This window comes from Aquila chrysaetos, chromosome 23, assembly GCF_900496995.4.
Source record: "Aquila chrysaetos chrysaetos chromosome 23, bAquChr1.4, whole genome shotgun sequence".
Taxonomy (NCBI): Eukaryota; Metazoa; Chordata; class Aves; order Accipitriformes; family Accipitridae; genus Aquila; species Aquila chrysaetos.
In genome coordinates this window covers 19,153,299-19,225,387 of record NC_044026.1, presented here as the reverse complement: position 1 = coordinate 19,225,387, position 72,089 = coordinate 19,153,299, and the positions used below count along the sequence as shown (strand labels likewise).

The 72,089-nt window shown below is 41.5% G+C and overlaps 1 long non-coding RNA gene across 1 annotated transcript; it reads right to left on the bottom strand.

Annotated features, from left to right (window-relative positions):
- Nucleotides 1-21,011: 21,011 nt before the first annotated feature.
- On the bottom strand, nt 21,012-44,112 carry LOC115334723. The gene is made up of 3 exons (XR_003921234.1): nt 44,049-44,112; nt 22,117-22,156; nt 21,012-21,773 (listed from the first exon to the last, which is right to left on the bottom strand). It is a non-coding gene; the product is annotated as an uncharacterized LOC115334723 (long non-coding RNA).
- Nucleotides 44,113-72,089: the final 27,977 nt, after the last annotated feature.

Below are 72,089 nucleotides of genomic sequence, written 5' to 3'. Positions count from 1 at the left end.
TGTTCAGTTCCTTCTTTAATGGTTCATTCACAAGAGAAATGGAATGTACACAAAGAAATAAATGTGACTGTTGATTACTTTCTAAATTTCTCTAGAAATATGATGTTTGCTTAAGCTTTGGCTAAGGAAAAAAATAACGTATTTGCTTATAGCAGTAGAGTTACTTCCCTCAACTTCCCTGTCAATAGGACAACCTCTCATTTGAAAAAAACAGTTTGGAAGGTCCACTTATATATAGGCTTGAAGCCAATTCCATATTAGACTTTCCATGCTTGTGCTAGATTCTGTAAACCAGCACTGCCAATTTCATCCCTTGTCAGTCTGGATCACAACCTCTCCTGGCTGCTCTCTGCTCCGGAAACAGGATTTGTGGCTGAGATTACAATTTAGGATGTTTATCCCCAACTTGACTCTATTGTCATTTCTCAGGAATCATTTTCTTCCCACTGTGTTTATAAGCCTGAAATGCAGCTGAGGACTTTCAGGCCACCAAACAAATTTAAATTTAATTGTTTCACGAAATAGAGCTGCTCTCTTGAGAAAACACTGGCAGAAACCCTGCCTGTGATATTAAACAAGGATTTGGATGGTAGATTCAGGAGCATGACCGCAATATGATCTCAGTGTTAATATAAATAATTGTTAGGCAAAGGAGGAAAATTTACACTGCCTTCAGAGCCTATCTATGTAGCATGAGAGGAAGCAGACTATTTGTTAGACAACATAAACCCTTATTCTAGCAGCTCTTTCTGAAATGCTCGATTTCCTATTTGGTATTCTTTACTGAAATTCCCTAGAATTCATCCCAACTGCTTTGCCACCATCATTCCCGGCTCTACCACAGACTGAGCTCAGCACCGCCCGCAGGGACCACAGGTGCGAAGATCCTGCTCAGCTCCACATCATTCCTAGTCCTGCATTAAAGCACGGACAGCCGGAGCTCTCCCTGGGAGGTCCATTTACACAAGCACGGTTATGACAGAGCTGACCTTAGCGAAAGTTTCAGAGCACTGTGCATTACCCCATGAGGAGAGGAGACATGTCTCCATCCTTCGGTCCAATGCTAGCAAGCCTAGCAACTACTCCTAGATCAGAGACCACATCTCCCATGAAGACATACACCTCCCCCTGTGAAGCGAGAGGTCCGAGCACGGAACTGGTCAGATGCATGTGTATCCAGTCTTCAACAGTGATAATCACAAGGACATATCCTGGTTAGAAGGGCTCTCCTCATAAAACTATGCTTAGTTTTGTACCTGATTTTTTACTTTCTGTCATTTTTTGTATCTAAGCTGGAACTCCAGGAGGGAGATGTCAATGTTTCCTTAATTTTCAGGAGCTGCCTGCCTAACTCAGGGCTTTTGAACAATCCTTTTTTTAACCATCTGTTTATAAACGTTTTCAAGCCTTAGCATCACTTTACCTACATGTTTTTCTTTTGCCAGCAGTCCCTGATACATGCTATCACACCTCAGCTAGGTATGGCTGAATAAAAGGTATAGCTAATTATTTAGCACGAGCACGCGCTGAGACATTGTTAGGGTAAGGAATTCACAGAGCTCATCATGTGTGAGGAGCATGTTATGTGAATCTCTAGCTTTTCACATAAGAAGTTATTCTAATACAGCATTTACATCCATGGATACCTGGCAGTTTGCTAGACTAATCTCTGAAAGAGATACTATAAACTGCATAAAAATAGGACATGATTTCCACATGGGGGACAGACTTGTGACAGAACATGAACTGGCAACAAACCAAATATGATTGCAGAGTTTAGCTCAGAAATGCCCATGATAAACATCCCCTGAAACTGGCTGTGGGACACTCAACAAGGAATAAGACCCAAGCTATATTTAATCTTCTTTATTTTTTTTTTTTAATTTTCTCTCTGGTCTGAACTTAGCAGCATTTCACTGCAGATGCCATGTATTCATGTGAAGCCAAGTTATAGCTCATAGCAGCTGTATCTCCACCCTCAGACCATTTATTCCGACTTTTAAAGCCAGCGAAAGGGACCACAGAGAGAAGCGAAGGCTGTTGGGATGCAGGTTGCAGATGCAACAGTAGATATCCACGTATGTAGAGGAGACCCCTGACTCTTAGTTTTGCTGGAGAATGATCTCCATAAATTCCTGATATCAAATCTTCATTGAGAGTGAGAAAAGGCAAAAGTATTTGAGCTTCAAAATATTTCTCTATCTTTCTCCTACTGGTTCTCTGATAGCACCTACAGTCATCGTCATTTCAGTTCCAGTCTGTTGCTCTGACTCTTCTTACGGTCATATGCTTTTTCTGTCTGGAGCCCCAGACAATTCCTCTGGTAACATTATCTACTGTGAGAGAAAAATCCACCTGATGCCTCTTCCAACACCCTGGATATGTCTCAGCTTTCTTGCAATCTGTACCATTTGACAACTGTGTACCAGGCCAAATGACCCCTGGAAAAGGCAGAGGATGACAAAAATGTGCTGTTACAGCCCTATCTGAAAACAGCCTGCCAGCTCTGGAAAGTGGAGAGCAGACTCATTATCCTCAAAATTGGTTTCACATGCTATCTTCTGCCCTCTTCCATTAGCATCAAGAAAATTCCCGAGTTTTGGCTCAGGAATCAGCCATCCAAACGGAGACAGCCCCTTTCAGTACAGGAAAAAGAAAGGTGACCCTAATACTTATTATTTGAAAGAGAGTGCAGCTATTTAAGCATGTTATGTAGGCCACTGATCATAAATTACAGTTTAATCACATCTGGCAGTATAAATCGTACTACCCAGTTTGGCAGCAACCTGTTTCTTAGTATTTTTCTATAAGGTGATCCCTTGCAAATTCTGATTAAATGTAGGAGTTGCCACCTTAAATATACTACAGTATCTTTTGTAGAGAATACACCTTCCACTCTTCCTGATCAGTAATGTTAATCATAATTACTTTGTTAGAAGCAGGATTCATTCCACATTAAGATTTGTTTAACAAGCTTCCTGACCTCCAATATCTTACCTCATGTCATTCAGTATTGTATATACACACAAAAGCACAAAAGAAAAAATAAGTTTGCAAGCTTTCTTTCTGCTTGATTTTGCATAAAGAAGTGCAAAACTTGCATAAAGATTTTTCTTTACTATTCATTTCTTATTTCTGAGATATAATCTGCTCCCTTCTCCAGTTTTTTTTTAATGTCTTCCTAGACGACTGAGAAACTGGTCTGTGGAGTTTCTCAAGCCTTGAGTGTCTGACAGGTGCTTGAGTTAATTAAGAGTCAACAAAAACAGACAAGGGAAAGAGTTTTAAGCAACCTGGCTGAAAATCCATGTCCTCTTTCTCACTTCTCACTGCTTATGTGTTTCTGATGATATCAACTTGTGAGTTCTTCAGTTTTCCATGGAGTCCTCTGGGGAAAAGAGAGTAGACAGTGTCTGTATTTCTAGTGGGAACTGGAAGATAAATAATTTAAAAGAAAAGTACAAAATAAATATTCCAGGCTTACTTTATATAAATAAAGAAACAAAAAGGAGACCCTATGACCAAGATATAGTGCCCATTTAAACCTTGTTAAAATTTGAAGTATTTCAAATAAACTGCACTTGCAAAGATTTTTCTCACGGTATACACCCATGGCAGCCTTCAGCTGCAAAACCAGTCTCCAAGCTGTTAAAAAGGGCCTTTTATCCATAATCCCCTGAGGGCAGAAATGGGAGGGGTAGGGGCCCGAGTGCACCCAGCCTCCTGCAGACATGGCACCGCAGCAGCCTTGTGGCCTGTGGTCCAGACACTCAGTGAATGGGGAGCGGAGACATCAGCACTCACAGGCAAGAACCACTTCTTCAGTGGCTTGGCTAGATTTGTGCTGGCAAGAAATGGACACATTTACCAATAACTGAGGTTGTTGCCTGACTGCAAAACCTGGCTACTGCCTCCAAAATTCACTGTTGGCTGACTTGGTCCAAAACCCGATGTGACTGTCCTCCCAGCTGAACCCTGTGGGGAAGGGCCATGCACTGTTCAGCTCTCAGTCCTCGCGGTATCATTCCTTTCTTCCTCTGAAATAAGTAATGCTGCTGAAAGGGTTACTTACAGAGAGCTCAAATATTGTTTTAGACAATGTATGCTATGGCTGACTACATATACAGGGCCTCCAGCAGAGAAACTTTTAGGAAAATTACAAGGAGAAAAACTATGAGAAACATTTTTTTCTTTGACTAATGAAGTAAGCGCCCTGACGGGAGAGCTGCGTGCTATATTTATTTCAGCAGCATCCAGTTATCTTCTTTAATGCACGAGGCACAGGGGAAGGCAGATAGCAGATAATGCTGGAAACGGTAATAGGATGTGGAGTCAAATGACAGCTGAGCTCGTGGTGCGTGTTCCTCCTGGATCCCTTTGGAGCCCGTCGGGGGTCTGCCTGACAGGGACACGGGCATGGAAAGTCATCAGCCCCCCTCAAACTGCAGCAAGTTGAGAAGAGACACGCAATCACAGCAAGCTTAAGCTTTTCAGAAAGATAGGAAAACCTGCTTCTCCACTGCGTTGCAAAGCACCATGTGTCTCAAAGAAGTACAAACGCTCTCTGCTCTGTGGGATGCGTGTTTTGTATTAACCTGGTACTTCAAGGGCTATAGGACACCAAGGCGCTGGAGAACAGGCGCACAGGGCCCTTGACAGGAATGTTGTCTGCCTCTCTAATCCTTCAAGGCTTTCTTGGACAGGCTGAAGCACCGCGGCTGCCTTCCCAGGCGTGCTGAAGCTGTTCTCCTGCAACGCAGATGAAAAGGGTTCCCCTGCCTTTCCATGTCTGCAGTTGAAATCAGTAGTAGGAGAGCACGTGATGTAGCTGAATTATTCAGGTAAAAATTGTGCCCGAAAGGGGAAAAAAGTAGAAGGCAAGTGGCTTTCCTGCTCATCAGATCACAGTGCATCAGTTCTGTAGTGATGGTGGGCCCTGAGGGCTGGAAGGAGCAGGGAAGCAGGTCGGGGAAGGCTTGATGTCTTCTTCATATTGGTCTAATGGGTGCGCCGTAGCCAAGGGTGAGCCACAGGGCTTATATGCTGGTTGCCTCAGCCCAAAAACTGGTCTCTATCTGGGGTCATTACACCTGTGCCCATGGATGCCACATGCTACCAGCAGCCAGAACAATGGTACGCTGGGTGAAGAGCGGTGGAGAATCAGATGGTCTTTAGCAGTATAGCAGTTTAAATAGTTATACAATAGTCAGCATAACTTTGGCTGTATCAGGAGGTTGGGGCTTTTTCCACAGATACTTCTTGAAAAGCAAAATCATCCAAGCTCCAACATTTTCTCATGTCAAAAAGCAGAAATTGGTTTATTTTTGAGAACAATGCTGCACCAGCAAGCGGATGGTCTAGGAGGGTAACCTAATGCTTCCTTTTCCCAGCAATTTTCTTTTCAGCTGGTCTCCAGCCACAGGCAAATAGAAAATGGCTTCTCTCCAGGCACAGTGAATGTCTTAAGGGGCTTTTGAACCCTCCCACACCTCCCTCCTCCCCAAAACTCAGCTGAGTTGCTGACCCTCAACAACTGCTCCACAGAGACGGTGTGTGAACCATCCCACACCATCCTGCCATTTTTCCAGGCATTCCTTTGATCTATCATATATTGCCTCATCACTGGAAGCTGTAAATGTCCTTGCTGCTTTCAAGGTCAGCTTTTACTCTACAGTGTTATTCCTGAGAGGTGTTTGTTCCATGAACAGCATCCTCCTTTTAAAACAAAAGTCTCGTGTCGGGAGGGTACACGATCCTATACAGAAGGTGGATTTATTTATCACTGAAGAGATATGCATTAAACCTCCTCATGTTACTTATAGCCAGGAAGATAGATTATTGTGGCTGCAGGAAAGGAACAGCTCTCCTGAAAGAAAATAAAGCTCCAGCTAATTTGTTCTAGGCTACTAAGAAAGCCAAGGAAGCGATCCTTAGCTCATCATAAGACAAATCCCTCCCAGTCATTTACAATATAATTCCTCTATTGTACATGCTTTCAAAAGGTTTTGTTCTAAGAAATCCCATGGACAATGTTACAAGAACAGGTTTTGTATGATGTTCCTAATGACTTTATTTTTTGAGAGCATCAGCATTTTTTCTGAGAGTACTTACCCTGCAGTATTTCCTTCAGATTTCTAGTGTCATCCTATGGCTAAAACACGCTGGATCCATCCAGGGCCCACAGCTCTGTTCTCCCTCTGATTTATGAGGTGTCCCTGAGGAATTCTAGCAGAAGGACCACATGAAACCCTACCTCCCAACTGGCTATATGCAGAGCTGACTGAGGTTTTTTGATAAGTGCTTCTTCCAGATCTTACTTTTGTCTGAACAGATTTGCCCATGCTTGGTGTGAGCTGTAAATTATGGAGTTCCATGTTTGCATTTGGGAAGTAGAGCAGCATGCGTATGATAAAATCTGTCTTCCGTCATCTTTCCAAAGAAACTGGATTCTGTCTGATGCCCCCCCTGCTGCGCCATGCCACGAGTTATACAGGAGCACTGCTGTGATTCTACTGATCTCTGAAGTTCCTGGTCCCTCTGCGATTGTCTTTATAGATTCCTAAATCTATAAAATGATCTCTACATGGAACTGCACAAATTGTTGTTTTCAGGCTGAAGTGACAATCCGAAAAAGAAAAAGAAAAAGAAAATGGCAGGGAAGCTGACTCTGGAGGGTGCTAAATATTCCCAGCTTCTCATAGGGTCCAATTTTTCTTTAAAGATGCTTTAAAGAGAGTGTAAATGTAGCTGCCGTCACTTTAAAGATGCATTCAAATCCAACAGCATTAGGATAAATGAGACGAAGGTCCATATGCCTTAATAAGCATTGACGTACTCATTACCTCCCAGGCAGCCCTTAGCCATTTGTATAGTCAATCCAATAGTGCAAGTACCCTGTTGGATCACCCCGAAGGACAGGGACAGCTTTTTCTCAACATACTGCAGATGACTTGGTTCTCTGTGCACTTGTTCAGCAGTGTTTTGTCCCAGGAGGGCTTACCCTCGAGAAGACCAGAAGCTTTACATTTATGGAGTAGAAATGCCTTACAGAAATACATAAAGCATGAAAACAAGGCATATCACTTCAAATCTGTGTTAAAGATTTGCTTATTCAAATTAGATTTTCACAGAGTTTAGAACTCAATCCTTTTAAATGAGTGTTTTAACATGATTGATTGACTGCTCCAGGCATCTGACAGATAACTGAATTCATAAGGTATTGTTCTTATTCCCATATTTTAAGCTAAAGAATGATGAATAACAAATAGCAAATTTCTTTTCTGTGGACAAATATGCAGCTTCACATTAAATCTGTATGAAACCAGCTATTCCACAGATGCTACACAAATAAAATAAAATTCTCTGCTTGTTTGCAAATAGAAAGTTGCAAAACATGATCGAGCCTGGCAGCTATCAGGCATTTAAGTGAAGTTGTTATAAACTCTATTTTAGGTTTATAAATGTAGTAAAAAGTACCAAAAGTTGGAAGCTAACCATAGTCGGTGGTTTTATCAGCCCTAGTTCAGAAAAAATATATGCTAACACATGCTTAGCTTCAGGCCTACTGATCTCTGGGCCATACTCATCCATACGATGCTAAACTTGCTAACATTCCATTTTCATCTCTCCTAAATAAATCAGGCTTAGGAGCAATTATATCAATAATGTTACAACATTCAACAGGAATATATGGGAGAGCAGAGGCAATTATATCAATAAGGTTACCACATTCAACAAGAAAATATGGGAGAGCGGAGACAGTCTAGACACCAGGTGCTACTCGTTTCCCCCAGACAAGGTTTCTATATAACCTTTGATAAAATGGGAGTTTGTGTTTTCTATGATCCCAACTCCTTACATCTTTCTTAAAGTAACACTATAATAACTAAATTACTTGGGTTTGCTCTTTTCTTAAAACACAAATATTCTACTGTCATTTCAAAACATCAGAGTATTGCCCTTTGTAAGCAGCCCTTCCTGCTTTGATAACAATCTTGGATTTTGCTTTCTAGCACAATTGCTGTTTCACCACATACAGTGACAACTTGTTATCCCTGGCTCAAGGGACATAATCTTCCTTTCTTTGGTCTTCTAATCCACCAGTGAATCACTGCTGCACTCTTGAAAGAAGAAAGTGAGCAAGAATTTCCTGTTTGCTCCACAGCTTTCAATTGCTGCATGGAATAAAAATGCAAGAACAGAAAGTGTGTAAGGGGCAAAAATTATATGTTATACAACATTATAAATAGAAATCATACATTTATATTTTTATACTGAAATTTATAGACTTATAGGGGAATCAGCCAATATAAACAAGATAGATTCATAATTTCAGACATCTTAATGTCAAAAGACTCACTATGGTCAACTGCCTAAGAGGAAGCATGCGGTCGTTACTACATAGAATTAATACCTAAAATCATCTTCAATAAACGTTCTTGAGGGCTTTATTCTCTTATATGCAAGAATAAGCAGGCAGGCTCCATGCTCTTTTTCCATACCAGATTCCTTTGGGATACTCAGAAGCTTTGGATTTGTCTTACATCCTATTGTATGTAGGGTGATCAACACAGATCTCAGAGGCTTCTCCTGCAAGGCACAGGATTGTTTGCTGCACCTTAGCCTTAGCAGAAGGTGGGAAAATATGCTTCCTGAATTCTTGGGCATCCCAAACAAGGGCACAACACTAGCAAATCTGAATTTCATCTACTTGGCTGCCTGACATATTCCTATGGGTTTCTTCACAGGTGACAGCAACCAGAAAAGTCTTCAGCCCAGTAAACTCTTCCTCCAGTCCATTCTTCTGATATGCTTTTAGGGCAGAAGCAGTACAGAGAATGACAGAGGGATGTATGACTTTATTACCTGTGAGAATGCTTGTTTATATTGTCAGAACAAAAAAAAAAGCAGTAGGGTGAACCAAATGCTGGCACAAAATGCTTCTTTACACACTTTCCTTCTTTAGCATGGCTTTTCTACTCCCACTTGGGAACTTCACGAAGACCCTTCTCAGCAGCTGGCAGTTTCCACTGATGGGAGTTACACGTTTAGAAATATTTGTGGTGTTGAGCAAAGGTTTCAAGTAGACAAACCTTCTCATCTAGAGCTTGGGCATAGAAAGGAGCTGATCTATGGGAGTCTCTGTCTCTAAATGATTCTTTGATCACTACATCTCAATCTCTCAAGGACAGCTTTCAGATCACAGAGGCAGTAGCGGTGTACAGAGATTTCACTTCCCTTTCATGTGTGGAGTCAGTAAGACCAAGTCCATGTTTCAACCATCTTTGAAGAATGGCCTGCTCCTCCTTCTAGTGCCACTAGGATGCTACCCTGCAGGTAGCACTCACTGAAGGTTTAAAAAAAAACAAACATCTTTTTGGCTAATCATGGCTGAACATGTGTCTTCAGCTTCACTATGTTCTTGTGTAAGGATTTTGATGGCAGAGGAGCAGCAAAACTCTGTATCCTTGCAATTCTGCAAAAGCAGGGAAAGACAGAGGCTCAGTGAATACAGAGCATTGAAGAATCATGTTTACTGCAGAGTAACTTTTTTTTGCAGGTACTCTTGTACCTGCAAATATGTCCTGTTGTAGATATTCACAAAGAAAGACAAGGGACTATCCATGGTTTCTGCTGAACACTGAATATTGTATTGCCCTCCTGAACCTGGCACTTGACCCAGTACCTAATTCCAGTTCCTAACATTCTATAAAGATTAGTGACTTACACCATGTCACTGCTTTGCAGGTTTCTGGTTTGGCATATTTTTGATACCAGAAGAAAATGACCTCTGAATTCTGCTTCAGTCAGCCTTGCTGTCTCACTGGAGAGCTACACCAGCTACACTCTTATATGCTTTTCAATCCATACTGATGTTCTTTGGGATGAGATAACTTGACCTTTAGGAGACCCATCTACAGCTGAACGTGCAAGAAGTGACAGCCTGAAATGGTATGTTCTTGTCAGGATAATAAAGCCAAGCTCCAAAAAAAAGATCTAATGTATGCAGATTCCTTTTCTTTCAGTGGTGACTGTAATTTCAGGGAAAAGGCAAGCAGGTGATTGATTTGTTTATAAGGAGTCATGAGAGCACACTAGAGGTGAATTTCAAGTGTGCTCTCTGTTACAGCTGTGGAATAATGCATGGGTTAAAGGGTCAGTCGCAGTGCCTGCAGCTCAGGTGTAGTCCTGGCTACCTGTTGGGGTTCAGAAAGATAGTTCAGGGTAAAAGGATATAATGAGCATTCTGGGAAGCATTCAGAAAGATAACCCATGAGACATGGGAGGACTGAGTAGTTAAAATTGTAATTCTCTTTTGGAAAATTTTCGATACCAGTGATTAGAAGAAGACCGAGCACAACTGCACCATCTGAGATTTCTGAGAGACTATATGATGCTAAATAAACAATGAGGGTCTCTCTACTGTGATAAGTACTCAGAGATTTTACAGCGATTGCCTGGAGGAAACCCACATGTTATACGGCTGCATTTGTCGGTAATTGCTTCCATTTGAAGAACTTGTTCTCCTGGCAGAAGTTTTCCTAATCTGCAACACAATTCTCTGGACCTGTGAGAAGTACTTGCCTCCCCATCAGCTGTCATGGCTTTGGGTCTGTGTATGTCCATGGTAGAGAGACAGCGTGTGGGTAGATTGATAGCTGCCTTGGAAGTTGAATATCTGACATACATCCATCAGCCAACACTGCCTCAAGTCAGTGTAAGAGTAGTTTTTCCTTTTTGATTCTAGAAACTATGCTGGGAATTGGGGAATTCACTGGAGAAAGTGGTCTCTATTTCACTGAGGGAAAAATCAAACCAACCCATGACTCAGGACTTAGGCTCCCTCCAGAGGAGAAATTCAGACATTTCTTTTAATCCCTGATAACATATAAACCTGTCATAGGGGATTCCTATAAAGCATGGACCCTTCATGATTGGTCATAGACAACCTGCCTAGCAGTTGCTGACATGTTGAAAGTTAAGGGAATAAGAAGAATTTTCCAAATACCTATGCTACATATCATGGTGATGATGGCACGGTGGCACCCATTTTTCAAAACCGTCCTTATGTGATTTGTTGAATGCAGCATGTGAATTCTGCCCTAATAACCCTTCCAGGCAGATAAAGAAAGGAACTGAAGAAAGGCAGTGATGCAAGCACAGAGACTGGAAGGGAGTATTTATGGCTATCCATGACCTTGCAATGGACTCCTACCACAGCACAGGCATCCTGCTTGTTTGTGTTTCTGCTGATAGTACAGCCTGAAAAATGTTGCCCAGACATACTAAGATAATGGGTATGAGTGAAATATTAATTCCAAAGGCACATCTGCTTGAAAAATTCTAGAATGATGACTTATTCGTAACATCAAGTAAAGTACAGATCTTTTGTCTAACTGTCATCTCAAAATGACAGTGAACTAAACCCTTGGTAATGGGCTCATTTATCCAGCCCAGTTAAATTCTAATTTATCTTTCTAGCTTGCGCTACAGCATCACAGAAGGAGCAGCTCTTAGGGTTCAGCACGTTGCTCTGAATTATTGAATGTGAAGCTGCCAAAGCTTTTTGTATCAGATTCATAGTATATGTTTGGCACAATTTTGTATTCATTATTGCCAGAAACAACAGGATATAGAAATTAATTAGATTAATTAAAATCAATTTGTACAAATGAAAGGTGACCTTTGTTCTCTTTCACAATTTTGGTAAACTTTTTGGATATTTCTGACAAAAAACCAAATATTAATGTCTGTTTTTCTCTTACACAGGAATGCACACTTATTACTTATACTCCCAGAATCCTACAATAATAATGGATTTTCTCAGATTATTTGCTAAGAAGTATGTAGTGTAGTATCTGGGGCTGATATTCTGCTACGGATCATATTCCTATAAATAGCTCATGCGAAGAATCATGCTTACACCCAAGGGGGTGCTCGGTTAGGGAAGACTCCCCCTCGCTGTTATAATCTGACATTTCTCAAGCCTGCAGTATTTTAAGTGCAGGAGAGAGAATGATCTAAAGACAAATTCAGCATCTCAAGCTTTATTTTCATTAGACTTATACCATATAATAACTCTATATTTTCTGACCATGAGGGCTCAAATCAGTTGAAAAATACATCCAGCTTCCATAGAACATAATAAAATCCTACTGATTTTGGACTTGTAATATAAGGCATGTTTTGGCACACAGCTGTTTTATGTAGCTTTTAAACAGGTGCTGTTCTCAGATCTTCCATCAGCCTGTGAGGGACCTGAAAAAAATCTCAGCTTCACAGTGCCTCTTTTTCTCCGTCTCTTAAATATGACTCATACTCCTCTTTGCCATTTTGTCACTAGCCATGACAAGCAGCCAAGACTCACTGTTGCAACTATGAAAAAAGCTCTGGCTGTGCAATACTTTTTGGGGGACAGACATATTCCAATTTTTTTTTTTTTCCATTTTGATCCCAAATACTCAGTTTATGAGCATTGGCAAGAAGACATGGCAGATGCCCATTAAAGTACGTGGTTGCTACTACATTCTCAATACAGTTGCCAGCTTTCTGACAATGTGGAAGTTTCTTGTGTTGGCAACAGAACACATGCAATGTCTTGCTCTGCAAGTCTTGACTGAGGAGGACTTTTGCAAAATTGTATGAAGTCCTGTTTTGAAATTCTAATCCCAAGTGTGATGACTGAAATCAGATTTTTGCAAAAGAAAACTCCAGTCTGCCTATTTGGTAGGGTTGTTTAATAATACATCATTTCATATATAAAATGAAATTTGTTTATGAGATACATCAGAGAAGACTCATTCATTCAGGAAATGGTGTCTGACCAAATACATAGAATGTGCTCACTCTGTGCTTATCCTTATAAACAATATTTTTAGTGGAAATGATGTCCTATGTCAAATTTCAGCACCTCAGAATTTGCATTATGTGTAGAATATCCACTCTGGAATATATTTATTTCGCTGGAATCTGTCCATATTGCAACTGACAAGGTAAGGAACAAGTTCAAGCACAAGCTGAATCACACATATCTTAAGCAGATGATTTACATGTACAATATTTTGAGAGATGAGGGATAAACTGAGATCTGTGAGGTTCCTCTGGATTATGAAATATTTCATACGGTAGCTACTTTGCTTGAGAAAGTGGTATTTTAGTCATTGCAGCCTATTTTTTTCCCACACACTGTGCCATTAACACATATTTTCCTTTCACTCAATGTCTTGAATGTAGACCAGCAAGAAGAATGACTGATATATTGTACTTTCTGTCCACTAAATGTATGAGTGCATTTCCAAGCATACCTGTACGCGCAGGAGTGTGGAGCGTAAACACCCCTCTATTTCAGACTGACTGGAGAGCTAAAAAAGAAGGAAATCCCACTTACGGCCCCCTGTACACGCAGTCTGTTGGTTTGAATGAGCTGCAACATCTCACAGCAGCCGAACCAGACCGAACTGCCTCCCGTCAAGGCCTGGGCGTGCGGGGGCACAGCGCGAGCCGGTGCCAGGTCTGTGCTGGGACCTGGTTCATCCCCTCACAGGCGCCAGGGGCCGTCTGCAGGGCCCCCCGGGGCAGAGCCAGCCTGCGAGAACGCTGGGATCTCGACAAGATGGTTCTTCTTCCACTCCAAAACACGGCGCTAGCACAGAGCAAGCTTGCGGCCTTCAGTACACAAACCCCTCCAAGTATATATTTAAATAAACCGAGCAGAGGCGTTTGTACGTATGCCAGGCCTGCTGTCCGGCTTTTCCAGCCTGAGTGACGGGAGAGCATCTGTGCGCAACTGTAGGAGAGATATCATGCCCTGAGGGCCAGACTGCTTAGTCCTGCTGAGCTCTTACACTGCTCCTTTGCAAAACTATTCTTCAGTTCCTCTGGTCTATAAGAAACAAACAGACCCAACTTTTCTCCCCTTGCACCTTGCCAGGTCCCCCTTTCATTTGCTGAAGGAAGCCAGATGTATCGAGACTCTTACAGACCAAGAAAGCAAGCGTTTAGAAGCCTGGCCCCTACCGCAGCTGGTTGGTCGTGCCTTTCCTTGGTCTTGTGCCATGACAGCGGTGTCTTCTCCAGGTGCCTTCCCTCCCTCAAGAGCTTCTCTCTCACCATGCCTTGACTCTCCACCTGATCCAGCAAATGGCAAGACTCACAAGCCTTCCCCCAAACCCACATTTTGAAGTCAGCGTTCCACCTCCAGGCCTCCTCTTCTGCCTTCTCGCAATCCCACAGATTGCCGTGCCTATTTAGTTCAGGGACAAACACACAGTCCCTTGTTCAGAAACATCATGTGCAAATGCTTTCCGTGATGGTTGGTGGTCTACCAGAAGGTGTTCTACAACCGTGGCATTTGCCGCAATATAATCAACCCATCTTGAACTTGAAGTGCAACATGGAATGGAGTGGGATATGGCACTGTCAGTAAGTATTAAAATACTTTACTTGATCGAGTAAAATGCAACATGGTAAAATGAAATACTGAATTGAAAATTAACTGCAGCCACAGAAGAGAAAGTTACAATATAATTCTAACTGTGGTTTCAAAGAAAAAGACTTTAGGTACCATCATACTAACAAGACAATGGCACTGTCTCTAAAAATGGATGATTTGGAGCTTTCTTAAATTAACTTTTTTGTGTATCAGTAGCATTAGTCCTTTGTTTTTCAGCTTGCGTTTTGCATAGCTCACTCCTTCGTAGCGATAGAGCGCCATTCTGTGAGTTTTAGATTGTCAGTCTGGCTTGATTGCTCTTCATTTGCTTGTGAGCATCACTAATAAAACACTCAGAAAGCTGCCTGTTTTGTGTGTCAGGGAATAGCTAGGTTCTTTTATTCCTGTTGACAGGCACTTACCTGTCTTTTCACCAGAGTACCTGGAATGCCTTGTGGCAGATGAAGGAGATTTAAAAAAAAACCAACCAAACAACCAACAAATACTGAAAAGGCCAGTCCAAAGGGAAGGACTAGGAAAGCAAATGATGTTTAAGCTGCTGATGGTATTCAGGACTGGCAGAGTTGTGAATACAAGCTGCTGCAAAACACGGAATAGGCTGGAGAGTTCATTGTCTCAGTTGCCAGAAATTTTAAGCTCAGGCACACACTGAAATGGTGAATCTTTATACTTCATGTTGAATGCACACATGGATCTGACTGGACCAAACGATGTCCACTTCAATTATGCAACTAGTCCAGTTAAATTCCACCAGGATACTGCCCAAAACATCAAGATGTGTCAGGATGAGCCTTCTGTTATAAAAAAAACTAGAGAGGCAGAAGTAACAAAGTCAGCCCCAGCATTTACCTATTGCAGGCTCATCCCATGCAGTATGTTCTGGATCAGAATTATAAATATGTGACACAGCTAAAAAATAATACGTTCATGATTTTAAAGGTAAATTAAGGCAACTCAGACCCTGAAGGGGTTAGGGAGCCACTAATTATATCTGCCAGAGGGAAAGCAAATAATACTTAGCATTAAATCAAATGTGCCCCTGAGGCTGTAGTTGTGAGCCCTTGTTCTTACAGAATGCCTTAAATGAGTTGCATAAAGGTTCACCAGCTTCTGTAGGATTTTATTGTAAACTAAAATTAATTTCATTTTAAAACTGAAGAAATGTATGCAAAACTAGAATTGTTACATTAATATTACTATACTTGGTGTTACTAATATTAACTGTTATTAATAAAGTACATGGCATCTGCTAGGGCCAGCAATTAATTTCTTACTCATACATATCTCTCCTGCGGCTCTTGCCAAAACCCCACGTCAGTCTGCCACCACGGCCTGCCGTTCCGCTGACAGCAGTGCCTCCACAATCTGTTCGTTCTTCATTTAGTGCATGGGCTTGGCTGCGGCCACAGCCAAATCAACAGCATTTATGCTCATTCCAGGACCTCGGGCCCATGCACAGTGCAGAAGTCACTAAGGCAGACCGGGCCATCAAAAGCAGCTCTGATGACAGCAGTGCCTTTCTTAAGTGGCCATGGATGCGTCCTGGTCCAAGCTTCTTGCCAACAGAATTAAGTTTGGGGCTCACATGGACCAGTGAGCACAGAGCAGATCCAGCAAGTATCACTAGGCCAGGTACGGCTCATGCAAACGGGCACTACAACGCATCGTGGTACCCGGAGTCACCAGGACAGACATATGGGCAGGTTGTCTCTTCTCGAGGCTGCTGGGCAAAATTTAGGGCAGTGGCTGGCAGCACCTTCTGTATGAGTGCCAGGATTGCTGGCACAGAATTAAGGTCATTTCTCCTTAGGAGAGGAGAGACATAGGTAACGACATCAACCTCAATGTCATCCCATGAAAGCTCACTGTGGGAATCTTGCCACTAACTTCAACAGCAGCTGGGAGTCTCCACTGCTTCTGTCAAAGAAAACTGAAACTTTGCTCTGGATGTTGAGAAACTCTAATGTAAGACAGATAATTCTGGGTCGCAGAACGCTTAATATGCTAATTTCCCATTGATTCCTTGATAAATCAATAAAGTCAAAAATCCTCAGTAACCCTCCCCTTTTAATCATCAGACAGTGACATAATGAATTAAGTCTACTGACTCACAGTAGTGGGTTGCATAATGGAAATGCCCTTGGAAATGCATGCTTTTGTACCCTTCATGTTTCCCCATTGTAATTTCATAGATTTATACATCATCAATGTGCTATTTCGGGCTAATATATTGCAAGGACATTGGGGTGGTGGCAGTTTATCAATGACTTTTTGTCCTCCTTTTTTTCATTAGTGCTATTTAAGAAGGCAAGCTATTTCTGTCAGGAGCTTCCTATAAACCTAATGGATTTTACAGTATAACCGTAAGAGTGCAGTATTATGCCTGTCCCTTCCTTGTATTAATTATGATCATATTTGCATTCAGGATGCAACCTTATCTGAATCCAATGCAAATTACTATCTTTGAAGGAGAGCGGCTCCAGCACAACAATTATTAGAGCTGTCCCTGGAGGTAACAAGACACTACTGCATGTGCTACCTAAGGGCCAGAGCAGTACCTTTCTTGATCCACACAAATATATCTCAAAGAATGTTTCTCTGGAACTGGAAAATCTGCATTGTAATGTAGATTTGGGGGTTAGTCTAACTTTCTCTTTTTTTGCCTGTACATTACCTCACTGGCATTCAGTCAGTATTATGTATGACCATAACAAGGTTCACCTCAACATACTTTTTTTTTCAAATCAGTCAAAATAGGCAGTAATCCATTTTTCATAAATATTACTTTTATTAAGAGAGATTTAATAGTTCCTCCTTTTTCTGGAATCTACCTGAAACAGCCTGGTATTTTTCATCTACTCACCTTGCAAGTGACAGATAAATAAGCCTTTGCTTTTTCCTGGGCTCCTAAGTCAGCAACATTAATTCTCAAAGGCTCCAGCTCTGGGAAGAACTGGAAAGCCACATAAGTACATTCTTAAAGCCCACTTATTCGGTGAGATTAAAAGTATGGCTTATGTCCATTTCAATACAGAAAGCATTAACTACAAATTCAAGGCCAGATAACTGCGCGTGCTGGTGTACTGTCTCAAACAACAGACTACTCTTCTGGTTTAAAACACATGCATAAGAGCACTGCTAAATCTTGAGCTTTGAGTCATAAGTGTAGCGGAAGAGCAGGGTGCTGCCTGGCAATGCGACTGTCCACGATGCTGACTGCTGAAATAAGCACATCAGAGGGTCACTGACTTCAAAAGTATGTAACTTCAATAATTTTTTCTGTTTCATAAAAGAGAGGTGCATAGGCTCTGCAAAACTTCAAAACATTCAGTCTTTCTGCAATCCTTGCCCTTGCAAATGAAAAGCCAAAAGAAAATTGAAAATAGAAGAAAACAACAAAACTAGAGAGCTGCCTTCTCCAGGGGAAATTTACTCTTTTCTTCACTGGGATATATTTCTGAAAGGGGCATTGTAAAGGGGTTTAGGCACTTTTCTTCTAGATACTGTGTGCCAGGTGGAAGTTCTCAGGTAAGACAATGACTTATGGTGCGGATGATAGGTAGTCACAAAGATCCTTACAAAATAAAGCTGCCAGATATCCTGGGGCCATCAGAGCCGATGTGTAAAATGAAAAAGTGCAGATTTGTCTTGACTTTCCGGGTGAACCCATTCAACAGGTGGTGCAAAAGCACCTTGTGGTTCAACAGCTGGAAACAGCCCTTATAACAGCAGATGTCCCACCATGCAGCACACCACTAGCTGCAGGGACAGCCAAGAGGACCTCTCAGTGCGCCTTACTTTACTGAACCCAGCAGGCTGTGGGACTGTTTCCCCCCTCAAGGGATTTACAGGTAATATGGTCTTTCTGCAGCATCGTTTGGGGGTTCTCCGTTCTGTACAGGTAAGAGAGGGGAGGAGGGACAAAATGTTGAAACTTCATTAAATAATTATGTACTGCTCTGTTTACAGTTAAAAACAGGGTAAATTCTGAGAGAAAATATTAGAAATATACCCAGTGATACTGCTTTGTGTTTGCTAAAGATCACCTTATTACAGCGCTCTGATTTCCAAGAGCAAATGGCGATACATCGTCAGGGCCCTGAGGTCTCCAGTAGGGCCTGTGTACCTGCTACCCACCCCCCCACCCCCCCCCCGTCATGGGCTCAGAATTCCCGTTTCAACCCATCCTGGGGCCATCCATCCCTGCTCCAGGGATGCCGCGGCAGTGCCAGTCCCTGGGGGAACGGCCAGCTCTTGCTGCCCTCTGACAGTAAGCAGGCAGAGCTGGCAAGAATTAGATCCCCAAGACGTACGTGTGTCTGCTGCGTGCTGGACGCCTGTCCACCAGAGCAGTTTCCCCTGAAATGGCACCTCTCCTTTGCCATTCTCACTATGAACCATCAGAAAATGCTCAGTTGGTGAGGACCTCGTGGTGCTCTGATGTACCTTTGTAAGCTGCACACTGTGGGAATTACACCTGAGGGACAGACCCTGAGGACACCAATTCAAGGGCTTCACAATATCACTGGAGTTTTCCAGATGCTTTTCAACCGTGTTTTCATTAAGTATCTATTCATAAGCTCATCACTTCATGAAAGAAAGCACTTAAATGGGAAAGAAAACAGTTTCAGAAAATTACATATGTATAATTTTATATTATTTGTTTGTCTGTCTACTGACAGGTATAACACTTTCCAAGCATTTTTAAGAAAAAACCTCATTTTCTTATATGTATGTACAGAGAAATACACACAGAGAGAAAATATACAGGCATAGGCAAGTGCACTCTGACTTTCTTTTCCAAACAACAAACCAGGCTGCTTGAGGCTTTCCAAATTCAGTTAGATGCCCTTTGCATTGCACAGCTTCCCGGACCCATCTGTACAAGCTTCTGTCACACAGCCATCCTCAAAGTGCATGTATTAAAATTTAAGCTAGGTTGTTTACAGAATAGTTCCAAGACTGTCCCTTTGTGGAAGTACTGGTTTGCAGAACATCTGTTGCTTTCAATAGTCAATACAGAGCCATTTGTTTCATCTGAAAGCAATGGCATTTCCCTGTGCTATAACCATGCTCCCATGAATCAAAGGAAATATGTTAAGACCATTCAGCCATTATTAATCTTTTATCTGGGGACTCTGTCTTTCTCTGATCACATATTTATCAGCATTAATTTTGGCTTGATTTTTAATAGCCTGTTCTCTGCGATGATTTCTACTAAATAGGAAGACACTCAGAATCTGAATGGGTAGAATAGCTCTGTGTGGATTTATCAGTGGGTTTGGCTTCATTTCTGCATGTCCAAGTTGATCCATTGTGTTGAAAAAGCAAATAACTAGCAACTGTGTCAGCTTCCCTTTGGCTAGCATCAATTTCCCTGAAAAGAACTTTCAGCAAGCAATGCCATCCTAGCCCATAGTTGTTTACTCCTGTTTTTCTTAAGACTTGCCCTTTTTTTCTCTTTCAAGTTTCATTGGTGTTAGTCAGAATTCAATATAAACCTAGACAAGTTTATATTAAGTATTACTTAAGTTACATCACTGCAAAGACAAGGCAGGCTAAGGGTCAAATGTGCAAAACATGATTCAAACACATCATTACTGAGATATTTTATGTACAGATTTGTTTTTTCTTATCCACATCACATCTCTGGAAAGCAGCAGGATTACTGAAGATGTCTGAAAAGCATGAAATTAAGGGCTTAATTTTTCTCTTGGACAAGTTTATGGGGAAAGTATTGCATTGGTCCATTTTGACTTAGTAGACTCTCATGTAATAGGTAACCAGGATGCAAAGTACTGGGAGTTCAAGTAAATCCCATCTTGAAATGGTGTCCTTCGTAAACTTCTCATTGTAAAAGCTACTGCAACTTCTAAATTGAGAACATCAGGACTAAAAAGTTGTAAAGATGTACAACATTGGTAAAACAACAGAAACATTTCTAGTTCTAGCTCTCAAACACTTGTGCATCATATAAAGATCATCAGAGAAACTCCTAATCATCATTGTTATGAAATTTTTAACTTTTAGGTTTAGGAATTAGTTGGGGTGAATGAGTAAACAGATTATATGGCAGGAAATTCCCTCTAGCTTCTGAGAGGCATTAGTATCTCTGCTTTTTACCCTTTGCAGGAAATGCTTTACATTCAGGCAATAATGAATCAATAAAAGAATCAATTTACAAGAAGTATATGAGAGTCTGGGGAATTCCTACTGACAGACTGCACAAACTGAGATTGGATATCCTATTTCTTAGGAGGCATGGCCACAGCATCTTAAAAGATGGATGGTAGTGTGAACTAGCCTGCCAATTTTGGTCACTCAGAAGACAAGTTATTGGAACATGTTTATGGTAGAGATGCCTGCAATTAAATGACATGGGGACAATGTGTTTGGAGGGATCTTGACCTTACCTATTGCCAATAACAAAATTTAAAAATTAAAATAGAAATAGTCCTTTTTAACAGGAGCTTTGAGAAATTCCTTTTCAAAACTAAAGCTGGGCAACATTAAGTATTGCATTAAACTACTGCCCTAGTTTGTTATTGTCCCCATTAAGAATGACAGGAGAGCCTACATTTTCTACTTGAAACTGGGATGCATATAGCCCTTTCCGAGTCATATACACAAAGCCAAGCTGCTTTGAACTGCTTTATTGGGATATAAAAACAATGTATAAATTGTTAAACTAATAGTACATGTCTGCCGAAGAGAATGTAGAGTCTGGAAAGCTTCACTGGAGAATCAGATGTTTATTCAGCCAACACTTGTAGATGGAGGCAACATCTGCATGTGTGTTCTCATAGGTAGGTTCAGCTCTCCACCTCTCTTCCTCTTTCCACAAAAAATCACAGCTGGCTGTTCTTCTTCCATTACAAAGCAGGTGCTTCAGGCCTCCAGTGAACTTACATTGCATGAGAACACCATGCTGTTGTGCTGAAACATGGTCCTGAATTAGGCATTTCAGACACTAATAGATTGTGCATAGGTACCTTTTAGCTTTTCACCAGCCTAGACCATTGAATGCACAAAAATGGTATTAAGGCAGTGGTCACACAAATAGAATAATGAAATAAGGGCCTTTAAAAGTTACAGTTCCAGCACTTCTATTAGTTTGAGGGATTCTTGCTGCTGTAGTATTTTCTGCTCACTTGACTTCACAATGGAAATCCTAGTAATCATCATTCATTTTATCTGCCCCAGTCATTTCACCTGAAGCATAGAAATTGTTCTGCTTGCTCTCTCATGAACATATCAGACTGCAGAGGCTGTGAAAGGAGTGCTGTGTGATTCCACCAGTAAAGGAGAAGAAATAGGATACCTGGAAGGAAACCTGAGTCACTTCTTGATTGGAACAAATGCTAAAAAAGGTGTAATTTCCACTGCCGATAATTTGGAAGAAAAACAGCCCATGAAGATTCTCTTTCAATTTGTGATTTTTAATATTTGTTTCTAAACTACTACAATTTAAAATGAATAAGGTAATTTTTCATTTAGGAATGTAAAACCACATACATATATTTCTTGAAACATTTTTTCCAGTGAGAAATCTATCAAAGCCAACTCACTCTTGTGGCCAGTATCCTTCTTGAAATATCAGCAGGAAAATCAGTGAAAACAGATTTGCAGGAAATTTTTGAATTTTATTTGGAAAAAAACCCTACCTGGATTCTCTTCTTGACAGTACCTCAGTTTCCACATGCTCTAGATTCCAAAAAAAAAAAAAAACCAAAACCATTATTAAATACTATTTTCCAGAGGGAAGAGAATAATCCAAGGGAGATGGCATGCAAAGCAGATTCCCACTTTGTGTAGCATGTATAGTGATTGGCTACAAATGCAATCGCCATTTTCTCATGAGCACAGATGGCATCTCTCATGGATGTGAGGAGGGTTGAGGATGCAACATTATGAGTATTGGAGCAGTCACCGTTCCTGAAGGGCAGCCACTTTCTGACTGCCTGTGAAATGATTTAGCTTTTCAACTGCTTTTGCAGGGCAGCAGCTCACAGGCATCACACAGGCCAGCATTCACCAGACGCGGTGTAGTGCAGGTACGTTGGGATCAGTGAGCTCCCAAAAACAGTCAGGGAAACTCCTGAGGTGCAGACTGTGGTTCTGGGCATGTTCAAAGCAGTTAATTAGCAAAGCTGAGTGCTGCAAAGCTTCAGAATTTCAGATTTCTGAAAACAAAATGACCAAAAGCTCTTTCACTCCTGTTTATCTGCTAAAAAAGTTGGGGTTTTTTTTCTGACTTACAAATGTCCAAAATGTCAGTGGCTTTCTCCACCAAGCTTTATTTTTCAGCTGAGACCCAGTGCCAAAGGTGCAAACTGAATTAAAGGCTAGTAGGAGGAATGAACTGTCTTCATGTTATAACCATTTAGATTTGTAAATTCAAAGGCCTTTCCAAGAGAATAAAAGGCAACTTAATTTATGATTCATCATATTATGATGAAAATGGGGGAGAAAGAAAGTGATAGCTTGTTCAGTTTTCAGACTTCCATTGGCAATTTTATTTTGTTGTAAATGTATCTCCTTCCTACATCTGGCTCAGAAATCAGCTTGTTAAGTACTTAGAATTGCTGTAGGATAGAGAAACCTGGAGGTTATGAAGAAAGAAGCCCTTGTGGGTTTCTGTTGTTGACAGGAATAACAAAGCTAGAAAAATAGACCTATCAGGCTAGGGTTGAGGTTGAGAAAGCATTCCCTTCTAGGTATAAATACAAGGTTGCTTTACTCTTAAAAATCACAAATATATGTGGATTTCTGAGTAATTGTAACAAAAGGTCATCAGTAATCTTTAGGCAAGTTATCTAGTATTTTACACGGTAGAGCTAATATACAAGTAGCATAACTGATTCTCCATCTGGATGACAAGTTCACATCGCAAGACTTACAGAAATTGAACAAGATAACCACTTTCAGTACCCTGTAGCAACCTGTAAATCCAGAAACCGGTTTTATATATGTGTGGTTTGGGTGGTGGGTTGTTTTTCTTCCCTCAGTATTCATCCTTCAGCTTAAAGGCCATTGTCAAGTGCTTTGAATTTCTTTCTGTCTGTAGGAGTTGTTAAAGCTGGCTTCAGGGTTACTGCTTTAAACACTTCATGCTGGAAAAACTGTCATTTCTTCATCCCCTGATATTTCTTCTCCAGTTTCCATTGATGAAGTGCATACTGATCCTTAATTAACAGAAACACCTTTATTGGACTGAGAAACATGGTTTCTAGACAGCTAATGATTCGTTGGATTTTCCCCAGAACATAACTTAAAGTTGAATTCTTCTTGTCATAATGGAAATACCTTAAAAGTTTATCCTCATAGATAAAATATGATGAATAAAAAATAAGCCAATAGCCAAGGAAATTAGCTGGTTAAGTAGCAAAGTTTAAAACCTACTGAAGTGCAGTTGGCCTCATTCAGAAGAAAGAGATCTGACCCAAGAGAAGTCAGTTGGGAAAACAGCAAGTCACCAATGGCAATGTGCAGGAAAGAAGGTGGAAGAGCAAAGAGGGAATATGGAGAATAATTGCCCGATGTAACAAAAACCTGATTAAATTCTCTAGGTATTATAGAAACAGGAAGTCATGAGTGAATTAGTAAAACCCAAGACAAGATGAGCAAAAACTAAAAAGACTCAACAATGGAAATAAACTAAAAGAATTCTTTGAATAATCCCTTCCTGCCATTTCACAACAAAATTATACACCCACTAATCCAGGATCAGAATTTCAAGTAGTGAAGATAGGCCATGAACAGAGACTCAAGATGAACAGAAGTACAAGAAGAGAAGCTGGGACAAACTGGCAAACTGAACAGCAACAACTCACTAGGACTGGCTGGTACCTATCCAAAAACTCTGCAGGTGCTGAAGACAGAAGGGATTTAATGGCTAATAAAATATGCAATCTCTGGTTAAAATGGGCAGCTATATTGGAGGCCTGCAGGCTAGCAACTGTTCTAGGTCTAAAAAAGTCAGTAGGGATCTGGGGAATTACAGATCATGGAGCTTTATTCCACTATCAGTTAATCTTGTCAAAACAATAATTAAAAATAGTCTTTAAAAAAAAAAAAAACAGTCTTCTAAAACACCTCAAGGAACATGATAGGACCAATGTATGGTAGAACTGTCTATCTTTAATACACATGAAATCATTGAGAGAAGATGAAAATCATGAGGCAGGCAAATTTGCAGATGGCAGAAAATTATTTCATTTGGCAAGACTAGAGAAGATTGTAAGGTGTTCTGTAGGGACCTCATAAAGATGTACTAGTGAGAAGCATAATGTCTAAAAATCAGTACTGGCTGATATCCAGGAGCAACAATTGAAACGAACAGCTTAAACTATTTGCATGTACAGTTACCCTGAGCAATTTGCTGACCCAAATTGGTTTTGGAGCCAAGATACCTAAAGGATTTTTTTTTTTTTATTTAATGAAAGTCGGTATACACTATAAAAGATCTGTGACAATTATGAGATCTTGTGGTTTAAGGTATAGAGCAATTATTAACCACCAGGAGCTACAGAGCAGTTATTTTTGTAGTAAGTCTTCATCCCTCTTCAAGAAGGGCAATCAGGAGGATCCAGGTAACTAACTAAAGGCTGGTCATCTCAGTCCCAGGGAAGGTGATGGAGCAAACCGTTGTAATCAGTGGTGCAAAGTCCAGCTGGCAGCCAGTAACAAGCAGCATCCCTCAGGGGCGGACACTGGAGCCACAGTACTGTCTTCATTATCAATCCCGGTGGCAGGACAAAGTGCATTCTTAGCAAGTCTGCGGGCAACACTAAGTCAGGAAGAATGGCCGATATGCTAGAGGGCAGGGCTGCTACTCATAGAGATCAGGACAGGCTGGAGAAACGGGCAAACAGGAACCTCATGAAGTTCAACAAAAATGTATGCAAGATCTGGGATGGAATAACCCCAGGCAACAATACTGGCTGGGAGGCAGCTCTCCAGAAGAAGACCTGCTGGTCCTAGCAGGCAACAAGCTGGACATGAGACAGCACCGTGCCCTGGCAGCAAAGCAAGCCAATTGCATCCTTGAATGTCTTAGCCAAGATTGTGGCCAGCAGGTCAAGGGAGATGATTATTCCCCTCTGTTGAGCACTGGTGAGACACATCCAAGATGCTATGTCCAGTTCTGGGCTCCCAGTGCAAGAAAGACAAGGACATACTGGAGCAGGTCCAGCAAAGGACCACCAAGCTGACCAGGGACTGGAGCACATGAATAAGAGGACAGACTAAGAGCTGCCTTTGTTCACCCTGGAGATAACAACAATCAGGGGAGACCTGTACTGTTGCCTACAGCTACCTGATCAGAATATACCGAGAAGGTGGAGCCAGACTCTTCTCAGAGGTGCACACCATTAGGAAAAAGGCAGTGGGCACAACTTGGAACATGGGAAATTCCAATTAGATATAAGGAAAAATATTTTTACCATGACTGGTCAAATACTGGAACGGGTATCCAGAGAGGTTGTGGGATCTCCATCCTTGGAGATGTTCAAGACTTGACTAGACACATCCCTGAGCAACCTGATCTAATTAGACATCCTTTGAGAAATGAATTGGATTAGATGACATCCAGAGGCCTCTTCCAGCCTAAATTATTCTATGGCTGTTCCTGTCTGTTTACCAGAAAAACTATTCTAGTGGGATTTTTAAACAAACAGCAAGATAGTTTGAAATAAGGGAAAAGAAATAACCAGGCACAAAGAAATTCAGACATTCACCATTTTGTCCAGGTATCATTTGATGGCCCTTCTTTGATGAGGCTGCTTTTGTTACATTATCTCACGTTGAAAGTGTATTCATCCTATTATTGAAAAATCACATGTACATTCTCAAAAGTATGGAGGGTGAAAGGGAGAAATGGCTGAGCTCATTAACATAATTTAAAATATATATATTAGCAAGTTCTTTAAAGATGATGTCTCTAATTGTTGTACTGACATTTCAAGTATAATATAGTTGCATCAATCTGGAGAGGCAACATTAATTCCTAATTAACTGGTAATGTTTCCTTATACTTTTATGAGCTCATTTCCACTGATATGCAATTGTTTATCTGTATTGGTTCCTGCAGTGACACAATTCAAAAAGTTCCTATGTCTAAGAATACAGGGTAATAATTGTTCTGAAGAGTGAAAATTATTATAGTTTGTTTTGCATGGAATGGCAGGTTAGAGGGATAATGAATTCGATGAGGGACCATAAGTAAAGAGTAGCAATATTGACAAGGTGTCAGTATAGATCAGAACAAGGCAAAGGCATATTCCAGTTGGGTGCAAGAAAAGCTGCTCAATTGTTTGAAATCTTCCATAACTAGATGAAGGAGCCAACAGCATGTTACAGGTTATATTAGAATAGAAAACATTGCAATCACTAATGAAATTTAGGAAGAAGGAATCAAAAAGGATGAGAAACAGAAAAATGAGGTCAGGTTTTAAATATGTAGACTGATGCCTGTGAGGGGAATAATTCAAAACATAGATATTCATTTGTGTGGAACGTTTTAAAATATGATGAGTTTAAAATATTCTAACTTGTGCCTGAAGATCAAAATAGGTATCTGCCTGAAGATCAAAATAGATATCTGCTTGCAATGCAATATTGCTATATAAAACACTGTGATTGTGGGGAGTGATAGTCTTGTAACACGTGTCAAGGAGGTAAAATCTTCTGTTTATCACAGTGGCAAACACCAGCTACTACACTGCATACATATCCAAGCACTTCTGCAGAAGAAAGATGTCTGTGAAGGATTTTTGAGAAAAGAAGAGGAGGTGATTTGGATGCTTCTATTAGGTGAAAAGCTGCTGAAAGCAGAATACTACTAATCTGTTTTATAAACTCTTCCTTGTCTTTGTAACTGGAAGACATGAGGACATACTAGGAGACGTGAAAATCTGTATTTCAGGTAGGGCTACACAGCTAGATGTGCTTAAAATAAGAACCCTTCTCTCTTCTCAGACCTTTGACAAACACAAAATTAAACCTGCACTCCACATGTACCGACATTTTTAGTTCCTGAACTAATATTTCTTAAGCATATATTCCATCTAATATGAGACAACTTATCAAAGACCTTTCGTCTTTCCACCATCTTTCCAAAACCCCAATTTTTTTTTTTTTACGCAATTGTGTATAGAAACATGTAGTAGAGTTTGAAAGAACTGTCTTTGTTCAGTCTTAAGATGAGAAGGCTAAGGGGTGGATCTCATTACTGTCTTCAACCAGCTAATGGGAGGCTAGAGAAAAGATAGAGCCACGCTCTTCTTGAAGATATTGAAAAGATGAGGGTGAGAGCCATCTGTTGCAACAAGGGGAATTCTGATTAAATGCTGGAAAAAAATCTTCTTCTAACAGGAAGGGTAACCAAACACTAGAACAGGTTCTTCCTCAAAGGCTGTAAAACCTCTTTCTTGAAGATACGCAGAACTTGCCTGGGGAAGACCTTGAGCAATGTGATCTAACCTGTACCTGACTTCAGCATAAGCCCTGTTTAGAGCCTCTGGAGAGGTCCGTTCCTCCCTAAGTTATACTGTGGTTCTAACAAGCATCTGGAGGAGAACCCCACACCCCTGATGCCCTTCATAAGGCAACAGTGTTCACAGGGTGAAAGTGAGTGACGTATCTGGGAGCAGACATGGCACCGGTTCAGCAGACAAGTACGTCAATCGCTGCACCTCCTTGCCAGACTCTGCATTTGCCGTAGATTTTTCATTAATGTATTCAGAGTAGGATTCTGTCTTTTTGCCATGGTGATGGCAACAGGATTTGAAAAGTGATAATCAAAAGCTGAGCCATCTCCGCAGGGAAAGAGGAGTACTCCTGTTGCTGTCTGTCTTCAGGTTTATTTTGCTTATTTTTAATAAGAGCTTCTTAACTTAGAAAAAAAAATAGTTTCTTTGACAAATGTATGGTCTGTTTTCTCAGTGAGGACTCCCTATAACTGCTTACAGTTTACTTAAGAATATTCATTTCTTATACTTCCTTTTCTCTCCTGCTGATAACCTTCTGATTTTCAGGGGCTCAACTGCAATAAGGTCTTATTAATAAGAAGATTCACAATGCACATCTGAGATACTTTTGCTGATTTGAAGCAGCTTATGGCAGTAGCAATAGCAAATTTTACTAACATGTCATAAGTCTAATACACGAACACAAAATTAGCCTCTCCTGCCAAATGGCAAGGGCTCTGCCCTATATCAAGTTGAATTCAGCACAATGCTAGAAAGGAATTTGCAGGCAAATGCTCCAAAAAGCAAATGGTTATAGATATATTAAAACAGCAGCAAGTGTTCCATACAAAAGTGGATTTAACAAAGAGCAAGAAAAAGCTCACAACTCCTTCAGCCACTACATTCAAGGACAAGTTATACCACTCACACATATAAATACAAACCCCATATGAAAATAAGGGCAAGGTTGATTCACAAGCCCATGAGGATATTTGTGTTATACGGGAAGTAAACTACAGGGACGGCATGGGCTTAAAGCAGCAAATAAAGTGATTTCTGTGCCATTTTTCTGGCACAGTAGGGGGTTTGTTTTTTTTCCTTTTTATCTTGTGCAGCTATAGGAGCTAAATCCCTTTTCATTCCCACCACCACAGCAGGTAGGTAGACAGGAATTTTGCAGTGGTTCCCTGCTGAACGAAGCCTCCCACTCCCACTGGTGCAGGAGTGGGGCTTGGAAACACCGCGCACATCTGACGAGAGCTTGTGCTCACAGGAAAGGGAGAGGAAGCTCTGCTGTCACTCCCCTGCTGCTGGAAACCTCTGGATATCAGAGATGGTGGAAAATGGGAGCCAGGGTCAGACATTTCGTGCCACACCTTCTGACACGGCATCGGGTACCCGCGCATCCCTGGACGACCATCTCGGCAGCTTCAGTCGCGCCTTGTAAGTGCACTGTGCCGGCCAGGGACAAGGGGGAAAGACAGCCACAAGGCACGTCTGTTCTTCCACGTGGCAGCACCTCAGCGCAAGCTACAGCAGCAGCAGAGGCAATCGAGAGCTGAAGAGGAGGGAGGGTGCAAAGTGAATGGGACCAAGATGTCCCATTAGGAAGTGGGACGGCAGCGTGAGGTGAAGGATCCGATTACCAGAAGAGGACGACTGCTGCATCGCAGGGAGGCACTGGGTCAGAGAGGCTGTGGGATTGACAGAAAGACCAAGCTTGAAGTGCCCAACATGAGGAAAAAGCAAGTTTTGGTGGCAGCTGTTGATGATGGCTCAATGGGTCAGACCTCCAGGGCTGCTATTTATGCAGTGATCTGCTGACTGCTCTGAGAAGCTTGAAAAGGAGAAAGTAACGCAGCACCAAAGCGAGGCACAAGAATGAGGAAGAATAAGCCTGGCTTTTGTTAGAATAATGTGAAGTATTCACCATCTGACATAACTTCTCTGGATGAGTAGCTTGATATGTTTCTTCTTACCCAATCAGGACACAATCAGCTACTCTTACCACTGTCCATAAAAAATTTTAAAAAATCTATGAATCTATAAATGTAATAACAAACAAAGGATAAGATGAAATATTGAAAAAAGATTGTGGTGAAAGCCTTCATTGGCTGGATTCATAAATTTGCTGTGATTTCTCTACCTCTTGTACATACAGCTGAGGCACCGTGGGCTGAGAGCAGCCAGAGACCTGTGATACACGTCTCTGCACAGAAGAATACTACACTGGCAGGAATCTGTAAGAAGGTATTTTATCTCCTTCCATATGCCTAAAGTACCAGTGAAAAGCCCCAGGAATCCTGTAGGCAGCACACGGATGAAAGAAGGGAGCCGAGTCATTCTTCTGCTAGTTGTGCTGTAAATTGTCTAAGACTACTTCTTCCTGTGTTATAAAATAGGGTTGTCCCTAGGTCACTCTGCCAGATTAATTGGTTTATTGGCTCTGAATCAGGGAGTCACAACCAGTTTCTTGGCCGTTTTCTCTCTTCAGTTCTCCCCACACACTGCTGCATCTGCATGCAGCTGGGACAGGGTGGGAAAGGTAGCCTCCAGTTAATAGAGGAGAAAACAAGAGGCCTGCTCAGTTCCTATAGAAATCAGTAGGAGTAATGACACTGACTCCAATGGGCCCTTAATTATCAGGAAAAGAAGGCTTTTGAAGAGGCAATTACTGCTACAGGTCTCAGAGTGTTATTTACTTACCCATTATGGTAATCATAGCCACTATGCACCATTTCATTCTTCCATTCTATGGTATATATCAAACACTTCACAGAACTGTGAGCACAGGAACAAAACACAAACAAGCGTAAGGAGGTCTAATTAGTGAGCTGATGCCTCAATCACTCACCAGGCTGATCATTATCAGACTCGATAATTTCCCTGGTTATTCTATTGCGTTTTCCAAAAGAAAAAAAGAAAAGAAGAAAAAGATCACAGTCTCCTCAGAACAAGGGACACATTCTGCCACACTTACTCCTACTGAATAATACCATGTCCTACAAGCTCTTCATGCAAGTCAACGGAGAAAAGGTATTTGACATTTCTTACAAGTAACAGGGGCTTCAGTAAAGCATGTGCCTAGCAAAGTATAACACGGTATGAGTTGGGGTGGAAGAATAAATCCAGCATAAATCTAAATCATGCTTAACGACCTCTTTTTCATGTGACAGCAGTGATCTCACTGGCCACCTAGACATGTGGTACACAAATTCAGAAGTACCAGTGTGAGAACACCAGGTCTTCATTGCAACCCGTTCTAATACTTGATATGCACAAAAGTATTGGCATACCTCTTTGAAGTGGTGGTATGACATAGCACCATTTATAAGATCATTTCAACTGCTGCGTGCCCAGTTTGACTTCGTGAGTGAAACAATGACCCCTTTCACAACATTTTTACATCCCACTTAAGGAAAAAGAAACGTCTTTCAAGCTCTGAATAGTTATAAGTCTGGAGAAAACTGGACTCTCAAACTAAGGTGTTTCTTCCTCCCAACCAATTCCCTAATTCAGTCCTATTCACCAGTTCAGAAGGATCCTGAATATCCTCCTTTCATACTGAAGATAATTTCCTTGGCATTGCAAACAGAGCATTCAGAAGTCTCATTACAAAGAGGCTCTCTGAGCAGCGGAGCCCATAGCCTCACACAGAATCTCAATTCCTTTTTTAATCTGCACAAATAACTGAAAACCTTTCAGGCAACAACTTTCAATTTTTTTTTTCCTTAGGTATTCCCTCAGCTGGAAACGTTAATCTCAAAACTCATATGTTTCTATTTTTAACATCTTCTGGAGGGTTGGTTTTTGACGTGGGATGTTCTGAAATAACACCATCTCTTTACCAATTAATCTTCAAAATTGTTTTCCCAAAGAGTCTCTTTTTAGATTTCTTGCTGTTGTCAGTTTCATCGTAACAATATCCTGATTTTAATCTCCAACTATGCCTTCTTTCTAAGGTGATGCTTCAGGTAATATCACTAACCTTTTCAATACATTAGGGAGTCAGAGGTAGGAAAATGTAGGTACTGAGTCTCTGCCTTATTTTCTGACATTCTGACAGCAGATAAATTCAGATTGCTTCTTTTCCTTTTGGGAATGTTTGGGATACTTCAAAATTCTTCCAGCTATCAAGGATTATACTCTGTATAAAATGCAAAACCTTTCTGATTCCCCTTTGGAACCAACCTGAGTCTACTTAGGTGTGTGCAGAGCTCACCCTCTGAGAAAATACAAGACAGGAGGATGAGAGGTCACACACTCTATGAGGAAATCCCACGCAAACTGTCCAGCTTGTCAAAGATACCTTTATCACTCCCACGTGTTTATACTTCTACTGTTAAATAACGATGCCACTCAATGGATCTGTGTAGGGCTATTTGGTGGTGACGTGAGTTTAGACTGGGGGTGCATGACTAAATAACATTCCTAAAATCCTCAAGTCCCCACAACATTGGATTATAAGAAATAGGGACAAAATTACAAGTAAAGCAGTGCCCAATAGTCCAGTGCTCAATAAAGACTAGTCAACACTTCTAAAAGGCACTAAGTCATCAAAGCCAGATTGTATTCTGCATGACAAGGAGCAAGAATTTAGCCCTTTTCTGTTGTTTTTAGTAACTGTTAAGGCTGTTGCAGTGCATTCATCCATGGGCTGAGTCGTGTATATACAAAACACACATAGACTGCCCCAGCTCCTAACAGCTCAAAGTCTAGGACAACGCAAGGGTGAAGACAGGTTCCTTTCCATTGATGAAAAGGCAAAGGCACACCACTTCCTACAGTTTAAACTGCTCAGCACCAAATGGCCTGAACACAAAATATAGGCTGTCCATAGTATGAACCTGCACTGTCAGTGTGGAGCTTCTCTCTTTACAGGAGATTTTTAAAAAATATAATAGCTTCCAGGTGACAACTTCTGTCTCTGTTTCCAAGGTGCTAACAAAACTAGCCCAGAAACTACCCCTGAGAACAGCTCAGCTCCTGCTATCATGTACCAGCACTGACACCTTACCACAAGTCAAGGCACTATAGGGCGGCCAGTTTTCCAGAGCACCAGCTCAAAACATTACTGACATTTAAAAGTCTACACTAATTAAAAGATCTGGTTTTTGCAAACTTTCTGCAGTAGTATGTTTTTCCCACTGACGTTTCATGGGAATGGATGGAGTCCCTCCTGACAATCAGGGTCCTCACACCACCCTTTTCAGGGGCTCAGGAGCATGGGTTTTTGGACTAGTTTCCTAGATAGGGTCAGCAGGTCCATGGCTGTTTGACAGTAGAGCTGTTAAAAGTTGCAAAAAGATCTTACAATATTGCCAGGGCTAATTTGTATGTGCAAAGGTTTGAGAATACACTTGGCATTCAGATGGATGGAAAGGTTTCTACAGTGTCAGTCCAGCACAAAATCTACATGGTTTTAACACAGCTAAGGCTACTAGCAGGGTGGTATGGGGGCTTAAAAAAAAAAAAGTCAAAGGTAATAGGTAGCTATTTACAGAGCTGCTGAGCGTTCACTGACTTCTACCAATGAGGCACCATTAGTTCCTCTCTTACAATGATAATTTCAAGCAGACACACACAAACCTCACACCCTCCACAAACCTAAAAAACCTATACTAACATCTGGATATATAAGGCAATGGCTCACAGATCTAAAGAAAATTATTTTTCCTTATCTCTGCATATGTTTCTTACTGGGTTGCATGGATCAGAGGAATATCTGATCAGAGGAATGTCTAATGGGAATGGTGATTGAAAGAAGGCTGGAGAGTTTCCCTTTGAAAGGAAAACACCATTCTACATTTTGGAAGTGATTAATTTCACTTTTAACACCATTATTTACACATACTCAATGAAGACATTAGTTTCTTTATATCTGACTTCTGTAAGAAAAGCTGATTTGCACAATTTTATGTGCCCTGAGTTCCCAAATACACTGTGGAGGTACATGTCTATACATTCTATTTACTGCTGCAAGTGGCTAAAGATATCTCACTTTTAAGGAAAAAATAAAAAAGGTAGAACTTTTATTTCATCAAGTAAAAATTTCCATTCCTTTTGGTCTCTGTTTAGCCAAGGTTTTCACAACTCTGTCTGAATGCTGGGTAGATTAACTGTTTTAATTAAGGTTTTAAAGGGACAATGTCTGACAAAATCATTTTCTTCTTTCTAAAGAATTAATTCCTGCTTTCTGACCTGGAAAATCCTGTTGTATTCTCAGAATTCATACCTGTTTAACCTTATTATTTCTGTTTGGTTTTATCCTGGCACCCAATCTGATGCCTCATAGGTCTTGCATTGGAAAAGACAATAAATTACGAATCCGTACCACTGGTAAGGCCAACATTAGTTGAAATGTAATTTCATTGCAATTGAAAGCTTAATAACACCCAAAGTTTTCTTTCCTGTGATGGAGATGTAATGAATTATGCCCATTAATGAAAGAAATGGGCATCATTTTTTCCAACTGGGAGGCCAAAACATTGCAAATCTGCCTCCCCAAAGTCCACATACCCCGCATAAGATAAACTGTGTCTATGAGAGTCAGCACAGTTTTGAGTATAAACAGAGTAAGTGCCATTCAAACAGAGACAAAGGAATATAATGAATTTTTTATTTTGCTTTATCGACTTCTAGGGGAACAGTGTTTTTTTAGCCTTGCCAAACTCCAGATGCAAAGTTCTGAGTTCTCCAGTGCAGTCCTCCACTCTGCAGCACGGGTATAGATTAGTGGTGAGGGCAGAACACACCAAGGCCATGGGTTTTGCTGAATGCCTCAACAGCTTTATGCTACCAGCTGCTTAAAAGCATTTGAAGACTGCTGGCCTCTTCATAGAGATGGCTCTCCCCTCATACAGGAGGAGACCTAGTAACCGTGTTACTGGTTATTACACTTTGAAAAAAATATTCTATTTTGTTCTATTTTGACTGAAGGTGTCTGCTACACTAAATATGGTTTGTGTCTTGCTGATACCTTAACATTATTAAACTTCCCTAGTCAAACTTGCTGCTTGTGTGGATGTGCTAAACCAGTTTTGCTGCTCTGAGAAAATTATACACATTTGTCTATACATTATGAAAAAGAAAAGTATATGCTTTTTTCTATTAATTTTCCATGAAAATCAAGTCTACATTTTCTGGTATGTGTCTCTCATCTGCAAAGCAAAGGCATTTTCAGGATCTCAGTGATGTCAAAGGTTTTTTAAGAGTGAGGTTTTGATAGCTGACCTCTTAGTAACAGTCCCTGCCTCTCCAGACAGACACTTCCCTGCTTAAAGTTGCTAACATTTACGCTTAGTAAAGTAGCACGTATACTGACCCAAGGGGGCTGAGTAATACTCTAACCCAGAAGGTATTACATTTCAGGCCCAGTGAGTCTGAAGAAAGGCAAGGAAGGTCTTCCCATCTGGCTACAAAGAGAGAAAATTCACACACAAGGGCTTGCAAACTGATGCTTTCAGGAAAAAAAAGTAAAATCCAACCCAGATGACTATCAAATGCAGGACCCCTCCACCTACTTTGGGAACAGATCTCCCAAGAGAATCATCATCACAGAAGCACTTTAATGATGTTTTACTGCTTTCATATATTTTTGCATTAATAGATTCCGAAAGTATTTTGAATGACTATTACAGTTCCTTGTGCCCTTGGTGGATCCATTTGACATTTAAAATTCAATCTCTGTTGAGGATGCACACAGATGAAATTTATTACATAATGAATATGAAAGGCAATAATGCACACAGTGTCTTTATCCTCAAAAGGGAGATTCAGATCAATGTGAAGCAAGGTGGAAAATGTTTGCCAAATACTAAGTGACAAAAAAACTTCCTCTTCCTCTTTAAATAATTTGCCAAGAGATGAAACTAATTCTTGGGGGAGGTTTTCTGTTATTTACAGCAATCATTTGGGACTTTTTTTAGATCAAAACAAATTGATTTGGACTCTAATTGTTGATACTTGAAAGCATGAAAATATCCTTTTCTTGGTTGATTTTCACACTGCTCCACTGAACGAAAGCGTTAACACAACACAGACGGAACACAGAAAAGATTAGTAATGTTCTTCCAGAGTTTTCATCCACAAAGAGCCCCAGTCTGATTCATCTTTCATTTTAGATCAAGATAATTTAAGTGAAAAAGTAACACGAAGAAACCACTAATAGGACTAACTGCTATTCTTATTCTTTTTCTTATTCTCATTTTTATTCTGTGCAACCTCTTTGCGCAGTCCTATCATCTGCCATTGTATCTTTGCAAATCTCAGTATTGCAAGATTCTTCAGCAGGTCTTTGTAGGCAGCAATAATTTTCATTATGTGGAATAAATTTATACTATCATCAAATTTTGTCACCTCTTCATTCATGCCATTTTCCTGATCATTTCTAAAAATGTTGAGTGGTGCAGATCAGAGTGGCACCTCATGTTCAACCTTTCTTTCTGCTCTGAAAACTATCCATTTATTTCTTTTTGTTGTTTTCTGGCTTTTAAGCAGTTATTAATTCATGAGAGCACCTTCCTTTTTCATTCTCTGACTGTTTCATTTCTTTAAGAGCCTCTACTGACAGACCTTGCAAAGCTTTTTCAAAATTCATGTACACTAGATAAACCAGACCCTCTACTTTGTTGCACCTCTTAAGCCTTTCAAAACTCTAAAGATTTTGTAAGGTGTTACTTTCTTCTACAAAATTCTAATAGACTCCTCATCTTTATATTAATATTTATTTGTGTGTCCATTCATTCTATTCTTTGCTATTATTTTTACCAATCTGACAGATACCTTCCTTTCTAATGTGTAGTTGTCTAGAACATCCTTAGACTCATTTTAAACAAACTAGTACTATTTTTGTCCCTTCATATTTGTCTGGTACTGATGTTCTTTTGACTAGAGGTAATATACTGCTATCGATTGCAATCCAGTCATTCTCTGTCTGAATGCCTTTCGAACCCCTGAGTAAAGATCATCTTGTCCAAGTAAAGTCTTAACATTTTTGACAATTTATTCTAAAGTATATTCCATTGATGACTTAGTTTTGGGTGAGTTCTACAAACTCCTATCCCACCAAAGATTATAACTGATTTAGGAGTATTACTTTTTGTATAACAAACACTGATGCAGAGAATTCATGACTTTTTTTTGCTTTGGCCTTATTGTCCTTGAGTAATCCTTCTATGCTTACGCCAGCTATCAGCCCCATGGACTCTCTGGCAGGCTTCCTGCTTCCGATGTTTCTTTTAAAGTCGTCTTTTTATGACTAGTTTAAATGCTTTTAGCAATTTTCTCATCAAAATCTCTTCTGGCTTGCCTTGATATGAATTAACTTTTAACTTCCCAGAGTTTATGTCTATTTCTACTTTTAAAGATGTCTTCTTACTTTCAAGACCCTCCTTCTTTCTCTTCCTTTAGCATGGCCTTTTTTCTTTTTGAAGATCCTCTTCGAGTCCTTTCTGATTTATGATACACTTACTCTGAACCTAAAACATTGATTTGCAATGCACATCATTAACTCTGACACAAAAAATTAGTCTGAGCCTTCAAACAGTCTCCATGCTGTCTGCAATATCTTTATGCTTTTAGCCACTTTTTAGTTAACCATCTTCTCACTTTTGTGTAGCTTTACTATCATGCCAATTTTCTTTTTTTTTCACTTACCAGGATATTGAATCTGACTACACTGTTATAGGTGGCTGATAATTATGTCTTAAACCAGTCCCTGTACATTGTCCAAGATTAAATCAGGAGCTGCTTTTCTATGGGCAGGACAATGTGCTCTAAAGAGGGTATCTAATGGTGTTTGAATACTTAACCAGTGCATCATGGTGATATAACTTTTCTGAATCTAAAACAGACCAGGGAAGTTACAAACATTTGATATTATTCATGTGTTTTGTTCTTTGCCTCAGTGTACTGACAAGGTCTCCCAGGCATTTGAGGAAAGATCGCATACCCCTTCTGGGAAATCAGCACATCTGAGTGCCTGTCTGAAGTGCTCTACACTACTGCCTGCAGCATGGGGAACAGAAGGAGGAAATGGAGGTCTGCGTGCAGTTGCAGGGCTACAGTCTTATCAGCATGTGCTGGGATAGTTTACACAGCTGGAGTCCTTCAGATAAATGGAAGAAACCTCACGTTTGCAGACCCTGATATCTGGTGAAGGGACGCTATAGTGTGGCACAAACAATCCAAGAGATTTCTGGAGTGCGTTGATGACAACATCCCAACACGGTTGATCAAGAAGCTAACAAGCGAAGATACCCTCCTGGACCGCATAGAAACAAGAAAAAGCCAGTCAGGGATGTGAAGGTCAGGAGCAGCCTTGGCTGCAGTGACCCTGAGATGGCAGAGTTCAGGATTCTGAAAGAAGGAAACAAGGCAAAAAGCAGGATCAGAACCCTGGTTCAGAGATGTGCTTGGAAGAATTTCATGGGATACAGCCCTGGAGACAAGAGGGGTCCAGAAGAGTTGGTTGATTCTCAAGGATCACCTCCAAGCTCAAGAATGGTCCATCCCAACAAGCAGAGTATCAAGCAAAGGTGGCAGGAGGCCTGCATGGATGAAGAAGAAGCTCCTGACTAAACTCAAACATAAGCAGGATATGCACAGGAGGTGGAAAGAAGGACAGGTAACCTAAGAGAAGTACAGAGACACTGTCCAAGTGTCCGAGGCATGGGATTAGGAAAGCCAAAGCCCATCTGGAGGTGAATCTGGTGAGGGACGTGAAAGGCAACAAGAAGGGCTTCTACAGGTGCATAAGCAGAAAAAGCAAAGTGAGGGAAAATGTGTGCCTGCAGCTGAATGGGGCAGCAGTGCTGCTGACAACACAGAAGGACGGAGGTTCTCAATGTTTTATTTGTCTCAGTCTGTCCTGATAACACTGGCCTTAAGGAATGAATCCCAGTCTCCTGAGACCAGTAGGAAAGTCTGGAGCAAAGAAAATTTAACCTCAGTAGAGGAGGATCAGGTTAAGGAACATTGGACATACACAAGCCAACGGGACCTGATGGGATACACCCACGAGTGGTAAGGGAGCTGCTCAGTGTCACTGTAAGGCCACGCTCTATCACCTCTAAAAGGTGGTACAGGTTGCCCTGATAGGCTGTGCCATCTCCATCCTTGGTGGTTTTAAAGACAACTGGACAAAGCTCTGAACAATTTGGTCTGACCCTAGAGACAGCCCTACGGTGGGATAGAGACCTTCCAAAGTCCCTTCCCATCCAGATGACTCTGGTAGGTAACATCCCACGGTCGCTGGCTCTCTGCAGTCACTGGCATCACTGCTTACACAGGCTGTCGCTCACACAGCTGTCACGTTCTGCTCTGCCCGTTTAGGTGTGGAATTTCAACCCACAAGAATTCCATGGTATGACTTGTTACATCCCCTTATTTTATTTATTTTGTCTGATACTTTCTGTAATTTATTCAGCCTCTTTCCCAGTGGAAGTGTCTACTCTGTCATTCCTATGTAATCTGTGCACTGTTGGCAGTGTCTTTCTGAAATTCTGCCTCCCACCTACTTTCTAAGATGCCTACAAAGTCATTTTTTTAATCCAGGCATCTTATTTCACCCATTTTAACTTTCAGACTTACAGTCCACGTCTGTCGCCTCAAAAAAAAAGCCATGTTTAGGCTCTAAAAATTGGTCTGTGTATTTCAAAAGTGTCAAAATATCTCACAGATGTGCATGGGAGCTGCTGACTGTGCTAATTAAAACAAATTCTTCAGGCACTTAACTATGGACTTTAAGCATTCCTGTTTGGCAGAACAGAGAAAACCAAATAAAAAATGAACAGAGCTTTTGTGCACATTGTTTTGCAGAGAATACCACTCTTCAAGCTAAGCTGTAGACTTGGCACACCATGGGCAATAAGGAGATGGGCTTTATAAAACATAGGACTCAAAAGTAGCTCCCACAAGCCTGGGTTGTAAGTTTATGAAGTCTTGCTGAGTTTCTAGCTTTAAAAAAGGACGTGCAGCATCACCTTCCCAAAAACAGGTTTGCTCATCTAGAAGTGATAAGATTAGTAGGTAGTCAGTAAACACATAGCATTTAAATACCTCTATAAAGGAAAAGGTTCCATTTTTTCACCTTGAAAACACATGCACAGTTGTAGCTATTGTTTACCTTTTAAAATACATTTCTATAATATATATTGTTTACAACAGTACTTGTTCATATAAAACTGGACTTTGTTAGCACAAACATAATACTGCAAGACAATTACAAAAAAGAAGAAAATATTTTAATGGCAACTCAGCTGTTGCACAATATACATAGAGTGCCTGTAGGTAAAGTTTGAGTGTATGGGCTCCAGGAAAATGTGATTATAAGACGTCAATATATTGTTCCTATAACAAATCCAACCAGACTGGTTGGCATAAATCAAACGTAATTATTTTGACCATGACTTTTTTTGTTGAATGAATTCCTTATACCATTGTGTTGCTTGACAAATACTTAGTGTGGAAATTCCAGCCTGCTGTGATTTTTGTCTTTGCTTTTGTCTTTGCTTATTTGTTCTCACACACTGAGTGGAAGAATGCAGACTCACAGGAATTAATGAGGTAATTTGTAAACCTGTCAGCAAAAGACATGAGAATTAATCTAGTGGTGGTCTGGTGAAAGGAGAGATGAGGATTACAGGGGCCTCATTTCACCACTGCAACAAAATCCTTATTTCTACATCCATCCAGACTTCTACTTGCATGGGCAAATCTGAGCTTGACGTTCCTGCTCTGCAGGAATACATGATTGCCAGCCAACATGCATCCACAGGAGGCCTGAAGTAACACCTGAATTCCCTCTTCCCCTAAATCCCACATGGAACTTCCACATTTGTGCTGCATACTTCCCTCTTTATGCCTCCTTGCCAGTCGTGCTATACAGGGTAAAAACTCTGCAACAGATGTGATATTCCATCTCCAGCACTCCTATTCTTTGCATGAATGGCTCTTTGGGGCCCCCCTGAAGGAGACTTCTCAAGGATGAAATTGTGCCAAAACCCATAAGGGCCGTTTATTGCTGTATTACTTTTATTCTATATGATTCTTAGCAACAATGGCATGTTTTTGAGAATGTATTAAGCGACAAAGCAGGACTTTATTACTAATGTTTTGCATATTTTATTTTCTTAAGAGGAACTATTTTATTTTGTTACGAGGAACCGAGGAGAGCAGTCCATCATGCAACATTGTGTTTGTTAGTTTTATTCTGCAGGGAAGTGATAGGGATCTTCTACATCTGTTGTTATTCTTTGTTTTTCATGGGGGAGCAAGAAGTCTTGCTGGCTTTATTGTTGCTCTATTTTTCCTACTCACATTCTCAGGAGAGACATCTGGGGAGAAGGCTATGAAAATGTGTGAAAGCAGAAACACTATGAAAGGCAAGGGAGGTGGTTTTATAATGACCCATGAGGACAGCTTCCCAATGGGAAAACAATCTTTGAAGGGGAAACTACTATATGAAGCTTAAATGATCGGGATGCTTGGATAATTCTTATCTTTCTTCTATTATGAGTTTCCAGATAATTCATGAGCTATTATGAGTAAGACCGATTTGTTTCACTGTTCTATTACTTGGCATGCTTTATCAATATCTGGTTGCATGGTTCCACACTGTTGCCGATCTCCGCTGGCTATCTGATGATTTATCAATGCTGTGCCGAGCAAATTGGGATAGCAATAACTTTTTGCCTTGCAGTGGCCAGCCAGAAGTGAGTTCTGTTTGACCTTTGCTTGACTTAGATGCTCAGCCCCTTTGTGTCTCATGGTACAACCACCACCTCTTCTAAGACAAGCTCACCAGATGAGACTTAAGGAATTCTTACAGGTTCGAATGACAGACTTACTGTATACTTGAGTAGACTGGTTTATTGGCAGCTCTCAGAAGAATGTTTAAACCCCACATCCCATGCCATATTCTCATTTTCTCAGTTCCTTGAAGACTGCCATAATAATAAGGATGAAAAAAATATTATTCATTATGATTTAATGAGAATCTTCACAACTGGTTTATACTTTAGAGAGGAGAAAGCTGAAGAGCTGATCTCTTGCCCTGTAAAGTATAAGTACACGGGTTATGACTGAGGCAATGAGTTTGTCAAGGATAAATCTTGTCAAGTAAATCAAATGTGCTATTGCAGGACAAGGTTTTGGGGGGTAAAAAAAGGAAGCAGTGGTTATCATATAAATTAACTTTAGTAAGGTTTTAAGGGCAGAATTCAGAGGAAAGCAGCAAAAGCCTTCAGAAGCCTAGAAAACATGACCTTCAAGGAAGAACTGAACAAACTCAGGTTTCTCGGCACTAGGCAGAGAACATTGAAAAAGGTGTATGAGAAAAATATAAAGTATATGAAAAGCTGGTGCAAAGAAGAAGGAAATAAACTGCCTCCCAAATACACAGTAAGACAAGACACAGCTTAAACTGATGCATAGAAAAGTTCTGGCAGACATGAGGGAAAAATGAGAAAAGCAAGGTTAATTAAACACTGGGATGTATGTTGGATGGATAAATGGTATCTCCATCATCAGCAAGTTTCAAGAACAGGTTAGACAAACAATGGTCAAGAATGATACATCGTGATCCTGCTTTTGAAGGGGCTGATAGAGTAGATGATATCTTAAGGCATCTCCTGACGTTTCAGTTGTATAATATATATCTCTGGCTTTAGGTGCTGAAAATAGCTAAACTCTTTTTAGTAGAATACATGTTTCTTAAACAGTTCTGAGCTGATGAAAAATTTCTTAAGATGTCTTTCCCCCCCCAGATAAATTATTTAATTAATGCTGCATTCTTGCATATTGTTATTTTGCTTTTGTTTGACCATCTCATTCTTTTCAAGGGTCAGGTTTCTTTTAAGTAAGGACTCATTTTCCAGTCATTAGTAAAGATTTTAGAAAACATTTTGTATAAAACTCTGACAGTAAAACCAGCAGCTTCACGTAGGAATTACAGGAACCTGCCTAGAGCTTTTGTATCTGTAATTTCACTTATAAGAAAGTTTCAGATACCTTAGAAGTGCTATTTTTCACCCTGAAGAAGTCATGGAAGGGCAGTGGGAATAAAAGTTACCTGTTAATTAGCTATCACCTTTTTTAAAAGACAAGGTGTAGTTCAGTTACTTCACCTATCCTGTTCATTATCTCTCTCCTGAGCTTGTAAAGCAATAGGATAATGATTTCATTTGTACAATGGTGATAACTGTCCAGCAGGAGCAAGTCTGAGATGATCAATTAATTTCCCGAAAGCCATTCATTACTTCCTCGTAATGACTTTGTCCTGGTTTCGGCTGGGGTAGAGTTAATCTTCTTTCTAGTAGCTGGTACAGTGTTATGTTTTGGATTCAGCATGAGAAGAATGTTGATAACACACTGATGTTTTCAGTTGTTGCTAAGTAGTGCTTAGACTAAGTCAAGGATTTTTCAGCTTCTCATGCCCAGCCAGCAAGAAGGCTGGAGGGGCACAAGAAGTTGGGAGGGGACACAGCCAGGGCAGCTGACCCAAACTGGCCAAAGGGGTATTCCATACCATGGGATGTCATGCCCAGTATATAAACTCGGGGGACTTGGCCGGGGGAGGACGGTTTGCTGCTTGGGAACTAACTGGGCATTGGTCTGCAAGTGGTGAGCAATTGCATTGTGCATCACTTGGTTTGTATATTCCTATTATTATTATTATTATTATTATTATTATCATCATCATCATCATCATCATCATCATCTTCCTTTCTGTCCTGTTAAACTGTCTTTATCTCAACCCACGAGTTCTACATTTTTTCGATTCTCTCCCCCATCCCACTGTGCGGGGGGGAGTGAGTGAGCAGCTGCGTGGTGCTGAGTTGCCAGCTGGGATTAAACCATGGAAGACTTAAACACTGGGATCCAGCTGGAGTCAGATATAATATTCATAGTGCACTGTGCTGTCTGGAGTCTTTATTAGGCAATGTTTGTGTTATTTGTACATAAAATTCTGTGTCGTGTATCATACTTCTATAAACACTATAAACATGGGTGAATATTGCAGACCAGTGTTCATTAATTAAATTGTTCACTTTCTTTTTATATGCTTTGAAAATGCATTGCATGGCAGATTGTGAGTAAAAATTTTTGAAGACAGTGCTACTTACATTCTCTGGACATGAATTTGCAAACAGAGGGTTACACAAATATGTAGGCACACTGGAAACATACACATCCATCTTGAAAGCCGTTTGTGGATTTAATGAGCCTGTGAACCAAGCAGCAGATATAACACATGTGATTTGGATTATCAGTGACACAGTACAGATAAATAATAAGGCTGAGAGTCACAGCAATTAATTCAAAGGCAAATCAGAGCTTGAGCAAGCACTGTGGCAAAGCCCACTTCCAGATGATTCTTAAAGAGAGTGAACAGATCACAATCACTGTCCTGTGAAAAAAGTTTGCCAAACTCTCTAACTGCAGTTCTTCTTTTCATCTTCCCTCATTCCCTTGTTCCCTTAGCCACAGCAAGGCTCCCCATTGTATCCAGGGCATGGACCTGAACAGAGATACTGGTGGCTATAGCTTAAATGGAGCTCATCCATCATACATGAGAAAGGATAAAGCTGGGAAGAAGCTTAAAGCTTGTGGTTATGTTACCTGATTATAAGAACAGAATTTGGATGAAGGTCAGCAACACCTACAAAAAAAAAAGATAAAAAGCAAGAAAGAAAATACACTGGATTTGAGAACACAAGCAGTCATACAAAGTGATCAAAAGGAATGAGAATTTATTGGTATAAGAGGAAATTGTGCATAAGAGATATTTGCAATTCATTCCAATATAGTCAATAAAAGGAATTGTAATAAAAACATTCTCATCAGTTTGAATCAAATGCAGAAATTAACAATGATACAGTAAGAGAGGCAAAAAAATTATCAAAAACATTATCTATATAAAGCAGTATTTATAAAACCTAACTAGAAAGAGGTAACAATATGCAATACCACAGGAAAAATCTGTTTATCTTTATAAGAAAAGACAACAGTAGTCATATTAAAACCTTATAAATGGAAAAAACCACCAAACATTGCATAAGACCTGATATATTCACATGAGCAATCCCATTTTAATCTATGGGAATACTTATGTGAGCAAACCCCCTTATATCAGTCTTAAAATAGTAGTATTTTGGGGAATATTTTCTCTGGGCTTTCTAACCCCTCAACTTGAAACAAATTTGTTTCATCTGGTCATTCAGCTCCATCAATATCAGCAGCAGTCGGAACATCAGGGGATGTGCTGTAATATCACTTGTCCACACTTTTTGTGTTCTTCTATGGCAACCAGAATAGCTGCTGAGCTCAGGTGGTCCTATGCTGGATGCTGAGAGCCACCAGGAAGGGTACCCTGGGGTGCAGTCATTACTACCTGCCTGCCAGCATCTTGCTAACTGCCTCCGATATCCTTGTGTATATCAGGCTGTTCTCAGACTTGGGTTTGGGAGAGACATACCACAGCACATACACAGAGAGGTTGCTCAGAACACTTGCCTCTGATGTGGGTGTGAAAGATGCCCAAGGAACTTGTGTCTCTGGCCTTGAGAGCCTCTGCCAGTGCTTGGGAGCTGTCATTCTGTCAGCACCACACTCAGCCAACCTCTGCAGGGTGTGCAGGCTTGGGCCCTTTCTCTAGCACAAGTGCAGAGACCTCATCTGATGTCTCCATGTTGCCAGTGTGTATTTTTTGCCATTGCATGCCCTGCTTGGCATCATTTTCCCACCTGCTCAAGGCCTGCCTTGTGAGGAAAGGTGTGAAATTGGGGCAGGATGACCTTCCTTCTCACAGGAACTTCAATGTTTGCATGCCTTGGGCTTTTTCTGCCTGATCGTCTGAGATTGACATTACGGGATATAAGTGACCACTGAAGCAATGCACCTTAACAGCATCGTATTTACAGAAAGAATGAATAACCTACAGGGTGGAATTTTGGGAATGGGCAAATGTATTGCTCCTTTCTTATAGTTTTGTATGTTTTATTTTCTCAGCACTCTGTCTTTTCAGCTGTCCTTTGTCTCCTGGCTGCCATCACAAGTATTACCATGCCTATTCTGTGTACCTGTCAGTATCTTCTCCCTTTGCCCGTTCTCTTCCAACCTTCACAAAAACACCTGCTCCATCTTAAAGATGTCTAACCCTAAGGTTCCTGTCCTAAGCACCTGAAATTACTTCTGTCCTTTGTCGTCCTCCTTCTCCTGCATGATGTTGCTACCTTTTCCCCCCATGAGACCATTTGTCTGCATGAAAGGATCATCTTTGATCTTTAAGTGTTGAGTAGATATGTGTAATATAAATTGCAGTGACATTTAAATGAGTGTCCAAATACATTTATGAGGAACAAAAACAGGAGGTAGAATCTTCACTTTCTTATACGAGAAGATCACATCAGATTATTTGAAGCAAAAAAATAGCTGAAGAAATGTTCCCACAACCTTCACCATCATAAGGTCACTGAAAGTCAGCAAAGATCAGCAATCCAGAGCAGGAATCTTTGGGGAAGATGAGTAAATCTACTTGTGGCGAGAAAAGTCACTCTCTTTCCCTGACCAAGGAGACTCAGGAAGCATTCTGCATCTGAGAATAGCTGTGTGGTGAGACCACGCCAGCACTGGGGGATCCACATGGAAACCAACTCCTTACAACATGCGGTGTGTCATGTCCCAGCTCCACTCCTACGCAACAGAGAAGCCATGAGGGAGAAAAGCATATAAAGACAGATAACATGCAGATGGTGGGCAAAAATGTTCAAAGGAGACAAAGCACAGGAGAAATGATACACTGAAATCTTCTCCACTGTTAACCTGTACATGATCCTTTGAGAGCTAGTCTACCTACCCTAGATTAGATTGGGGTACTTCTCTCCCACTTTTCACCTTCTTATCAATCATCAAAGCAAATGTGCACGCTTCTACTCCCTTTGCAGTATGTTTTATCCCAGAGTTTTGATTCCTGGAGTGGTTGTAGAGCAATCACTGCCATAGTAGGGGAAGATCCTTTCAGAGACAACTAGAAGGCCAGACTCTCCAAAGGCCAGCTGTCTCCTCAGCCCCATCACTCCTTGCCCACAGCATTGCATACCCAAGCTCGCTATCAGCAGGCAGCAAATATTCCCCAGCTTTTGCTCCCTTGAGATTGAGGGTCAATGTGATCCCCACTGAGCAAGCAGGTGGCATTTCTGACCCCCTCTCATGGCTCATACAGAGCCACCATGAAGCCAAGAGAGTGGCACAAAGAAAAAATTGCTGCCAGCATCCACCACAAAGTCCACTATTCACTTCTTTAGCACCTGCAACTTGTTTGCAGTTCTTTAGGGCATCACATCCACTCTTGTAGGCAAACTACTCAACTTCCTTTCACCTTTTCCTAGCACTGCCTCTTTCAGTACTCTTGCCCCACTTTTTTCTCTTTTGAAGACTCTTGCCCCACCTGCCTTGATAGAGTGGAGAAAAAGGTGATGAACAGAGCTCACTTACAGTGTTTGGTAGAGATTTATGGTGCTTCCTCTCATTTCTGCCATTACTCTGTGTGGGTAAAATCAATGATACTTTCTCACTTGGCAGAAGAACCTCACACGTGATATACGGAAATTATTGGCTCAGTGTATGTGATCTGAACTCTAACAACTTCACTTCTTTCCCCTTGCTCCTCTGCATGACAGCTAACTTTTCCTTAACTGGTTGACATTCTGCAGTTACAGTCAGAGCAATTGTTCTCAAGTCTGTATTTACCTTTGAAGGTCAATACTAACTATTCCACTACCCATCTTCCATCCCAGATCTGCAAGGACCTTGTATGCCTTCTCTGTATTTTTTCCAGTCTGTCTAGAAAAAGGTATCACTTCACCCTACAAATCTTGCAAGGGGGGCATTCTGTCATTCATACAAAGAAAATGGTCTTTCTAATCTACTGGGTAAAACATTTTTTCCATCTTCACACCTGACAATTATACCTGTGTTTAAAAAAAAGTAAATATAAAATTAGCTAGGATACAATAACATTAGGTCAGCTATAAATATATAGGAAACACAGTTAACATCCCTGGTACCATAACATAACAGTGTTGTAGTGACAGATTTTAGGGAAGTTATGATTAAGCTTTATTTCAGTACAACCAAAACTGTATTACAGACTTGAGGAAAATGGTGGAACAGATGTCCTCCTCAGTGCACTTAGTGCCTTGTACACACTTTTTTAGGTGGAGTAACCCAGACATTGATACTGGGGCGAATATTGTCTCACATCTTCATTAATGACCTGGATGTTTGGACAGAGTGCACCCTCGGCAAGTTTGCAGATAATACAAAACTGGGACAAGTGGTTAATGTACCAGTCGGGTGTGCTGCCATGCAGAGGGACCTGGACAGGCTGGAGAATTGGACTGAGAGGAATGTCATGAAACTCAATAAGGAGAAATGCAAAATCCTGCATCTGGTCACGAATAATCCCAGGCATCAGTACAGGCTGGGGACAACAGGCTAGGAAGCAGCACTGCGGGGAAGGACCTGGGGGTCCTGGAGCACAACAGGCTGACCATGATCCAGAAATGTGCCTTCACAGCAGAGAAGGTCAACAGCCTCCTGGGCTGCATTAGGCAGATCATAGTCAGCAGGTTGAGGGAGGGGATCCTTACCCTCTACTCAGCACTGGTGAGACACATCTGGAGTGCTGGGTCCAGTTCTGGGTTCCCCAGTATGAGACATGGAGCTACTGGAGTGAGTCCAGCAAAGGGCCATGAAAGTGATGAAGGGACTGGAGTATCTGACATATGAGAAGAGGCTGAGAGAGCTGGAACTACTCAGCCTGGGGAAGAAAAGGTTTAGGGGGATCTTATCAATGTGTATAAATAATTGGTAGGAGGGAATGAAGAAGAGGGAGCCAGATTCTGCTCACTGGTGCCCAGTGACAGGACAAGAGACGATGGGCACAAACTGAACACACATGAAATTGCATCTGAACACAAGAAAACACTTTTTTACTGTGAAGGTGGTCAAACACTGGAATAGGTTGTCCAGAGAGGTGATGGAGTCTCCATCTTTGGAGTTATTCAAAACCGGACTGGATGCAGTCCTGAGCAATTTGCCGTAGCTGACTCTGCTTGAGCAAAGGGTTGGACAAGACAATCTCCAGAGATTCCCTTCCAGTCTCAAAGATTCTCTGGTTCTATGACTCTTCACCTGAAAATGTTTGAAATTCCTCTTTTTGGTACCTTGCCAAGAAAAAATAATGGATGTTCCTACATCACATCGTTACTAATCACAGAATTTCTCCCCCTAATAGGATATAAGGATCTAACACCAAGAGAGCTTTATTTTTCAAGGCTGCCATCTTGCAAGCAATTAAGCATCTTTGTTTTGTATGAAAGGCTACATTCATTCAATCTGAAGTTTACTTCATACCTTATAATCAAATCACTACTTTAGTGATTCCAGCCTCACTCTAAAGGTAATGCTGCTTTTCCTGAGTGCCATGAGATCTGGCTCTGGGAGTTCACAAACCACATCCGCACACTAACTGAAATTACAGGAGGCAAAAATTACTTGCTAATTTGTTCACTTGCATGACATTCCCAGATCAAACCCTTCAAGTGGACAGAGATGATACGGTCCATCCCCTCCAGTTGCTGGCTGCTGCATCCCACCATCAGACAGCATGTCAGAAAGTCCATGCAATGCTCAAAAGAGAGATGTGGTGCAGCTATGTTCCCATGATGGGGTATTCTGCATTGAGCTGTATAGTTTTAACTTCTTAATCTATTAACTCCAGTCTTCAGACACCTTATGCTCCCAGAAACAGCCCTGCAGCAGGACCATGTGTTTCTACCATGCCCTACCCTCCACTCTTCAGGAGATGTCCTTCATGGTCTGTCTGAAGTCACCTTGGGCTCTGCTGGTGGCAGTAGGTCCTACTTGTTGTTGAGTCCACATGTTCTCCCTTCACTACCATGACACTGATACCTGAAGCTTGCATGATGCTTAACAGAAAGGGGAAGGCAGGGCAAGGTAATGGTTACTCTGAAGAATTTGTGTGCAGAAATGTTCTGCAGAAAATTAGGTCATTTCTGTTAGCCAGGTTAACATAAAAACATAAACAAATACAGAAGAAGGCATGTGTTATCTGCACTCTACCTAACATGTGCTAAATGTAAGTAGGAATGTGCTTTTTAGCTATTTCACATTTTTATCTAGGCTTAATGACCTCCAGATTAACTAGGTGAGGGATTTTCAGGTGTGGGATCTAAAGCCATTGTTGCTATCAGCATGTGAAGAAAAATACAAAGCACTCTGATCTGAAATAATTTTAAAACTGTCTACTTGAGTGTAAAGGGAATTAGAAAAACTTCAAGAAGACTCAACTTTGAAAAACATTTTTTAAATTCCATAGAAAGCAAGATGAAGATGATACTCTTTGCTATTAAGTATTCTGCAAAATAATCTCATTTGCATTACCTACATTAACTTCATGTTGTTTGTTGAAACTTGGCCTTCAATGGTGAGGGAAAAGCAAAGTGCAGAGGACAGAAGGCAGCAGCAGGGCACCCTGGTAGTCTTCCAGCACGGATGTCTGAGGGACCATGGTTGTGCTAGCTGCCCACAAAGCCGCTTGCACTCTGGACATAATCTGTGAATTTTTCCTTGACTTCAGTTGATTTTGGATAGGGCGCCCACTCTTTTAACTACTGTTGTACTTAAAAACACTTCAGATAATTACAACTAGTACAGCTGGGGACAAAGGTTTAGTATAGCTTGAACTCACGGAAAACAGGATTGGTTTGTAAGTCCTCCTTAGCAAGACATAGTCGCTACAACACCAGCTCTGATCCAAGTTACCAAATGAAAAATCAGTGATCTGTATTTGCTGCCATTTTTCCAGACTGAAAAGTTCACTGTGACAGAATGACAAGCTAAGACTGCAGATGAGCCTTTAAGAAATTAGTTTAGGAATTACTGCAATATAAGCAAGTTATAAAGCAGCCAGAGGCACTAGTATTTGGATTCAAAATGCATGAAACCACTACTTTCTATGTTGATGTGAAGAATAATCACTTAATATACCAGCCTACTAGCTTTCCACCTGTCTTTCCCACTTCCACCACAGAGGTCACAGGAAAGTCATTAGAGATTGGCAGATCTCTCCTTTCTTATGTGACCACCTTCTCCATGAAATCAAGTACTTAACTGCCCTCTCTACATAAAGATATGTTGGGGCAGAGAGGAAAATGCCTGGGTACATTTTTAATAGAACCTTAAAAATATGGGTTTTAATTCACCTTTATGATTTGATAACTTTTAGCACAGACATCATTAATAACTCCTTCATGCAATTTTCCAAAATATACACACTGTCCCAACTAGTCTTTTATTGCTATCCTTTTTTTGAAAACCATGTTTAAAGCTGAAAGAAATGCACAGAGAAAACTTCTGAATTTGCCATTGAGTCACATGAAATGGAGCCTGCTGCCAGGGCAGTGGAAATGCACGGCACTCTGGGTTATGAGCAAGCCTCTCTATGAGGTGAATATTGACAGAAGGACTATACCTCTCAGATAAAGCTATTACATCAAATCCCAATATCTTCATTTTTCAAGGCAAGGGAGATTAAGACCTGACATTTCAAGACCAAGTCAGAGAACCTACTGATTAAACACTAATCCAAACTGTCCCTTCTCTGCTACCGTCAAGGAGGAGAGAGAGCTATATTAAAAGGAGAGTATAATTCTGTTGATTGATTTGCAAGAGTCCTTGCATATTTCTCAAGGTTATGACATTACAGCTTGCAGTGAAACATGGAAGTCTAGTTTTGGTTTGTTCCAACATAAGAACAACAGAAAATACTAGATACTCACCGAGGCGATCAGCTCCGGTGCAGGAGTGTTCCGCAGTGGAGTGGGGGATCGCGGCGTGCAAGGCGGGGTCCTGAGCCGGGGAAACCCCAGGGGAGCGCGGAGACCCACCAGGAGCTGGCAGGTCTCCGGAGGGAGAGCGGCTGACGAGGCGCCGGCAGGGCCAGGAGTAACGGCAGCCGCCCCACGCTCCCACCAAAGGCAGCCCTGCGGAGTGCTGGCCACAGGAGCACTGTGAACAGGGCAGGCAAAGAGGGCGTGGCACCTCAGACAGGGCGTGGCACCTCAGATGGGGCGTGGCACCTCAGGCGGGGCGTGGCGTGGCGTGGCAGTTCACGCAGGAGTTCATGTGGGAAGGCACGCAGGGAGGTTGCCTCTTCGAAGGAGGGCCTTTCCACCGGCCGCGTGGAGAGGCTTGAAGTCCACGTAAGCCAGCAAGCAGGCACCGCTCTGTGAGCGTCCACGCGCTCGTCCTGCCTGACCCTCAAGGCAGCAGGGTGGGCACTCATCTGAGACCAAAGGCTGCAGCTCCGGCTGGGGGGTCCACACCATCTACCCCGGCGGTGGCCGGTGCCTCCACCCAGATGGATCTGCTGAAGGGAGAGGCTGCAGTGCAGACCTCGGACCGCAGGAAGGGCCTGGACCTTTCTCCTGGGGCAGGGACAGGCAGCAGAGCTGCCTGCAAAAGGTGTGCCCAAGTGGAGGACCTCCTGCAGCAGGGAGCTGAGCTGCAGGAGGCGGTGAGAAGGCTGTGTAACATCAGGGAGCCTGAGAAGGAGTTAGATAGCTGGTTCCAAGCGCAGTCTGCAGTGGACCCACAGCCAAACAGACAAAAACTCCCCCACCGGCACACACAGAAGGGAGGGGGGCCAATAATGCAGAAGAATGGAAGCTTGCAACGGCAAGGACCTGCAGGAGGAAGAGACTTCCCCCGAAGCCTGAGCTGCCCTTGCAGAACCGCTTCACCGCTCTGCAGACTGAAGAGGAAAGACCCGTCACATCAGGAGAGATGCTGGAGCTGAGTAAGGCAGCCCCATCTGCTCCCCATGTAACAACCAGCGCAGCTAAGAAAAGGCGACGGGTGATAGTAGTGGGCGACTCTTCTGAGAGGTACGGGGCACCCATCTGCCGACCTGATGCACTCTCTAGAGAGGTGTGCTGCTTACGGGGGGCTCCTGTCAGGGATGTCACCGAGAGACTACCAAGCCTCGTCCAGTCCACTGACTATTGTCAACCCACTGCTGTTGTTTCACGTGGGCACCAGTGATACAGCCAGGAGCAGTCTAAGGAGTATCAAGAAGGATTACAGAGACCTGGGAGCGGCAGTAAGGGACTCTAGAGCACAGGTAGTTTTTTCATCAGTCCTTCCACTCAAAGGCACGGGGTTTGAAAGGGCGAGTCATATCTGGTGAATCAACAAATGGTGACAAATTGCAGCTCTACTGATGGAGCAATTGCCCAGAGAGTAGGGACTTGGTTGGGCTTCCTCCCTAGCCTTAGAGTATTTACATCCAAATCACCTACCCTTCTGTTGAGTATGCTAAGCCTGGGGCTTTGAGAATGGCAGGAAAGGGATATAAAAGTACATACACACACCCCACTACACTTTCTCACTCCTGTTTGTTTTTTACTTTACATGAACAAATCAGGAATTCACCAGTCCAGAGAGTAAGAAAAAGAACATGTGCACATAAATAACACACACCACTTTTTAGATTGCATTGGTTGTGTGCCTGTGTATTTATTTTTACTATAAGCAATTAATGAATAAATTGCTGAAATAATTTTCAGACTAAGAATTGGAACCACATTTAAACCCTTCCAGGCAAAGTCCTTGATCACAAGGCTTCACAGCTTTGCTTTTGTTGACATTTTCTCACTGGTGAGTGTGAAGCGACTCCATGCTGAGCGGCTCATCAGCAGTACCTGTCTGGGGTAGTGAAGCAATGAGATGGCCCTTTCTCAATTCTTGGGCTATTGGGGGCTGACTTCTATCTGCCCTCTCTGAAGACTCAAGACAACATTGAACCCAGCATTCCTGTATGCTGGACAAGTGCTCCAATCACCTTATCCAACAGCTTTGCCTTAAAAGTGCATAGAAGTGTCCTGCATTGTATCAAAGGCATATGTACAGGGCTGCTGGGCATGACAGAAGGACCCCCAGACCCATTTGGATCAGCAGCAGGAGGCAAGGAGAGATAGCCTAGGGCACCTCAATTGGCGTCAGGTCCCTTTGTGTGAAGAAATGAGTCAAGTCCCTAGCTCCAACATGGACACCTACGTAGAGACATCTAAATTCAGGAAATTAATTAAATATTTGGCAATGGAATCTCACCCTTCCTGTAAAATGCTGTAGTCTTCAATATAACTTTTTTAGATGCTTTCGTAAGAGCAGGAAATAAATTCTCTAAAGACATGATTTTCATTAAATTTGCCACCTCCCCACAATACTACAGAGCCCCTTCTCTAGTGCCAAATCCTTCTACCCTTCTCTGTGGAGAAAGGAAGAAGGTACACTGCAGCCAATACTATCCCCATTAGATCTCGCTACTTCTTGCAAAATGTGATAAAGACTATACCCCTAAGTGTCAAGTCCCTGAGGGGGAAATAGCTCTGTTTGCAAGATCTCTTCAAGCTGTTCCTGCCTTGCCCTCTCATTCTCACCTCTGCACCACTGCTTGATGTAATTTATACAAGCCCCACTAATGATTGCACTGACATAACAGGGGGAGTTACAAACTGCTGCAGAAATCAGAAACTGGAAGGATCACCTCTTAAACAGGTTTTACTAAAGACTATGTTTTAATGCAGACCTCTGCCCTGAGACCTCAGATATCTTACTGAGCTGCAAATGAAACTCCCCCTGTGGCATGCCTGGTCCCTTGAACTCTTCCCAGATCACAGCTGATTTGGGAAGAGTGACACCTGGTGACTCTGCTTCTACACCAGTGTGAGTTTTTACCCCTGAGGTCTCCCATTTGAGCAGTAACCAAATGCAATCTTTGCTTCAGCTGTGTGATACTACGAGATCAGTGTCTGAGGCAGCATGTCTGACAGGGAATCTCTGGCTTGAGGAAAAAGGCTAGATGTGATGTGAACTTTTTTATTATTCACATCTGTCACTTTTATCTCAATCTGTAAGTGAATGTCTTGTTTTCTCCAACTGCAAAATTCAAGATTTCTGCTTTTGCCTTGCCAGACATTCCACTGGAACCACAGATAAGGTGCAAGATAAGCATGCTGATTATCAGCTGTTCCCCCAGACAACAGAGGAAATGCCAGCAGCACAGAAAATGTAACATTTTTTGGCCCCCTTACATTTCAAAAAATAGGAACAACTTTTCCTATCAATGAAATGCTTTCTGAAAGGGCATTCTGTTTTTGAAGAGAAAAAAGCCATACCCCTGCATTATCCAGTGCATGAGATGAACCAAAGATACATACATATTCTGCAATTCACAGTGAGATGTGTTGGTTCATCCCGTAGAGTGGAGTTTTTTACATTGTTTTCTTAAAAGAGCCTTCCAGCAAGAGGCAAGGCAAAGATAACAGATACATAAGATGTTTACATGATATGCGCTTCAGTTAAAAAAAAAGCCAGGCATATGCTTTGCCTACAAAGAGCATCTCTGAAAGAGCTGCTTGTTTAGGGCTCAGCTAAGGGTACTTAGCTGGCTATTGCTGGTACTTGCAATGGCTATAGTATTCCGGGATGGTGATTAAAGAGAGCTGGAATTTATAACTATGATAAATCTTTAATACTTAGAGGTTAGCAGACAGTATATGAAAGAACTTTAGAAATAGGAGGACATTTGTGTCTCCTTCAGTCTAACTTTGTCAGCTGCTCACCTCCTAACAGTATATAGGTGGTCTTGAAGACAATTGCTATAGTTTAATTCAGGCAATGGGTATGTGTTATGGGTTTGTGTGGCACGGGTTTGGTTTGGTTTGGTTTTTTTGGTTTTGTTGGGGGTTTTTTTTTGGCGGCAGGGTAGGGTCCGCAGGGCTGGCTCCTGTGAGGAGCTGCTGGAAGCTCCCCTGGCTCCGAGCCGGACCCGCTGCTGGCCCAGGCCGAGCCCGTCAGGGACAGTGGAAACACCTGTGGGAGAGCAGATTTAAGAGGGGAAACCTGCAGGGAGTGGGGGATTGGGATGGGAGAGGAACCCCTCTGTGGGTACCGAGGGCAGGGAGGAAGGCAGGAGGGGATGCCCCCGCAGCCCGCGGTGAGGCGGCAGGCTGTCCCCCCCAGCCATGGAGGGGAGCGGAGGCCGCCCAAGATGGCCGGGGCTCTGTGGTAAAGCCCGCGCGGGAGCAGGCTGGGACTGAAGGACTGCAGCCCGCAGGAAGGACTCACCTTGGAGAAGTTCGTGGAGGAAGAGTGTGCGGAGTCCTCCTCCCCCTGAGGAGGAAGGAGCGGCAGAGACCAGGTATGACAGACTGACCCCATCCCCTGTTCCCCTGCGCCGCCGGGGGGAGGAGGGAGAGAGAACCGGGAGTGGGGCTGAGGCGGGCAGGAGGGAGGGCTGGGGGGAAGGCGTTCGCAGGCCGGGTTTTACTGCTCAGTGTCCTTGGTTTGGTTTGATTGGTAGTAAGTTAAATCGATGTTGTTCCTTCCCCAAGTTGAGCCTGTCTTTTGCCCGTGCCCATGAGTGGGGAGTGATCCCTCCCTGTCCTTGTCTCAACCCACGAGCGTTTCTTCATATTTTCTCCTCATCCCACCATGGCTGGGGAGGGGAGTGAGCAAACGGCTGCGTGGTGCTTTGTTACTGGCTGGGCTTAAACCATGACAATATGAGTGAATATATGGAGAATATTCAGATCTGCAGTGGTGTCTGTGTTGTGCCACAGAGAAGCCAAGAGGTGCCATGGCTGAGTGGCAGCTTTAGAGGGGCTAGCATTTCCCAGGTGAGCACTAACAGGAACTATTTCTTTTTCCTACATGTAAAGCCTCTTCTTAATCCATCTGTTTGATTAAACAGAAGGGGAATGCAAGCTCATCAAAAACACCTGTAATGTATGAGGGTGCAGCTCTCCTGACTTCTGAGAAATTGCATCTCTTTCCTCTGAAGGTGGATTTGGCATGCAGGTTTGCCCAGAGTACGTTTTCCTTCATAATTTTATTCCATTTAATCAGAGCTGTGGGTTGACTAGTACAGGAGAAACATAAAGCAATTCTCGAAGGGGTAGAGAACAAGGTAGCAAGTGTGCCAAAGCTATTCCTTTTTCTCTTGTCCCCCAAATGCTGTAGTTGCCATCCACCCTCCCAGACTGAGTATGCGGTGACCATACCTACAAACAGCTCAAGTGGACTATAAAGACATTAAGACCGATCATGACATCTCTAGCAGTACTGCCTGAGTTTGTAACTTTCAATCCCTTTCTCTGAAAAATGTCTCTGAAGGGAGAGCCCCTCCATCCCCTGGGGTTACATTTCCTGCAGTGGAATTGCCCACTTTGGATGGCCATTGTTTTTTCTAGAACACTTAACAACTTTCTCTCCTCCAACAAAATGGCATCTTTCAACCCAGCAATAATCTGTATTGTTTTCTTTATCTTTTAAAAGTTGCATTTTTCAGGGAATGAGGAAAGGGCAAGAGAAGTAGGACATACTGCTGATTTTCTGCTGAGCCATATCTGTAATGTACTCCATGGGATCCTGTTACTTTAGGCAGCCACTCAGGATTAGAGTTGCAGCATGTCACCTTTAATTGCCATATCATAAAATAGTTTTTAAAGCATTGAACGTTAAGGAATTTAAATCTCTTTAATGCTTCTGGATGGCAGTCTCTCAAGGTTCATACTGAGGCCAGAACCTTATAATAAATGGAATGTGGGCAAAAAAGCAATAACGTAAATTAATGACATGTATTGCAGAAAAGGCTTGAAACAGTTGAAATAAGGTGTCTGTGAGTTTTTGAGTTTCCAAATAAGCCACAACAGTAAGTGGGAGGAAGGAGAGAAAATTTATATTCTTTCATCATGCTGAGGTAAAGTCATTTATTACTATCCAAGGAAAACATTTTATACAATTCAGTACAGGTAGATCCAGATGTGTGAAATCAAACGTATACAAGGAAGGACCCAATCCAGCAATCAGATTTGCATAGACTGAGGTAAAGCAATATGAAAACCATGGTATTGCTGTACCCAATAGAAAGTTACTCCTGAGGATATGAGTGTAGTATCAGCAGAGGCATAGGCAACATTTTAAAGACACTCAGGTACACAATGCAATGTGAGCTAGCTGGAGAAATGTGGTAGCTGTCTTTTCCTAAATATCCTTAATAACCATGTAATTTCCAGAAGTTTGTGAGTATCTAAGAAATATGCATAAAGATAAGTATGCTATTGGAAGAAATGGTCATTTTAGCTAACTCCAGCATTTTCCTACCAAATTCTTTGTAAGGTAAAAAGAAGACCCAAGATGTTTATGTAATTGAGTTTGCTCAATATGCAGGTATTTGAAAGCAATAAAAAGTTGTTATATAGGCATTGTGCATCATTAATGAACAGTTTCAAATAATAAAAAGCTGTGTCAAAAATAGCCATCCACAAACTTAGCAACACATACACATCTGAAAAGAGGTGCAACTTGGACTTCAGTTCACCAGGTCTGGCAGGAGGAAGCTCCTTTTGATAGCACATTTTTACTGTTGTCACAGAAACAAACAGTCTCTTGTCCAAATATTTTTTTTTTTAGTATCCAAGATGAAGACTATTATACAAATCTATGTTTATTTTATTAAATCCTAACACAGGTGATAATCGTGTTGCTTATTTTTATTAAGATTTACTTTAACAGCTTTTTACTAGGGTTTGGTGTCTGACCTAAGCTGATCTTCATTAGCTTGCAACTGTTGCTGTTATGCCTTGTATCTGAGCGCATGTATTTGTAAGTACCACTGTAAATTTGCATGATACATAAGTACTAAGAATTTTCCATAATAAATGCTAGTGCTTGGAGTAGCAAATTCATTCTTGGGTATATAAAACATTTTTCCTCATGCCATTTCAATTATTCCAAGGACTTAGCAGCCTTTTTTTTGCTTATGTTATCAGGCTAAACAAGTATGTCACTTGTAATTACTATAATTTTTCTGTCCAAAATCTCAGTCACAGCTGATCACTTCTTTGAAGTTTTGGAAACTTCAGATTAAAAAAGAAAATTCACCCAATTTCACATTACTACACACAAACTCTAAGTGGTAAGTTGCTTTCAGTATCCTATAGCCAAAGAAACTCCCAATGTTTCCTTTTCACAGACCCTTCCTCTGTTCTGAAAGGCATTGTTCACAGAATAACGACGACTTCTGTATTTAAGGAAGTCCATCTGTTAGGCATTAAATTATTTAACTGGCCCCTTTTCTCAGACTAAGTTTGTATTTAGCAGTTTTCCAGGAGTAGCACCTAGTGTTCATCTAGACCAAGTCTATAGCTGGGTGTGATAAATTCAAGGACTCTATCTAATGCTCTGTAATGACCAGATCAAGGTTGAATCAATACTTTGTACACTGAATCAATATTTTAAAGTTTGAGTCTAACTACAGCAAACCCAAACTGTGGACTTCTGCCCTGCCCTTCACAGCATTGTATGAATGATAGGCTAAATGGGTTAGGTACAAGTTCTAAGGAAAAATTTAAAAAAGAAAGGACATCACAGCAAATGGGGATGATTTAAAGGCTTTGCCTTCTGGCTATGTGTTGTAATATGTTTATTTCAGCAATCTGAGCATGTACTCAATTTACAGCTGAAAATTATTATTTTTTAATCAAAATGAATAGAAACAAAAGAAGATCTTTGAAGGCAACTTTTATGGAAAACAGCCAGATACAAAATTTCAGGACCTTGATCTTGTAAAAGAAAGCTTGAGAGACTGGAAACACTTGAAAAGCAGCCTTGGGAAAGTTTTGAAACTTCCATAAACAACAAAAAATTCTTGACTGCCTGATCAGACAGAATCAGTGTGGCAAGAAAATTCATCAACCCAGCATGAAGAGGAGGTTGCATTGTCTGGACACTAAGGCTAGGAAAAGGGGGAACTACACAGAAAAATTTGCAATTTAGTAAATGCATAGAGAAAAGGAGGAGGAAATGACCAAGTGCAGGGATAAAGCATAGAGAGGACTAAATATATCTGAAATTCTGCCAAGCAATAAAATTAGAAATTAATAGGTGACTTTGGGGAGATGAGCTTTACTAGCCCACCAGACATCAAGATAGGGATGGCTGAAAGTAAAGAGAAAAGAACCACCTTAACCAAAACAAAAACTTGGAGTTCTAATGTTTCCTTACATCAGCATTGCCAAGCTGTCTTTCAGCAACCCTAAAATCATGCTTGCTTTCTGGTTAGCCATATAAGAGACTGAATTACACATACTCCACTGTAATGTTTCAAGCCAAAACTGATTACCAGGGTATAATCATGGATCTGAAGCCAAGGACAGGAAAAAAAATATCTACCAGATGAGAAGACATAAACAAGTCACAAGGGCAGGTGATGCCCAGGGCTTTGAGACAAAGGCCACAGTCCTCAGCTACAGACCTGCTAAACAGTAATTACACATGCACATTGCCTTGGACTACTGCACTCCAGCAGCTCAGGAGCATGGGCAGGCTATACCTGTGCTCACCTGAGCCCTCTAATTACTAACAAGCATTGGCAGGGGAGATCCTAGGAGAACAGAAATTAGCCTTAAGCCAATAACAAATGAAAATGCATTTGCCATGCTGGGTGCACCAAGATTCTCTTCCAAGTAAATAAATGGTACTATTTAAACCCTAGTCTTTTTCCATTAAAACAGTCTAATAGGAGAAGGGAAAACCCGATCTATTTCCCATAAATTGACTTGCAAGGTCCATACTATGACTTAATTGCATATAAGGGCACGGGTTCCCTTGGCTCTGGCCCTGAACCTTCAGCTTGAATAGGATGTTACAGGCGGGTCATTTGAGATCAAAAGGCAAGTGCCGTGACCACACAGATCATACTGTGAGTGGTTTAGTCCTCCATGCACGCACGGCTGTACTGTACCCTGGACCTTCTGGTTTCATAAGATGACACTGTCCAGGACCCTCCCACTGCTGCTGAGACCTTTCAGCTCTAATTCAATCTGCTTGATCCACGCTACAACCTCTCCATAAGTTTAGCAATCCCTCAAGTCACCAACAGAAAGCTGCGTAGTGTGCTCTGAAGCCTGCTCCCACTGACAAATAGATGCAATAGCAGAACCCCAAGTTCTGAAGACAACACTTAAGTCCAGGTGATTTTTTTCACTTTTACTTAGGACCAGCTTGACATCCTTGCTGGCATCCCAGACATCACACTTTGCAAGGGGATGCCACATCTTCTGGAAAACATAGGTACAGCACTGTCTTCTCCTTGGCAGGAGCCTAGGTAACAGGTGAAGGCTCCCAGCTGCAGTGTTTCCTGGCCTTGCCCCATCATCAGTCTCACAAGAGTCCTCCAGAGGCCTGATATGGCCTTCTTGTTTGCTCTGCAGTGAACAGAAACAGCTCTGTCTACAATTAGAAATATCCTGAGGCTCTCAGGATGTTTTTCTTCAAGTCGCTCTTCCAAAAAGCAGATCTTCAGACAATAAGCCTCTGTAAGACAAGAGGCTTTTCCTTTCAGAAGAATTTCTGCCTCCTAACTAAATACCATAGCAGTACTCTTCAGAGCAGGGAATATCTGTATGTTTGTTCAGCATCTGCCATAATGATTGTCTCCAAGGTACAAATACTATCGTATACAATAATGCTATCTGATCTCTCACTGGGAGCAAAACTGTTTACTCATTGAATTAGTTAGGTGGGTAAGTAACATTCCAAAAGTCCCAGAGCCATTCATTCACAACCTTGAAGGGTGCACATCTGTAATTTGGAGTGTGAGACACAAAAACATCTTAAATGGAACCTGCCTTCCAGGAAGAGATGTCAGTTTGACTCAAAAAGTTACACTGAGACTCTCATAAAAACAAGCGTACACAGCTCAGTGCAGAACTCATTTCCTGGCAGTAAGTCTGACATAACCTTTATGTTAGAACATATCTTTCCTACGCTGGCCTAAAACAACCAGACTGGATCTCTGCTATGTGCATCAGTCTCATCTGTCAATTCAATATTGCAATGTTTTAAGCTTCCTTCACAAAGGCACCATGTGTGGGTCTTTGCTAATGCCTCAGAAGTTTACTGTGCACCAGGTTGTTGCAGAAGGGCAGCTGTTCAGTAAAGAGCCCAGGACATACAGTAGAGGAACAAGGAATTTTAGCAGAAACACCCTGAAATAACATGCGTGCACAGTTAACAAACTTTACAAAGCTTCCACAAAAAAAGATACATATACCACTTGCATTAGCTCTGCAGAAAATGCTCTGAAGATATTATAGTGGTCCTGACTGGAAGACCATTGTACATCAAGGAGTTAGGGATCCACCTAACAGTTAACCTGAGCAGGTCCAGGCCAGTGCTGTGCTGTGCCGCACTGTTCTGCAAGTCCAGCCTGGCCTTCAGGCAGTGTTGTGCTGCACAAATCTCTTGGCCGCAGGATAAACTCAGCCAGCTTGCTCTAACAGAGAAGCCTGCAGGCAGCTTCCACTTGGTACCAGGGATTATGCCACCAACCCTAGTTCATCTTTGTCTAAAAGTACAGCAAGAAGTTCCCAAGTTTGACAGTAGAAATTATGAATAGTTGTTTTCTTGTAAAAAAATGCTGTAATAGCTCAAATGATCAAAATGGGACAGCCTCTTTCATGGACAAGGTCTGCACTGCATGCTGCACATGGATCAGAGGCCCCTTCAGTGCTGCACAAAGTGGGGTTCCCAGCATCTAAAGGGAGGTAAGATTATCTATACTATTGTCTCCTTACAGTGTTAGCGCTAATAAATAGCATTTTAAGTGATACCTTATGGAGTCTGAGTGCCTTGCCTGCTGGGATCATAATGGACCAGCACCTCCTGGTACAAAACAGATATACTTAAGAGTCCAGGACAGTGCTGTTAAACAGTGATGATCCCCCAAATAAATAAGATATCTACATCCTTTTTAAAAGACATGGAACAGTTAAGCTCTGCCTTTACTAACTGCAAGCTATATATGAAAACAGTAATGCATGGGAGGCTTCACACAGGTCTTTAAGACAGGATTCCTCTTCTCTATAATCAGCCATCTAAAAATTAGTCATATCACCTTAAGCCAGTGTTTAGATTCCCTATATATTCAGCAAAGAGAAAGAAGTGATTCAAGATAGCAAGTCATCCATTTTTAAGATAGCTATCTGGAAAAGGCAAGATTAAGCTTCCTCTGCAGATGCATTTATAGTGTCCATAGGCGCCAAGTCTGATCTTCAGCCAGCTTAAACTTCATACCTAACTGTTATGGGTTTAAAGTCAAGTGAGGTGGTTTCTACTGCCAGTTGGTACTGACAGTGAAGTCAGAACAGGTTGGAAGCAAAGTGTTTGTAATGTACTAAAGACAAGATAACTATAGCCATCTGTTGTATTAAAAAAAAAGGGAATTCTGAGAAATACGTATGTCCATCTGGTACTGCTGCAACCATTCACTTTGCTATACCCTCAGTTTGCTCCGCACAATTTTGCAGGGGTTTCTTCAGATTGTAATGAATGATCCATCTGCTGACACCAGACCAGAGAGATTTATTTCTCTGTCAGTGACTGTTACAACCCACCTCTTGTTTATGCCCGCTAGCACTCTCTGTATGCTTACAGGCGGTTGTTGTGACCTCAAGAACTAATTATGAATAGGTGACAGGCAATTGATCTATCTTCTGAGAACAGCTTTAACTTCATTGGTACAGTCAGGACACCAGGGTGTTCTGTAAGGAACAGGCTGCTATAAAGCAATTGCAGACAGAGTTGAAGCTGAAGGAGTAGAAAAGTACAAAAGAATTGTGATGTTGTGAATGCAACAGGAATGTATTCGCATAGATTGCATTTGCTACTATGTCATGTTGTTAGCATGGGTATCAAGTTTATGCTCCAGCTCAAATTTTTTTCAGCTGAGCACCGAGACTATGCGTACGCTCATGTCCGGAGTTTGGAGTGGAGATGCACCCCTGAGGAAGCATAGGCAGTGGGCAGCAGGGAGGGAAGGAAGTGTCCTGGCACAGACCTTTGGAGGCTTTATGGACACAGAGTCACTTGGCTTGGAGAACTTGACCCCAAACTCAAGAAAACCACCTGCAGCTATATGTGTGTGTATATATATAGGTGTACACACATATATATATTCACATGAATATATCATGGGCCTGGGCAAAAAAAGCACCATTTTTTTACTGTTTCTGTAATATTATAGGTATGTTTTAAATGCTTTCATCCTATAGTTTACTGACTGAGTTACCTACCCACAGTTTTCTACTATTTGGCCAAATCCAAATATAGAGCTATGCACACACAAAGATAAACACATAGATTATTTCAACCTCCTATTTAAATAAACTGTTAAACCTAAGAACTCAAGGGAGAATAGTTGGATTAGGACTCTGTATTACTCTAACTTTGAGTACTTACAGAAGCCGCCTTAGATCAGACTTACCATCTCAGATCAGAATTTCTTAGTGATGTTCGAATGACATTCATCCTTGCTGCTTCTTTTCTCCAGTTCTTCCTTCTTGCTTTCAAGAAAATAAATGACAGAAAAATGGTATTAAGTGGTCAATTCTTTGCCTAGATACCTGTTTTGGTTGTTCTGCTGCAGGGCTTATCTTTATTTCAACATGCTAGAATTCACTAGACTTTTGCTTCTTGCCCCAGATACTTCACAATTACAGGGAACAACTGTTGGAAAATCCTAGCTCCATCTGTCACAAAACACAAACAACAGCTTCAGGAATATATGTAAGCATGCCAGTCACATGGCCTGGGCACTTTCCAGGCAGGCTATTGGGTATTGTCCAACTTGAACTTGGGTCTATTGCATCCCCAAGAGGCTGAAGGAGAGCTGCACTCAGAATACCTGCTGAAAACCTAGACTGTCATATGCTTTATCAGACCAGGTCTTGTCTACTCATCACATATCAACAAGAATCTGGTGGGACGCTCGGTGTCTTATTCTCAAGAATGTTTCAGAGGTCAATCTAAACCTGCCTCTCCAGGAATGCTTCCAAGTAAAAATGTGTACAGGGGAAGAGTGGAATTAAGAAAAGCTCAAGAGGATTCATTGACGATGTAGGTATAATATTAATTTCCTTGCACATCTGTAGCCATATGTTTGAGTTACAGCCTAACTGTGGTGATACTGCTCAATTCAGGGGTAAACATGATGCATTGTCCTTTAAGGAGGACCATTACTCAATAGTTTCACTATGTAGGCCTGGTTACTTTGTATAAACAATGCAGGCCTTGCTTAGCGCTATACCCTTAAAGAAGGAACTAAAGACTGATAAAAAGGAAACATCCTGCTCCAGAAGGCACCGGATGATTGCCAACGAAACATGAACTAGGGGAAAGGTAAAGGCAGCATGGGGAGATCGTGACCACCAACTCAGCCGGAGACTTAAAAGACTTCCCCCCCGTCATGATTTAACACCAGGCAGCAACTAAGCATCACGCAGCCTCTCACTCACTTCCCCCCCACCCAGTGGGATGAGGGAGAGAATTGGGGGAAAAAAGTTGCATTGTGCATCACATGTTTTGTATAGTCTAATACTTTTATCATTATTATTATTATTGTTGTTGTTATTATTTTCCCTTCCTTTTCTGTCTTATTAAACTGTCTTTATCTCAACCCATGAATTTTACTTTTTTTTTCTGATTCTCTTCCCCATCCTGCTGGGGGTGTGCGGGGGGAAGTGAGCGAACAGCTGTGTGGTGTTAGCTGCCTGCCGGGTTAAACCACAACAGGGGACGAAAGCAATGGACCCAACAGATTTTTATTAAAAATCTTCTGATTGCAACACTACATTTACCACAGGCTATTTCTCTGGAAACTAAGTAGGCTCAGCAGCCTAGAACTTAAACCCTCCGCTGTGCTCCCAGGACAGCCTTCATTGATGAACCAGAATCAGAAAGAAGGAGTTAATCCTCCAGAAGGGAAAAGAGAAATATGGTGAAAATACTGGATTTAGTTAGGAGATTATTAAAAAAAAAAATATTAGCCAGGACAAAGAATTAGAAAAAAGTATAGCTAGACTTATGACCTTCCCTGAAATACTGAGTCAGGTAAAAAAAGCAATCACAGAGATTTGCAGACCAGAAAATCCAAAGATCATGCTCACTCAAGGAGGCAGGTTTTTAATTGATCACCTACATTCATAATATAGTTGAATGTATTAGAGAAGAAAAAAAAAAGAAAAAAAAAAAGATTTTACCCAGCTCCTCCAGTAGCAGACACCCAAAGAGTACAAGGCATGTTGGATGTCCCGAACTGAGCCTTTCAGGAGCCGTGTCAGCGACACCATCCTGGGTCCCTGGTCCCCCACCCCAGCCACTGAAGACCTCCAGGCTGCCGCACTGCCTGCTGACCCGGCTCTATGACAGCACCCCAGCTGCCCTGCCCCGTGCTCAAGGTGCTCTGGCACCTACTGAGGACTCACCAGCACAACCTAGGACAGCCCCCAGGGCACCCTGCGTGCCGTGCTTCTGCCAGGTGGGACAGAAACTTGTCCTTGCGGTGACCCGCTACCACTGCCCAGCACCCAGTTTGGACATATTCTCCCTGGCATTTCCATATTCAAGGTCAAAGGTGTCTCAAACAAGAAGAGCCTACCCTTTCATGTAGCAGTCCCAAAAGGCATGCCATTCGTTTTGCCGTTTTGTCTGCAGCATGCCATTTCGTCAGTTCAACAGACTGTTGAACCGTTTGCAGTCTTTAAAACCTATTTGGTTGCTATGGTTACCAGCTCTTCAAAATATCACTACCAGATCATTAAAAAAAACACATGTGAGGTCTGATGATTCTGCCATGATTTTGCCTGATTTCACAAGAAAATTCTTCTACATTTAGGACCTTGAGAGATAAAGGGTGATATCAATCAAAAGCAAAGCGCTGAAAGGATGTTTCCTCTGTGCCTTGCAGCTTTAAACTCTTACATTGATCACTCTAACAAACTGAGGGGAACACAAAACCACTGAAAAGCATAGCAACTTCAGAACAGCATGATGCTCAAAATTTATATTTGTAGCAGATTTATTTTTAATTTCTACATAAATGTAATATTAGCATTCATATCTTCAGAAGGTCTACAATTGGTTAACATTAGTGTGGACAGTGTGAACTATATCAGCTAAAGATCTCGCCACAGATATGTACAATTTTACAAGTTTTGCCTACCTTCTTATCAATATGTATTAATTGAATCATTTGACATTATTAGACTAAAGATGATATTTACTTCAGACACTAAACTACGCTGTGGAAAGCCTTATAAGCACAGATGTAAGATCATCTGAGTGCTTTCATTCACCAGCTCTTGATTAAGGTGAATGCCAGGAAGCTCAGAGAAAGCAATGACTCTATAAGATGGAAGCCAAAAGCTAGACCCTCAAATGGTAAGTATCCGCATAGTTCCTTCAAACCATATAATTTACTCTAGCTGAAGTTTTGGCCCTGAGAGCATTGCCCCAGCAATCTTAATACAAAGAACTGAGTTTTTTCCTGAATACAGAAGTGAATTATAACATCAATGTAATTAAACTGATAGAATTTTTTAAAAACTCAGTTATTAGATTGTTCCAGATAAAGGTTTTCACATGCTTTGAATCAGAGAAATGAGGATATCCAGTGGCTCAAAGGACAATAAAAGTATACACTACTGAGTGATATTAAAAATGGTATGTTATTAAAACTAGTTTGAAACATGCCATTAAGCATAAGTGCTATTTTCTTTTATATCCAGCATTTAATATTCTGATGAAGTACTAGCTACCAAATGGGTTTATAACATTTCTAATGAATAAACAATTTAATAGGACAACCGGGTGATCAGGCCCAGTCAGCATGGGTTTACGAAAGGCAGGTCCTGCTTGACTAACCTGATCTTCTGTGACAAGACAACCCACTTAGCTGATGAGGGAAAGGCTGTGGCTCTTGTCTACCTGGACTTTAGTAAAGCCTTTGACACCTTTTCCCAGAGCATTCTCCTGGAGACATTGGCTGCTCATGGTTTGGATGGGCATATGCTTCACTGGGGTAAAACTGGCTGGATGGCCAGGCCCAAAGAGCGGTGGTGAATGGAATTAAATCCAGTTGGTGGCTGGTCACAAGTGGTGTTCCCCAGGGCTCAGTACTGGGGCCAGTTCTGTTTAATATCTTTATCAACGATCTGGATGAGGGGATCGAGTGCACCTTCAGTAAGTTTACAGATGACACAAAGTTGGGAGGGAGTGTTGATCTGCTCGAGGGTAGGAAGGATCTCCAGAGGGATCTGGACAGGCTGGATCGATGGACCGAGGCCATTTGTATGAAGTTCAACAAGGCCAAGTTCCGGGTCCTGCACTTGTGTCACAACGACCCCATGCAACGCTGCAGGCTTGGGGAAGAGCGGCTGGAAAGCTGCCTGATGGAAAAGGACCTGGGGGTGCCAGTTGACAGCCGGCTGAATATGAGCCAGCAGTGTGCCCAGGTGGCCAACGGCATCCTGGCCTGTATCAGAAATAGTGTGGCCAGCAGGAGCAGGGAGGTGATTGTTCCCCCGTACTCAGCACTGGTGAGGCCGCACCTCGAGTCCTGTGTTCAGTTTTGGGCCGTTCACCACAGGAAAGACATGGAGGTGCTGGAGCGTGTCCAGAGAAGGGCAACCGAGTTGGTGAGGGGTCTAGAGCACAAGTCTTATGAGGAGCGGCTGAGGGAACTGGGGTTGTTTAGCCTGGAGAAAACGAGGCTGAGGGGAGACCTTATCGCTCTCTACAACTACCTGAAAGGAGGTTGTAGCGAGGTGGGTGCTGGTCTCTTCTATCAAGTAACTAGTGATAGGACGAGAGGAAATGGCCTCAAGTTGCGGCAGGGGAGGTTTAGATTGCATATTAGGAAAAATTTATTCACTGAAAGGGTTGTCAAGCATTGGAACAGGCTGCCCAGGGAAGTGGTTGAGTCACCATCCCTGGAGGTATTTAAAAGACGTGTAGATGTGGTGCTTAGGGACATGGTTTAGTGGTGGACTTGGCAGTGTTAGGTTAACGGTTGAACTCGATAATCTTAAAGGTCTTTTCCAACCTAAATAATTCTATGATTCTAATCTCAAACCATCAACATGGAAGTTTACTTTTCTATGTTACTACACTGAGTTACATCATCCAATTACAAGTGCCTCAGATGTAAGGGAATCCATCGCTTTGAAGACAGAAGCCAGGCAGTTATAGAAATTCAAGCAACAAAGTCTTCCCTCATGTTACATAACAAGACTTGAGAAACCAACAGACCATCTATTAAAAAAACCATGTACTTTGCTAAATATGAAGTAGTAGAGGTTTTTGTTTCTTAACATCAAACCAGTCAGCATTCCTACACCCAACAACTATTTCCGACATACATTGGAAATCAAAAGGTGTCAATGAAGATAAATGTGTCATTTTTCTACAGATGGGACATTAAAGAGAAGCTGTTCTTACATGGACAATAATAGAGCCTCACAAAAGAGTAAGATGGAATAATGCAGTTCTTCTTCCAGTACTTTCCTGCATGAGTGAATATGGACATAAACCTGTCAGTCTCATTTCTAACTTCTTAAAAAAACACAGGCACCCAGCTGTGAATATTTTCATGGAGTATCAAGTAATTGAAAAGAGGAAGGATCAATGGAGACAGATAAAGCCATCGTTTACCCAACACAATCATGGAAAGCTCATATGCTGTTTTATCCCCTCACAATTACTTGATTATGTGCAAATGTTTTCACATTACTAATTTTGCAATGACAAACTAGATAGAAATTTAGTTTGACCAACACATTTCCTTTACAAGCCCTTACTATTTATTAGTACACTTTCAAATTTAGTGCTAAAATTAAGCTTGGAAGGGAGTAACTATCACTTCATTATGATTGTAGTTATAAAAGAACAATCAGATCTGTGTTGCATCACCTTGACTCCGTATCCCTATGATATATCTCCAATTTACATCTAGACACCTTCTCATTCTTCAGGAGATTAGCAAAAACAAAACAAAACAAATTATTAGCAATGGTTTGGTTTCCAAATTATATTCAAAACCTAGCATGCATGTCATTCAATTCTGTTGGTCAATATTTGCGTAAAATGTTTTCATACAACGTCACCAAAACCTATTCTCTTTAACCTTGTTTTTTGAGGGGTTAAAGGTGTTGGCTCAGCTAGATGGAATAATTGACTCAAATGCGAATATTTTAATGCCAATAAATGTTCTTTATGTAAGTGTTCTCCCAGGTAATGTGACATTCATTTCAATATTGATCTATTTCCATCTAGTTCAACTCTACGGTTATTTGCTATTTGAATTGTCATACTGCTGCAGCACTCCAGTCATCAGCTATAACCCCACTGACTAAAGACTGAACAAACAGGACACAAATCTGCCAAGTGGCCCAGAGAAAATGAGTTTGCCTTTAGTCACAGGTAAGTAGAGTAGATCATTGAACATTCAGAAGGGGGTACCAAAAAGAGAAACCACGATTTTAGTTTGAACAAGAGCAAATCTGTTTCTCTGTCTGTGTCTTCTTAGAGACTGGAGCTGAGGTTTTTTTCTGACAAAATTATCCAAAGACAATGCATGCAGATAGGGACATAAAAGAGCTATCGAAAACCCAGAGGTTAAAGGAATTGTCTCCCAAAAGACATGATTAGAGAGTCAGGAGAGGAGCGCAGATAGGACAGAGTCCCTGGGGAAGGGCAAGAATTCAGGTAGAAAAGCCCGGTCAAACATGCTGCAGGTGCCTGATAATTTGAAAAAGATAAGCCCGCTGTTCTGGATCTGAGATGCAGCTGCAGTCATCAATGGCCTTGTAGAGAGAAGTTTTAGAGATATGTCAGGGATGGAGGAGAGACTGGAGATGGGATGAAGTCAGAAGGGAAATTAGAGTAACAATGAGCTTAGGAATGGAGAGAAAGGAAGGTCTGGAAAGGCATTAGAAAGGTAGATGAGGGTTGTGGGTGGGTTTCTTAACTGTGGAAAATGCGGAAATACTCTCAGCAAACAGTCAGAGTGCAAGAAAGGCACATGAAGAGACTAGGAGATAACATGGAAGCAAAATGGAGAAAAGCAAATGAGACATATCTCTGACAGAAGGAAAGAAGGAAGGAGTAGTAGGAAGAGAGAGAAATCAAAGGCAAGAGAGTACCTGTAGTGTCTTTCTTAAGTCTTCTCTTTGAAGAAATTAGTGAAAATTTGTGTGGAGAGGGAAGTGGAGGCAGGAGAAGCAATATGGAGGCAAGGCAGTAGTAGTTCTGAGGGGATGAGTCTTAGGTGTCTTAATTTTCCCAGTATGGCTATTCACAGAAGCAGCATACTTGAACAGGTGAAGGAGAATTTAGGCCCCATAAAGTGTCACTGTTTTGTACACTAGCCACTGAACATGGCAACACCAGAACAGGGACAACTGCAGGCACTTTCACTGGCACAGATCCTTTTCTGAACTAATTTGACACATCTATAGCCTGCCTATGTGTAGAGATGAGTTTCTTTCAGTAAACTGACCAGTATGTCAGTGCCTAGGGCTAGGAGATTTTGTAATAAACCTTCTAGACTTGGTACTGCTGTGCTCCAAGAAGATTCTTCAAGCATTTTGAGAAACATTTACAGGATATACCAAGCACTGATATGTCCTCTGTACTGTGAAGTCCTCTGATACGGTCTTTGTGCTTCAAGAAGACAGTCACAATAGTCTCTGAGCTAATGGTATTTGCATACAGTTTGGAAGACACTCCATCCATTTATGGTTTGCCCTTAAAAAAAAATAAAATAAATAAAAAAGACTCCATGATTGCACACAGATATTTTACTTCACAGAAATGCAGATTACATGTTTTCTTTCAGCTCCAAAGGCAGGTAAAAGTTTACTAAAGGCTCTTGTTGGATATCTGTACTAAAGAAAATATAATTCACTCTTACATCTTTTGCCGCTTAAAAGCAGCAGGTGGACTACAGGCATTTTCTGTCTGCTCACTTTCTTGAAACTCAAACAGCCATTAGATTTCACTGGAAAAAACAAGATTGTTTCAGAACTTTATGTATCAGACTTTCCCAGTAATGTTTTCCTGGGTTCAAATCCTACCTTGGCATTAGCTGGAAATGTCCTTTTTCCTATCATCCCCATCAAGCACACTCAAAACCGTCTCTTGTTTTGTTTCACTGCATCTGACAAAGCTTCTGTTAT